This window comes from Heptranchias perlo, chromosome 15 (genome assembly GCF_035084215.1).
Source record: "Heptranchias perlo isolate sHepPer1 chromosome 15, sHepPer1.hap1, whole genome shotgun sequence".
NCBI classification, from domain to species: domain Eukaryota; kingdom Metazoa; phylum Chordata; class Chondrichthyes; order Hexanchiformes; family Hexanchidae; genus Heptranchias; species Heptranchias perlo.
Window position 1 is genome coordinate 53575315 of NC_090339.1, and position 72089 is coordinate 53647403.

General features: G+C 42.6%; 1 protein-coding gene across 1 annotated transcript; it reads right to left on the minus strand.

Moving 5' to 3' along the window:
* Positions 1-4145: 4145 nt before the first annotated feature.
* Positions 4146-52005, minus strand: steep1 (STING1 ER exit protein 1). The gene is made up of 7 exons (XM_067997233.1): positions 51647-52005; positions 39907-40024; positions 36171-36212; positions 31435-31573; positions 12905-12994; positions 7036-7128; positions 4146-6161 (listed from the first exon to the last, which is right to left on the minus strand). The coding sequence occupies exons 1-7, from the start codon at positions 51768-51770 to the stop codon at positions 6099-6101; spliced, it is 669 nt and encodes a 222-aa protein (XP_067853334.1). The 5' UTR covers positions 51771-52005; the 3' UTR covers positions 4146-6098.
* Between the last annotated feature and the right edge of the window lie 20084 nt (positions 52006-72089).

Here is a 72089-nt window from a genome sequence, read left to right on the forward strand (position 1 = left end):
AAGAATGCCAAGCATGGCTGGCATGAGAAATGCAAAATTGCCACATGTTTGCAGTGAGTGCTGGGATGGGGCTCAGGTACATTGAAGGGGTAAAGGGAACTTGTCTCTGACTGCACTACTCAATGCTGCTTGGCAAGTGCCCATTCTCACCACTATCACCCCTTGCAAAACAATATTTTAGCTCGGAACTAATGGAAAAGAGAACACAGGAACAGCAACTTTGGATATTTTGGTCTCAATGAACAGAGAACCAAAATAGTTAGAAGCACAGGAGGCGATGCAGCCTGTCATGTCTGCCTGTTCTTTGCTGGGGTAATCCAAAACTAATCACATTGTCCTGCTCTCTCCCCATAAGCTCTATATTTTCTTCAGCTTCAAATATTTATCTACTGCTAAATATAGCTCCCTAAGCTTCCTCTTTCTCCATCCAATAACAGGTGCTCTCATCGGCATACGTTCAGTTTCTTTTCCTTCAATTTCTTTTGGCCAGAGATAAAAATATCAAGCATAAATAGGAGATTTCTGGAATAAACCAATCAATTAACCTGTTTATTAGACTTTCAAAGGTCGAAGGCAACAGATGAATGGGCATTTTACCTAATTCAAAGAATGGTGAACAAAGAGCATCCTTTACCCACCACAGATTAAAATGCAGAAGCAATCAGGCTCCCCAGGATGCAAGTAGAATGAAGGTACAGACAGGAATGTTCCAGGTTTCCTGGAAGCTTAACAGCAGATATCAGGAGAGGACTTAAATGGGTTTGGCTGTAACATCCCCAAGGGTAAAACAGACTGCTTGTACTCTTGGCATGAACATAAGAACATAAGAAATAGGAGCAGGAGTAGGCCAATCGGCCCCTCGAGCCTGCTCCGCCTTTCAATAAGATCATGGCTGATCTGATCCTAACCTCAAATCTAAAGAACACAAGTAGGAGCAGGACCCAGCCACTCAGCCCCTGGGCCCGCTCCGCCACCCACAGGGCCTTGACCGATTCGAACTCAGCTTCATGTCCAATTTCCTGCCCGCTCCCCGTAACCCCTAATTCCCTTTACTTCTAGGAAACTGTCGATTTCTGTTTTAAATTTATTTAATGATGTAGCTTCCACAGCTTCCTGGGGCAGCAAATTCCACAGACCTACCACCCTCTGAGTGAAGAAGTTTCTCCTCATCTCAGTTTTGAAAGAGCAGCCCCTTATTCTAAGATTATGCCCCCTAGTTCTAGTTTCACCCATCCTTGGGAACATCCTTACCGCATCCACCCGATCAAGCCCCTTCACAATCTTATATGTTTCAATAAGATCGCCTCTCATTCTTCTGAACTCCAATGAGTAGAGTCCCAATCTACTCAACCTCTCCTCATATGTCCACCCCCTCATCCCCGGGATTAGCCGAGTGAACCTTCTTTGTACTGCCTCGAGAGCAAGTATGTCTTTTCTTAAGTATGGACACCAAAACTGCATGCAGTATTCCAGGTGCGGTCTCACCAATACCTTATATAACTGCAGCAATACCTCCCTGTTTTTATATTCTATCCCCCTAGCAATAAAAGCCAACATTCCGTTGGCCTTCTTGATCACCTGCTGCACCTGCATACTAACTTTTTGATTTTTTTGCACTAGGACACCCCAGATCCCTTTGTACTGCAGTACTTTCCAGTTTCTCGCCATTAAGATAATAACTTGCTCTCTGATTTTTCCTGCCAAAGTGCATAACCTCACATTTTCCAATATTGTATTGCATCTGCCAAATCTCTGCCCACTCACCCAGCCTGTCTATATCCCCTTGTAGGTTTTTTATGTCCTCCTCACTCTACTTTCCCTCCCATCTTTGTATCATCTGCATACTTTGATATGTCACACTCGGTCCCCTCCTCCAAATCGTTAATATAGATTGTAAAGAGTTGGGGACCCAGCACCGACCACTGCAGAACACCACTGGCTACTGGTTGCCAGTCCGAGAATGAACCATTTATCCCAACTCTCTGCTTCCTGTTAGATAACCAAGGCTCCACCCATGCCAGAATATTACCCCCAATCCAGTGATTCTTTATCTTGAGCAATAATCTTTTATGTGGCACCTTGTCGATTGCCTTCTGGAAGTCTAAATACACTACGCCCACTGGTTCCCCTTTATCCACCCTATACGTAATGTTCTCAAAGAACTCAAGCAAATTTGTCAGACATGACTTCCCCTTCATAAAGCCATGCTGACTTTGTCCTATTAAATTATGTTTATCTAAATGTTCCGTTACTGTCTCCTTAATAATAGACTCCAAAATTTTACCCACCACAGATGTTAGGCTAACTGGTCTATAATTTCCAGCCATGATCCATGAAGAATGATCATTTGAGTGAGGCACAGCAGAGTGGCTGATGCCTGTGGAACAGCAATCAAAAAACAGTCAGCGTCAGCAGGGGAGAACATTAGAGAGAAAAATAAATTAAAATGAACTCAAGTAACTTTGGAGAAGGAAGAAATTTTTCAAATTTAACTCCTGACATGAACTAATCTGCCAAAAGGAAATTTTCTGCTAGTAAATTCAAACAATAGTATTTGACATAGCTATAAAGACTACTCCCAAATGGTAAATTTACAAATGCTATCCAAAATGACCTCTGTCATTTAAGCCCAAGACATGTGCACTACTCGGGTCCAATGGTTGATAACCTTTTCTGATGGCTGCCTGTTCACCAACCATTTCACAATCTTTATGCTTGAACATTGGGTGAAGTCATTTACAAGGACCAAAAAGACAAAAATAATGAAAAGGGAAATGCAATGCTCATTCAACATCTAATTAGTGAAAATGTCAAAATGTACAGATTTGTTCAAGTGAATTTTTCTCTCAAAGTGAGGGTGCATTAGTATTGGAGAATGGAGCATATTTCCCATGTTTGGTCCTAGTATCAAGCACTCCCAGATCAGGCAAATTACAACCAAAGCTCCTTTACTCTACTTCAACAAAGTGCCTTAGCCTCAACCTCAGTACAACACTGCCTACTGTACCAATCTTCTCAATTTGTACAGCAGATAACCTGAGTAAGACTACACATTTACATTGAATTGTTCACTGCTTTATACTGTGCACCTGCCCTTACTAAAAATTGGACTTGAGACTGGCCAAATTAGTTTCATGCTAAACCTTTATTGCTCACAGACAAGAGAAAATGATCGCTCTGCCAGTCTGGGTTGGATTTGAATTCTTGCTCCAGAGGTGAAAGGCCAATGCACTAACCACTTTGTCACTGACGAACCACAGTGATAGCGAACTTGGTCTCCATGTTCAAATGGGAAATCAGGGACAAGTTTAGGAATTAAATTCTGATTTCCAAGCTCATTTTAACCCATATTCTATAATTCTTTGCTTCCAATCTTAGTCAACGTTGCCTGCTTATATCCCTATTTGTCTATCCCTCCTTTCAAAGATAGGATGTAATCTTAGTAATACTAAGAGATGGCCAGGGAAGTATTGCAGGTTGTAACCATCTTGTGAGTTTTGCGCACATAAGGCACTCAAGATTTACTGAAACAAACGCTAGAAATATACAGATATGTCTACATCCAGAGAAAGGACAAGTTAACTTTCCAGATGTAACTCTTCATCAGATCTGAAATCTTAAAGATAAGCAAGCTTTTTAGTAGGGTTGGGGAAAACGACAGGAAGGGAGAAATAATAGTTGCCAAATCCAGAATGTAAATGAGTCAAGTTACCTGCAAACTACTAAATCATGATTTTCGACATTATCAAATCCCAACAACTTCATTCACCCTGCCAGCACACACTGGGGTATTCTAATATATGCTTAATCAGTTATCTTGGTGTTGATCTACTTTGACCCATTTTACGCTCTGTGCTTACTTCTGAATCAATACCATTACTAAATTTAAAATGCAGAGACTTTCAAACCTTTTGCAGATTTATTTTTGCAGTGCTAAGCACGCATCATCTGAGCTGCAATCGAATGCTAAAAATTTCCAACAAACTAACCAAAGAGCAGCATCCACTGTAATTCACATCGGTCACCTTTTGACAGTAAGTTTTTGCACTTGCTATTTCCCCACAGCAGGCGAGAGGAAACATATGCTAAACTTTATGGGATTTCTCCACAAAACCAACAGCAATCACCACAAAAATAAACCAGACTAATTTATTAAAGTGATTTATTGTAAAGTGGTTTGAATGTTCTGCTTAAGAATACAAAACATTGGAGAAAAATTGTGTTTTTTTTAAACACAAGTGAACAGACTGAAACTGGCAACATTTGGAGTGCACTGCATGAGGATTTACAGAATCTCATCAGCCACTAACACTGCAGCTGCCATCCAGCTTCTCAAAGTGTTCCCCTTTCTCTTAACAAAGCAATCTGTTGGAAACGTCAATTTTCTACACATCCTTTTTTGAATGCTCCCATTGCTTTTGAACAATTTATTTCACTTTTAAGTCAAAATATACTTTATTTTCCACAATTCCACTGATGTAAATGAAGAATTAAGGGAGGGGAAACCAAAGACATAAAAATGAAATGGTGGAAATGCAAAGCATGTGGAAGATAAAAACAATTTAAAGTTTCTTAAGAAAATATGGTGATAGTTCTGGTGAAGGGTCCCACACAAAACATATTTTTCTTTCAAACGCTGATCGTCAGAATCATCTGTTTTTAATTCAATATTTCCAGCATTCCTGATTTTACTTTATTAAAGATAAATATAGGCATGTTTGAAATCAGATCTCGTTTTCAATTTGAATGATACCACAGCTGGTCACTGTACAACGTAGCCAGGTTTTCATTAAATGCTTTGGGTTCAGTGAAATACTTTAGGTAGGTGGTAGGTGTGCACATTAAAATGCAACAATATGGTCAAGATATCACCTTTCCATTAAAAAAAATCTAATGTAAAAATGTTTCTTTTTTTTTAAGAAGTGGGAGACGTTAGAACGTCCGAACGCTTTCTTGCACATGATGGAGAGGTCTCTAAGGCCAGATTAGAGAGTTAGCGTTCTTTACTTTGGAGAAACATTAGCTCAGGGTGGATATGATTATGGGTTTTAAAATTATGAAAGGATTGGATGTAGTAGTAGTGATTAAGATATTCGAAATGGATAGAGATAGTAGAAATAGAGGACATACCTATAAAATAGGCAAAGGATCACGTACGATACAAGGGAGTATTTCTTTTCTCTCAGGGTTCTCACCTTCTGGAAGAGGCTACCCATGGATGTTGTGAGTATGGGTACTCTATAGTCCTTTAAGAAGGGACCTGATAAGTTCCTTAGGGAAGATAATATTGTAGCATACTGAGGATGACTCGTGTGAGAATACAGTTCAACCGGTGCCTTGTGACAACAGGGCCATGTGGCCATTCTTCATGTGTGAGCCAATACAGTGTGTTTTGGCAGGATATTCAACCACAAGGGGAATCATAGCCAACCCTAATGGTCATGCGAGAACACTTTTCAACAGCGGTTACTGGATGCCAATCACGAATAGGACTCCTGGGTGATTTTCACCTCTCCCGCAGCCCAGGGATAATAAAGCCAACTGTAGCACACAACAGGGATCACACCGTGCTTTCAGAGGACGACAGAAAGCGGATATACCTGCTTCTCCACAAAAATGGAAGTTTACTTAGTCTTCATATGTGTGCAAGCCGTTTGCTATAACATACCCTCTGGCGATCTGATCATGAACAACAGGAGACCAGAAAACTGCCTGGAGTATGAAGCTGCTTAAGGGGGTAAAAGAAAATAATTTATAAAATATAGCAGATTCACAAATGTCTACTGCTTATCCAATAGTATTTCTATTTTACAACAGACATATTTAGATCACTACAGTATAACTAAGCAAATATCAAAATGCAAGACAGTCCCCTTTTTCAAGCGACCTTAATATGAAAGTCAATAATTCTCAAAAACACAGTTACACAAATTGTTCATTCCCCATATCTATCCTTACTCCCTACAGACTACATGGAAGGTGGTACAAATGGCCCTGTTTGTTAACAGCTGGTCCATTAAATGACAGAATCTCTTCGATGTTGGTCAGTTGGGCACCAGGGATCGTGGGAGGAATTCACCAGCAGTCTATGAAAGTGCTCATTTGAACTGATTGTCGATCAGGGTACCTTTCATCTTGGCTTTCTTAGCCTCCAACTCCGCCTGTAAAGAAAGGAAAACACTGAGCTTTACAAAAGGAAACTTAAATCCACCTCGCTCCAAAAACAATCACCACAAATTAATTGGAAGCATCGATGAGAATTATAGAAGCAGTGAGTTTTACTCCTATTGTTTTTTTTTTTGCAATTACATTAATAATATGGATTTGGGATCAACAATAATTTTCAGCCATGAATCCTACAGGTTCTAGGGGCCAACTTTTTGTTTTTTCAGTGAGCTGAATTTGTTCCTCAATAACAAAAAAATATAGTTTATATGTTATACGTTTTGTCTTCTGGAATCAGATCTAGGATTAAAATCCTACAATGGCATTATCCAAGTACGCAATGGAAAAAAGTACCGACAGCTCTTTGGGCTTCTAACATTTAAACATCAATTTTTTAAAAAACTGTCCACACAGTGGCTGAGTGAAGGACCACCCACATTTTTCTCTCTGCCTCAGTTCCAAGCATCTTCTGCTGTTTGTTGAATTCAGCGAGGGCAAGGGGGAGCGCACTAACTATAAAGACGGAGCTAATAACGGTCACAATCATATGTGTGGAATACCACTCGTGCATGGGCCAAAACAGACATCTGGCCCAGCAGCAAAATCCTAGCTGGATTAGTGGGTATTGTATTGCTGCACTAGTGGGCTTCTGCCAGTAAAGGCATCTCCTGTGAGCTGTGGAAATGCTGTTGTCTTTTTTTTTAAAAATGGCATTACACTGCAGGAACATTTTAATTAATTTTATAGATCCCACAGTTTATGCTGAGATTTTCTGCAGGTTCTGAGTGTGTAAAAATCCAGATCCTGAACTTGGACTAATGAATCTTTCACGCTCGATGTAAGTGATGGTAAAAATGCTAATTCGTATACCAGTTCCTGCAGCCTTTTCTTGCTCATGCCTTTCCGTTCCAGCTGCTTCTCAATCACTTTGGCGTTCTGTGCGTAGGAATCAGCAATCTCCCTCTGTTGAACACATAAAACACGAATTAGCGGCACTGAGTGACAATTTCTAATTCGAACATTCATAGAGATCCGAGTTGCTATGAGCTTGTTGTTCTGAACCCACAACAAATGAAGATTTACAAATTATAGAATGAAAAAAAAGGCCCTTGGTTCTTATCAAATCTACCCCTTTCATTGGATGCAATTTGTGTGGTAATGCACAATCTCCAAATTATTGCAGGCAAGAATCATTCTCAGGAACTGTTCTCATGTATCGCCTTATACATAATTACAGCAGAGTTGACAGAGGTCTGGGAGCAGGTCATCAGCCTTCCTCTTGGATGAGTATTAATAAATGGTGCAGGCGGACCCAGGAGGAAAATTCATCCAAGTACACACTCTCGTATTTTTAGATTTATAAATGTTTTCAGATATGTTCTTAAAATGCAGCTGAAGGGAAAGACATTTGTTCTTCGAAGGGCACCTCATCTCAAACTGGCAGGCAGACCCAGACTTGACAAGTTATAGCCTCTTTAGTTTAACTGGATGAACAGCTGTACAGTCTGAAGGAGAAACTGTTACAATCATGGGTGGTTGGGGGGGGGGGATGTAAGGGGGAAAATATTCTGCTCTCTCAATGTTTTCCTTTCAAGGTCAAATTTATCAATTGCAAGCCCCCAAAATCTCACAAGATGCTACAAATACAATACAGCAAACAGTATTCTTCCTCCTACAATGATAACATGCTTTTGGAAAATGAATGAGCTAAAACTAATTAAATGCATACTGTTGAGTTCATTGTTGTCCAAAGATGGCTCCTCTCATGGCTTAATTGAAAAGATTCTGCCCAGTATGGAACTAAACAATACAGACCAAGATTTCTGGTTTCTGTCCAGTTAAAGGATCTAAACAGCTAGGGGCAATACAATTAGCCTCACAGCCCCTAGGCTAGAATGGGGGGAAATCCTTTTCAAAAACAGCCACATATCAGTTATGGTCAATGTCGAGTGAGCCTGACTGGAAAATTTATGGCTATCAAACGAGGACAGGATGGGGCTCAGCTGCACACTGCCACTCAGTGGCAGAGCTGGGTTTGGCCAACTGTGGGGGCAGGGGGGAGTGCTTCCTGTTTCACTCCTAAATGGCCTAGCTCTAATTTTAAGATTATGCCCCCTTGTTTTGGATTCCCAACAGAAGAAATAGTTTCTCAGTATCTACCCTACCGAAGGTTTAATAAACACTTCAATTAGATCACCTTGTAGCAATGGTCAGTTTCAGGATGAATTAATAAGAGGCTTAATTAAAGACTGCCATTGAATCATTTGCTAACAGTGTGGAAAAACAGTTAGTTTTGGCAAAGTAAAACATCAGGGTATACATTACCCTTTTTAATTGGTATGAATAATAAAAAGAGCAAACACAGACTTATAATTAAAGGTTTCATTTGGTAGATTAGCAATTACATGGAACAAGAGCGAAACTATCAATAAGATAACAAAGTAAAGGAATTATACTTGTTAGTGCAACAGAAAAAAGGGCTTGTTAAGTGAGGAAAACTAAAGTTATAGGGATAGGTCAATTAAATTCTCGTTATATGGAGATGTATTTTATTAATTATGTAATGCAGAATTGTGTGGATTGTCAATTAGAGGAAATAAGAGAAACAAATAAAAACTGATTGTTGTAATGAATATTTGGATACTCTAGGCCTAAGATACTGAGCTCAGAACTGTAACACGTTGAAGTCCCAACCATACCAGCAGGTTCAGTTGTAAATATTGTCTTTTAAATGTATGTTTAAGTACTTTTGAATGTATTGTACACTTAATAAATCTGTGACACCTGATTTTCAATGTATAAGAACTGTATTGATTTGAGGAGTAAATTATAAATGAGAACCCATCCTCTAACATAGTTACCATGCTAGTGACCTGCTCAAAAAATTCAACTCGATCAGTCAGACATGACCTACTCTTCTCAAATCCATGCTGCCTCTCTTTGATCAGCTCATACTTGTCCGAGTGTTCAGTCACTGCGTCTGATGGTAGATTCCAGTAACTTCTCCACAACTAACATTAAACTGACCGGTCTGTAAGTTTTCTAGTTTCTCCCTTCTTAAATAATGGAGTGATGACTGCAATTCTCCAATCCAAAAGACAATTCCTGAATCTAGAGAGTTATCGAAAATTGTGACAAACGCAACTGCAATTTCCTCACCTATTTTTTAATACTCTGGGGTGGAAACCATCAGATTTGTCAATCTTAAGAACCATTATTTCTTCCCTCATCACTTAAAAAAATTAAATCCACCAAGTTTCTCCCCTTGACTTATTTTTAGATTTCCCTTGTACCCCTGATCTTTTGTCCTCTTCCTCCACTGTGAAAACAGATACAAAGTACTTATTTCATAAGTTTTCCATATTGTCCATTAAAGTCTTACCTGCATCTGTCTTTACCACTCTCTTTCTCTTAATATATTTATAAAAACGTTTGCTGTTAGTTTTGATATCCCTTGCAAGTTTTTTTCATATACCCTTTTGCACTTATTACTTTCTTTGTATCCCTTTGTTGCTTTCTATAGCTCTCCCAGTCCACTTTCAGCTTGATACTGATTTTTACCCCATCTGTTGATCATGGTTGCTTAACTACATATGTGGAGCCTTTGTCTTTTATGGGTTTTGTATTAGAAACATAGAAAATAGGAGCAGGATTAGGCCATTCAGCCCTTTGAGCCTGCTCCCCCATTCAATATGATCATGGCTGATCCTCTATCTCAAAACCAGATTCCCGCTCTCTCCCCATACCCCTTGATGCCTCCTGTATCTAGAAATCTATCTAGTGCCTTCTTAAATGTATTCAGTGACTTGGCTTCCACAGCCTTCTGTGGTAGAGAATTCCACAGGTTCACCACCCTCTGAGTGAAGAAATTTCTCCTCATCTCAGTCCTTAATGTCCTACCCCGTATCCTGAGACTGTGACCCCTGTTTCAGGACCCCCCCAGCCAGGGGAAACATCCTCCCTGCATCCGGTCTGTCCAGCCCTGTCAGAATTTTATGTTTCAATGAGATCCCCTCTCATTCTTCTAAACTCGAGCGAATACAGGCCAAGTCGACCCAATCTCTTCTCATATGACATGTCCTGCCATCCCAGGGATCAGTCTGGTGAACCTTCGCTGCACTCCCTCTATGTCAAGTATATCCTTTCTTAGGTAAGGAGACCAGAACTGTACACAATACTCCAGGTGTGGTCTCACCAAGGCCCTGTATGACTGCAGTAAGACATCCTTGCTCCTATACTCAAATCCTCTTGCAATGAAGGCCAACATAGCATTTGCCTTCCTAACTGCTTGCTGCACCTGCATGTTTGCTTTCAGTGACTGGTGTACAAGGACACCCAGGTCCCTTTGTACATCAACATTTCCCAATCTATCACCATTTAAATAATACTCTGCCTTTCTGTTTTTCCTTCCAAAGTGGATAACTTCACATTTATCCACATTATACTGCATCTGCCATGTATTTGCCCACTCACTCAACTTGTCTAAATCGCCTTGAAGCCTCTTTGCATCCTCCTCACAACTCACAATCCCACCTAGTTTTGTGTCATCAGCAAAACTGGAAATATTACATTTGGTTCCCTCATCATTGATATATATTTTGAATAGCTGGGGCCCAAGCACTGATCCCTGCGGTACCCCACTAGTCCCAAAAAAGACCCATTTATTCCTCCTCTGTTTCCTGTCTGTTAACCAATTTTCAATCCACGCCAGTATATTACCCCCAATCCCATGTGCCTTAATTTTGCTCTTATGTGGGACTTTATCAAAGGCTTTCTGAAAATCCAAATAAACCACATCCACTGGTTCTCCCTTATCTATTCTACCAGTTACATCCTCAAAAAACTCCAGGAGGTTTGTCAAACATGATTTCCCTTTCATAAATCCATGTTGACTTTGTCTAATCCCGTTGATATTTTCTAAGTGCCCTGTTATCACATCCTTTATAATAGACTCCAGCATTTTCCCCACTACTGATGTTAGGCTAACCGGTCTGTCGTTCAGTTTTCTCTCCTTCCTTTTTTAAAATAGTGAGGTTACATTTGCCACCCTCCAATCTGCAGTAACTGTTCCATAATCTAAAGAATTTTGGAAGATGACAACTAATGCATCCACTATTTCCATGGCTACCTCTTAGTATTCTGGGATGCAGATTATCAGGTCCTGGGGATTTATCGGCTTTCAGTCCCATTAATTTCTCCAGCACTATTTTTTTTTACTAATACTAATTTCCTTTAATTCTTCCTTCTCACTAGTCCCTTGGGTCCCTAGCATTTCTGGGAAGTTATTTGTGTCCTTTTCCGTGAAGACAGAACCAAAGTATTTGTTTAATTGCTCTGCTATTTCCCTGTTCCCCATTATAAATTCTCCCATTTCTGACTGTAAGGGACCTACATTTGTCTTCACTAATCTTTTTCTTTTTACATACTTGTAGAAGCTTTTACAGTCCACTTTTATGTTCCTTTCAAGTTTACGCTCATACTCTATTTTTCCCCTCTTAATCTATCCCTTGGTCCTTTTTTGCTGAATTCTAAACTGCTCCCAATCCTCAGGCTTGCTACTTTTTCTAGCAACTTTATATGATTCCTCTTTGGATCTAATACTATCCTTAATTTCTTTTGTTAGCCATGGTTGGGCCGCATTTCCTTTTGTATTTTTGCGCAGAAAGGAATGTATAACTGCTGCAATTCATGCATTCGTTCCTTAAATGTTAGCCATTGCCTATCCACCGTCATGCCTTTTAATGAAGCTTCCCAATCTATCACAGCCAACTCACTCCTCATACCTTCGTACCAAATATTTCTTTGCATACTTTCCACTGTTTGTCTATAGGTTTATCCATTAACAGTTCAGCTCAGTTCACTGCGGTCAATTCATTTCTCATCCCTTCAAAGTTTGCCTCACTTAAAATTAAAACCTTGGATTGTGACTCTCCCGTCTCCCACTCAAACCTAATTTCAAATTCAATCATATTATGGTCACTATTTGCAAGATGTTCCCTCACCAGTTTGTTTACTAATTCTGGTTTGTGGGTGATGCTGTCAAGGTCAGCATTTATTGCCCATCCCTAGCTGCCCTGGGAGGGTGGTGATAGAATGGTGTGGCTTGCTAGGCCACTTCAGAAGGCAGTTAAAAGTCAACCACGTTGGTGTGGGATCCTCAGGACATGAATAACGCACTCTACAGGTTAATCCACGCAGGCTTCAAGGCACGCAGTCTCAGCAAGTATTTTTCCTAACTTTATAGACTAGTAACTGGTGCAAGGGAAAGTGGGGAGGGATTGAGGAACTGTAATAAGCTCATTTTACCTGGACAAAGATGTCTTTACAAAATAATGGAAGATTTAAGATTCACCTGGAATAAACGTTAAACTGACAGGTCTTTAGTTTCCTGGTTTCTCCCTCCTTAAATAATGGAGTAACATTTGCATTTTTCCAATCCAAATGTACAATTCATGTCATTTGGAGAGGGTGTATGAGGTCACACCAATTTTTTATTTTCCTTAAAATCAATAAGCAAATTTGAATGGAGATATAAAAAAACAAAAACAAGAGTGGATGTTAATAATGGATATTATTAATATTGCAATTCTGAAAACGTTTTAAAGATCAATATTAAATCTTTGTCAATGTTAAATAGATTTTCAATGTTCAACCTCATTTCTAACTAACAAGCAATACAGAAGCAAACACCCCCAGCGTGTCAATCTAATGGAGCCTTTTGTTGAATGATAAAACTCACCGCTTCAATCTCCTCCTCCTCCTCGTCAATGGTGGACACGGTGACAGAGCTGAATTTACCCATGTCTTTGGTCCTCTTTGTCATCATCACCTGTGGAAGCAGAAACCCAAAGGATCAGTGCTGATAATTAAGGCATATTCTGCTTGATGTTTTAAAGGAAAAGAAAAATGTGCAGGCTATTTAATGAGACAATCTGTTGCCTCTTTCTTTTTTGGAGGCTGTAAATAGCATTTTTACTTGAGACTTATTTCCCAACCAACAAATGCTATATTATTTTTCTCTTTTTTTGGTTACTCAGTGCTGTGCAACCTGCACCAAGCCCACGGCCAAGGCTCTTTTAAGCATAGGATCACTACTGTACAAAATCAGTCTTGAGCAGGAAGACTGCCCTCAGATTTACTAACTTTAGCTTCCTTCCATGTGCAGGAAAGTCTTTGATCAGAGTCTTCCTTGAATGGCAGAACTGTGATCAAGAAAACCACAAGCACAGACCTGTGCACTATCACTCCAGAGCACAGAAAGTTGTAGCACCGGTCAGGGGGCGCTGCATTTTCTAGTTCAAGTATATTTAACACAATAGATTTTTGTAGTATATTTACAATATGGTGTGTAGCATAACAGAATACTAAATATCCAGTGCACGGGGTGGAACCTTCACACAGATTTCATGACTTGCATGCATGAAGGCTGCAACTTAATGATTTTTCTAACTGGGTATAAAATTCAAGGATGCGGTGCAGCAAAACCATGGATTTTACAATAAAACAAACATTATATGGTACATATCCCAGCAATTCACTGCTAAAAAAGAACCTTAGCAATAATATATTATAATGTCAGAGTTAGAGGCATATCCCAGCAGTATAGCTCCAACTTCAATGCTCCATCATCTTTATTGCCCTTTTATTCAGGTCAAGCTGCCTCTATGGCAATTGCTCCAGAACCGTTAAAATATATTACACTTATACACAAACAGGTCAAACGGCAAAAACATCCAATATGTGACTCAAATCATTCCCACCCACTCCTTCAGATTACTTCTCCTCCAGCAACATCGGAACAAAACAAAAGATAGCTAATTGAATAGGAGCTTTTTTTTGGCTTTTCTTTAGAAATGCTTAAAGGAGGAGGTATTTTCTATTTTTCCACTGTGCAAGCTGCCTCACAAAGATAGGATAACTGGTTGGAAAAGGCATCCTCAGACAAAGTCCCCTGCCAGTTGCCACTGATTAGGGTAGGGATGGGGATATCCTTCCCAGATAGAATAAAGAGAGCATGTCCACACAGGAGGAAACATTTGCAGTCGTTTTCTTCTTCCAGTAGTTCTGCCGAAGTACTTCAGCTTAAACTGCTCATCTCCCCCAAAGCACTGATCTTTAATTGCTCAACTCATGCAATGATAGCACTAATGAGAACAGAAGGTTCTGTCTTGCAGGGTGTCAGTAAACAGAATCCACTCTTCAGATACAGGAAAAAACACAGATGTAATTCAGTGCTGTGTTGATCTCACAATATGTGCCCATATTGCTGCCATGGAAACAATCACCTTACTTGATATCTCACTTTGATTAGCTGGCATTTGCAGAAAATTGGAGGGTAGGTATATGTGGTGGACTTGTATGCTCCAAAATATTTGATTTATAATCCTTGTTATTGATGAAAGATGCAACTGTTAGTCAATCTGTCAAGGCACCACCAAACTGAGCAAATGGTTTTCGAAAATTATGAACTGGTAAAAGTTTTCTTCACGTACCCATTTTTATTATTTTTCTCTGGAGCTTTGGATTTATTTCTGTGAATGCTTACTGCTTCCCATCCCAGCAGCTATTGTTTCCAGCTCAGAGGGCAAGCAAATAACCTCCTTACCCTTTTGTAACTTGGCATCAGGCAGTGGTTGCAATCCGGCTGAGATGATTCATTCAACATTTTTTTGTCCTGTTAGGAAGCGACTTATACCTACTTGTCACCTCTCCCTCTTCCCACTCAAGGCTAAATCTAAACCACAAACTTGCCATGTATAAAACGTTTTGAGAGCAAACATATGGTCTACCACTGGAGGTGAAACAAGGGAAGGGGAGACGGTGTCTTGATACACCAGCATGTGGCACTTTTGGGCCATCCAGAATAAGGGAGTTTTCTAATTACACAGAAATCTAAATGATATCACTGCACAAGTAAAATATCATCTATAAATCAGTCCCTTGTGACATTAGTGCTTTCATATGCCAGTCCCACCAGAGCCATTTTAAATACCTTGGAGATGGAAAGAAGAGGAGAATTTTTTTAAAATGTTATTTAAAAAAAAAATCAGCAACTAAACCTCAAGATATTACTCTTTCCTTAATTAGCTACAAAACTGAAAATAAATGTCTGAGAAAGTTTACTTTCCTGTCTCCCCTTCTGTGGACTTTTCCAATTACACAGTCTGCAGGCACTTTTATGGTTTTAAAAGTGCAACCAACAACAAACACACAGTTCTTAAACCATCAGCTGTATTGGGAAATATAAATGGCTTATCGGACATAATTTGATCTGGCAGCAACAGAAACCTACTTGTGAGCTGTAACTGGATTTGTAGGCTCCAGGAAACCAGTATCAAAACACTCTTCCAAAACAGAAATAGCAACAAAAAAAACAGCTTATTACTTACACAAGATTGTCAGAAAGTTCCTACCGATCTATACTAATGAAATCTGCTGAAGACCATATCCTCTGAAGGGCAGTGTCTGTTTATATGACCTGTCTTTTGGTCTACAAAAATCTAAATTTTAAAAAAATTAAACAAAAACTTTCAGTTGCATACAGTGTTCACTAGGAAAAGATTCTTCCCACTTTATGTGTTCCAATATTACATATTAATGAGGTTTAAAGCCAGATTTCAGATTATAAAATTATATTTTTTAAATGTAGGTGCCAATTGTTGCCAACGTCTACTCAACGCAATCAGTACTAAAATGTTTTTAAAACTTCTTTGTTAAGAGTTTATCTATGTGAGGGTCATCAATGTGGGAAATGTGTTAACATGAAACACTTAGAGGCCACGTGCACAGACAGATCCAGAGGTTAGTTAGGTCTCTCTACGTTGCTCCAATATGCCCATCAGCTCGACACTGCCTTATAAAAGCCATGCTAATCGAATTTCCATCTGAAAAACTGATAATGGTGCTATTGTAAATGAAAATAAGGAAATGGCGGACACGTTAAATAATTATTTTGCGTCAGTTTTTACAGTAGAGGAAGAGGATAGCATGCTGGACATTCCAAGGAAACTAATTTTGAATCAGGGACAGGGACTCACCATAATTAACATAAGCAAATTAACAGTAATGAAGAAAATAATGGCACTAAAGAGCGACAAATCCCCAGGACCAGACGGTTTCCATCCCAGGGTATTAAAGGAAGTAGGTGAGAACATTGCAGATATCCTAACTATAATCTTCCAAAGTTCTCTCGATTCAGGAACCGTTCCTTTGGATTGGAAAGTTACACGTCACTCCGCTATTTAAGAAGGTGAAAGAAGGAAATCAGGGAATTATAGACCACTTAGCATAACATTTGTTGTCGGGAAATTACTAGAGTGTATAATCAAGGATAGAGTGACTGAACACCGTGAAAATTTTCAGCTGATCAGAGGTAGCCAGCATGGATTTGTAAAGGGCAGGTCATCCCTGACATGATTGAATTTTTTGAAGAGGTGACTAAAGTAGTGGACAGGGGAATGTCTATGGATGTTGTTTATATGGACTTCCAGAAGGCAGACGATAAAGTCTCTCATAAGGGACTGTTAGTTAAAGTTGAAGCTCATGGAATTGAGGGCAAATTTTTGACATGGTTAGGAAATTGGCTGAGTGGCAGGAGAGAGAGAGTAGGGATAAAGGCAGGTACTCACATTGGCAGGATGTGATTAGTGGTGTCCCACAGGGATCTGTGTTGGGGGTCTCAACTATTCACTGTATTTATTAACAAATTAGATGACGGGATAAAGAGCCATATATCAAAGTTTGCCAATGACACAAAGATAGGCAGCATTATAAGCAGTGTAGATGGAAGCATAAAACAGCAGAGAGATATTAATAGATTAAGTGAATGGGAAAAACTGTGGCAAATGGATTTTAATGTAGGCAAAAGTGAGGTCATCCACTTTGGAACTAAAAAGGATAGATCAGAGTACTTTCTAAATGATGAAAAGCTCGAAATAGTGGTGGTCCAAAGAGACTTAGGGGTCAGTGTACATAGATCATTAAAATGTCATGGGCAGGTACAGAAAATAATCAAAAAAGGCTGATGGAATGCTGCCCTATATATCCAGAGGACTAGAATATAAGGGGCAGAAGTCATGCTACAGCTTTACAAAGCCCTGGTTAGACCACACCTGGAGTACTGTGTTCAGTTTTGGGTACCGCACCTTAGGAAGGATATATTGGCCTTGGAGGGATTGCAGCGTAGATTTATTAGAATGATACCCAGACTCCAAGGGTTAAATTACGAGGAGAGATTACATAAACTAGGATTGTAGTCCCTGGAATTTAGAAGATTAAGGGGTGATTTGATCAAAGTGTTCAAAATATTAAAGGGAAATGATAGAGTTGATAGAGAGAAACTATTTCCGTTGGTTGGTGAGTCTAGGACTAGGAGACATGGCCTAAAAATTAGAGCCAGGACTTTCAGGAGTGAAGTTAAGAAACACTTCTACACACAGAGTGGTAGAAATTTGGAACTCTTCCACAACAGCAGTTGATGCTAGCTCAATTGTTAATTTTAAATCTGAGATTTTTGTTAACCAAAGGTATTAAGGGATATGGGGCTAAGGTGGGTATATGGAGTTAGGTCACAGATCAGCCATGATCTCAATTAATGGCAGAACAGGCTCGAGGAGCTAAATGGCCGACTCCTGTTCCTATCATACCCGGAATTTAGCAACTTTGTACAGTGGACTAATACCACACGGAACTGGGTTGAATTTGCCTCATATTTGTTCTACTTAGAACCCTTACCACTAGTAGAGGAGGCCTTCATCCTAGCATTTTGAAAAGAAAAACAAGACTTGTATTATATAACACTATCATGTCTCTCAAAGTGCTTCACGTACAATAAATTACTTTGAAATGCAGCAATTGTTGTTATGCGGCCAAATTTCCGGTTATATTCAAACTCAGGTCCAAGAAGTAAAGAACAGAGCTCAAATAAACTGCCCACAGCCACTGACTTTCTTATGAATATTTTTCTTGTCAAATGTTGCCCATAGTCTCCTGAAGATATTAATGCCTTTTTGGGGTACGATTCATTGAGTGCTGACTGTCCCCATAAACCTCAATCAAGTGGCTAATAATTGTGAGCCAGCCTGGTTAGTGTCAGGAGGCTAACTAACCACAGGTCATCACAACCAAATCCAAACCTGTCCTCACGTGCTCTTGTGGATAGTGGAAGCATGAACTCTGGCCAATTTTCACCTCCTAAGCCCAGGGATACTGAGGCCAATTGTAGCATCCCTACTGCACCCACCCTAAGATCAGCTAGCTCAACAAAGAGGAAATCAAGCTTGGCTCCTCCCTGATCTGTATGGCTTATCTACTCACTGGATAAATTTGCCAAGCCACAGGGCGAGGCCACCACAAGCTATTCAAATTTCAAAATACAAATATTCTTATCGTCAAACATCTGCAATGATGATTTTTCCAACTTCTGAAGTAGGAAAAAATGCTGAATCGAAGAACAGTTCTTAAATTACATAAAGTTTTGGAACAAAAAATGTTATTTCAATATATAAGGGAGACAAAGAATTTTCCAATATTCATCTACAGATCATTTTCCTGTAAACCAAGAGTAACGAGGTAATGACTGTTAATCCTCGTGTTAAAGAAATTGCGTATCAAGGGCATGGAGTACGACTGTCAATTAAAGGTATTTCTGTGGTTCAGTAAGTTATCTTAGTGCAGAAAAGCCCTTTCCTGCTATGACAAAGATGATTGATTTGTAACACAGGATCCATGGGCAAGAGTACATCAGCGTGCTAATCAGGTACTTCAGTCGCATGTACCTAGACTATAGTGACTGCTTGCAGTTCTTGTATTCCTGACCAACATTTATAACACAAACAACAATTATAATTGCTTCCATATAGCACAATTGGCTTTGGGCTAATTTCCTAATACAAAGTAGCAAGCATTATAAGAAAAAAAAGGCAATACAAACAGGAATAAAAATTTTCTGCAGTAAAATAGACTAATATGCATATTGAAATTATTCAAAGCCATTAGATCGAAAACTGTGACGCAATCCGGCTTTAGATTTTGAAAACTGAAATAAAGGTTGTGCATTGTTCACACTGGATGTTGTTACTAATGCCACCTGGCATAGTTAGCTAATATTTTGGTCCTTTGTATTTACAAAGCATTGTGGGATCCTAGGGTAGCACATTACTATTGCTCCAACTTCCTAAAAACCAGACAAAAGGTCTGAAAGGAATCCTGCATCTTGGCTCCGTGATCTAAAAGTGGGCAAACAGGCACTGCAGTTCCTCGAACTGAAATAAAAACAGAAAATTCTGAGAGGCATAGGAGGTTAATAAGCATCTGGAAGAGAAAGAGAGGTTAATATTTCAGTGGGACTCTTCATTAGACACCTGAAATGTTAAGTTTGCTTTCCCCTTTTGGGTTCTGGCTGCGCATTTCCAGCATTTTCTATGTTTACTTTTGAATTCCAGATCCTTTAACTCCATGAAGTGGGATATGCAGCCAAGGCGGGTAAATGGAGTTGAGATACACATCAGCCATGATCTAACTGAATGGTGGAGCAGGCTCGAGGGGTTCCTCCTGATCTTAGATGAGCCATCTGGTCTGAGGCTGGTTTCATTTTTTGGTGTCAATGCTGTTGAATCCTGACACTTTAATCGAAAGCCCAGTTAATCCATGCTAGCTAGGACTCAGAAATCAGCCTTCAGGGTTTTCTTTTTGGCAAATGTAAATCATGCTTTCAGTACACTGCTGGATGCAAATATAAACAAATCCATTCAACTGGAACCAACAGGGATCGAGCTCATCCTATTGAGGACTTGACACCAGGGCATACTTATTTTTGGAAGGGCTTATAGAGTCTCAGTAATGTAAGTGAAGAATGGCTGCTGGTTATGGGTAGTTTTACTATTAGCAGCTACTCAACTTCAAGTATCTTATTTGCTGAAGTGACCATTTTTAAAGTCCCATGAAAAGTCAAGTGCAGAATCTAAGCTAACCTAAACCAACCTGATGCAGACAGCAATCTCATTGTGTTTACAGCACAATTTTCTACCTCCTACTGTTGATGCTGCCATTTACGGTTTAGAAGTGTTTCACCAACAGCAGGGAAGAAAAAGGTGCTGCGAGAAGCAAAGAGTAAAGTAGCCCTATTGCAACCAAAATATTTTTCTGTGGACTTACTGATGCATTTGTCTCCTCAATTTCCCTAACATTTTTTTAAATAATGGTGCATGCAGCAATCAATGTATACTTGCAACATTTTGAACATTTGTTACAGGGCAGTTTTACAGTTGGAGAAACCATGGGCTCGATATTAGGAGGGCTGCGGGTTCGCGGGGGGGGCGCGCGACTGGGCGCGTGGGTAACGCGCCCGGTGAAATTGCAGCCTAATTGGATCCACTTACCTGGTCTTCCGGGTTCCCCGCTGCTGATCTGCGTGTCGGGCGGACTGCAGGAGGAGCTCTATTTAAAGGGGCAGTCCTCCACTGACAGATGCTGCAAGAAATAGGAAAAAGTACAGCATGGAGAAGCCCAGGGGAAAGTCTGCTCCCAGGTTTAATGATGCCTCACTCCAGGTATCATTGGATGGGGTGAGGAGGAGGAGGAGGAGGAGGAGGAGGAGGAGGACAGAGATCTTCCCCCCGGCGGGCGGGAGGAAACGGCCTGCCTCTGCCACCAAGAAGGCCTGGCTCGAGGTGGCAGAGGAGGTCACCTGCACCACCAACATATCGCACACCTGCATACAGTGCAGGAGGCGCTGCAATGACCTCAGTAGGTCAGCCAAAGCGAGTACACTTACTCATTCCCCTACACTCCGTCTGCCACATCACCGCCCCCACCCCACATCTCCTTCTGCACTGCCAACACTACTCTGTCACATCACCCCTCACACCCACTCAAAGCTCATCCTCATCTAACCTGCACTTACTCACCTCGCCAGTACTCATCCTGCCACTACCACTCAACCCAATCCTCTTACAATCTCATGGCTCTATCTCATACTCACCCTCTCATGCATCTCTTTCACGGTCAGCCTCACTCAACCTGCCACTACCTGTGCTGCAGCCACAAGGTATGCATCACATATGTGCAGTAGGCAGCGTAAGGCAAACGTGTCGCGAGCATGAAGGGGATGCACAAGGGTGTTTGAGGGTTTGTCATGGTTTTTACTTATATTGAATTTCTGACCAACTCACATCACATATTATATTGGCACCACTACTGCCACGTCTTAGCGAATCTTGTCTGGTTTGTGCAATAATGCCCTTTCCTGAGGATCACAATGAAGACCCACAACTGATGCCACCCACTGTGTCACTGCAGAGTGGGTGTAGGTGTATTTGCAGGGCTCTTTTGTGCAGACGACTGAGAGACGTTGGCGATGTCCCCGGTGGCACTCTGAAAGGATGCGGAGAAGTTGTTGAGGGCAGTGGTGACTTTGACAGCGACAGGTAAGATGATGGTGCTCGGGCCAGCCGGGAGCAGCTTGGCATGAAGGAGGCTGCAGATGTCCATGACTGCATGTCGAGTGACTCTGAGCCTCCGTGTGCACTGCTCCTCAGAGAGGTCCAGGAAGCTGAGCCTCGGTCTGTGGACCCTGTGGTGAGGGTAGTGCCCTCTACGACGCATCTCTTTCTGCGGTTGCCCTCCCTCCTGCTGTGCAGGTGGATATGTCACAGCACTGTGTTGTGGAGCTCCACGCATCAGAGGTGGACGGCGTGGCCGGCGAGGCTGTTCGCCCTCCGAGGAGGTCATGACTGCAGCTACAGCGGCCCCCATCTGGAAGATGTACATCTGAGGGGGTCCGCAAGGTAGGTACATGTGTCTGGACCCCTGGGTAAGTGTGCAAGTTGGTGAATTTGATTGTTAGGAGGAGGGTGGTGGAGGCCAAACTTTGTCCCAAGTGACAGAGTGGCCTCCTGCAATGAGTGAGGGTCTCCCCACCCCTGTCAAATGGACCTTTGCAGTTGCCACTAGCTGATAGCTGCAACATGTCCATTTCAACTGGGAGTGTTTCCCCCAGTACGGGAAACAGTCCCAGTTGTTTCTAAAATCCCACCCCTCCTGACATATTCCCTTAATCAGATCTGTTAACGACCTGAAATAGCACAATAAATACTGTCAAGTGGCACCCCGCCGGATTTAATTGCCTGCGGGAGTCCCACACGCAGGGGCTGCGCGCGCATGTCAGCGTGTCTGTGGGGAACCCGGAAGTGGGCGGGTTGGAGCCGGGCTCCCAACCCGCCCCGGGAATCCCCGATTTTTGGAGCCCCCCCCGCCAGGAACGTACCAGATAGTGGGTGCTAATATCGGGCCCCATGAGACTGGGAAGTCCCCTAAAAATGGCTTCAGTTGCAGCAGTAGTGGGAAAGCAGGAAGTGAGCGGCAAACAGCCATGCTGGCAGCAGCTATTTTTTTTTCGATCATTGAGAATTTAAAAGTTATTATTTTACTTTCAACTGCTCACAACAGAAAGCAACTTCAACAATAATTCTTTGTCTGACAAATTTTCAAAACCCAAGGGTTACATTTAAGCCCCTTTTTTAGATTCTTTATATTGATCAGGGAAAACAGGGGATAAATAATGCATTGATTTGGCTCCTGTTTGCTACTATAAACAAGGTGTCATTACCAGCAAAGAATATGTCAGGCTCAAAGCAAACATTAACCAGAATCTCACCAATAGATAAAAACACCCTTGGAGATAAGTTCAACTAGTCCCAAGTCTCCAAGCAGTGTAGGTCAGCCAAGATGCCTTTAATTATTTTCCCATAATGCAGTTTGACTGGGATCATCAGAAAGCAGTCCATCACAGTTTGTTTCAAACTCAAGTCTTAGAAACGCACCATACCCCTAAAATTATAACACCCTTGAGAATAATTGAATATACTGTAGTCTCATACAAATTGCAACGCTCTCCCTATGGCTGAGTTAGTATCTGTACTACCCAATATGTAGTTGAGTCATATAGATAGGAAGGTCCCAGTTCCGAGAGAGAGAGAGAATCAATAAATTTTCCAAATGTTCCAACGGGCCGTAACTCCTGGCTGAAAATCTCAATGTCTGTAATAGCCATTCAATCATGTCACTTCCCCTCCCCGATTTGCTGCTGGGAGATTTGGGAAGGCTCCAATGGTAAGCTTTCCTTCCCCCCCTTCCCTTCAGAGTCCTTTTCTTACTCCCTCGGTCTTTAACAGTGTTGTCATTCCGACGGCACAGGATGAGATTTTAATTGAAAGCAGTTTTGTGTACAAATGTCACCCTGTTCCTTACAGAAACAAAAATTGAACAAACTTATTGCTAGCTGAAATACATGTGAAAGAGGCTGTGCTATCTCATACTGCATTAGGCTGCTGTCTGCTAGACCTGAAACATATGTTATCACCACAGAACATTGGGAACATTTTGTAAAATTATCACTGTCAAAAAATTTTGTTTTATGTAGTAGTAAGAGCAGTTGAGGTAACTGAATTAACTATTTGAGGATTACACATGGGGAAAGCAAACTTAAAAATTGAGTACAAAAAAAAACTTTTTCCTCCCATGTTTCATTGGGAGAGCAGAATGGTTCAGCACACAGATATCTCAACAAATGCGGTTAAAATTACTCCACTATTACCTAGTCAGGCATTAAGTTTCAGCAATGCACCTAGGACATGCTCCTCCCCTGTCTGACGACAATCAAGAGCATTAAACTCAGCAACCAGGGATGTACATCCTTTGGCTCAACTGACCAAGTAGTTACTTCAGCACATATCACAATGAGAATGCAGGTACACTAAGATTTACTACTAGATAATTTTACACAGTCGGTTTAGGTAATATAAAGAGAGAGAGAGAGAAAAAAGAACCACATGCTGTGCACTCTGCATAATTTAAAAGTTCAACATTTTTTTATTCCTTCTCTTTTGAGGATTGTAAACAATTTTACAACACCAAGTTATAGTCCAGCAATTTCTTTTGAGGAGGCAGTTTTAATAACTTTTAGGAGTTGTAGCTAGAATAAAATATTCCAAGTTACTTGGTAAAAAAAATAATTTCACGATTCTGGAGTATTTGGCTCAGTACAGGCACAACATCAAAAAGGAATATTCCCAGACCGCTAAATAAAATCACGCCCTGTGAATTGTCTGCAAGTCAGCTGCTGTGGCAAAAACCCTGCTGGTGAGCAAACATAGTTTAAGTGACTAAATAATTGAACATCACATTATGTTGTGTTCAAGACACACAATTTTTGGAAATTTGTCTCGTTTATGACTGGGTACTTGACATTAACATATATTTCAATTTACCATTTCAAATCCTGGATGACTGCCAAAGGACTTGACTACAACACTTCTTTGAATTGAATTGCAGAACACTCAAAGATTAGGACTTCCATAACCTCTGCATGATATTTCTTGGAATGGAACATTATTTTTTCCTTTTTTTAGCCCAGCATCAGGATGAAAGATTACAGATAAAGAAGGCCATCCAGCCCATTTGTCACATGTCTCCACAGAAACCTATGGTTTCCTTGTCACAGCACCTAACTGCCTCTAACAATTCCAGAGTTTTTGCCTCCACTAACTAGCTGGAAGACCATTCCAAATATTAATCACTCTTTGTCTGTATCCAGGTTCCCATATCCTGCAGTCACAATTTAACTTGAAATAGTGCTCCAGATTAATTCTTCTATTCCACTTGTCTCTATAAGTACCTCCAAATGGTTCCCTCTTATTTTCCTCCAAATTTTTCAAACTTATTCTCCAAATACAGTCCTCTGTCACTAGAGATCAGTCACATAGTAGTTCTACATAACGTTTTCAAGGTTTGTTCCTTGGGGAATGCAGTATTCATGGCGCCGCCTGACCAAAGCACTATACAGCTTCAGTGTGACGACCTTATACTTTGGCAATATAACTCAGCATTCTGTTTAGTTTATTGATTGCAGCTCCACAATTTCTAGACATGGGCAAGCATTGATTCCAACATGGTCAGATCTCTTTCAGCTTCTCTCCTAGCTAGTTCAACACCATTCATTAGGTCATCCATTTTTCTTCCAATGTTTAACAACTAGTACTTATCTGTACTGAATTTCAGTTACCACAGTTCTGCCCACTTGCAAATTTTGTCCAGGTTCTTCTGTAATTCCTTGCTACTTCATGACTCAACTACCCCCATCCCCAGTTTAGTATTACTTTATCTGCAAATATAACCAACATGTATTGTGTTTCTGAATCCACGTTATTCATATAGATCAGGAGCAGTGGGAAGTCCGAGGACACTCCCTTCAGTACATCTCCCCAGGCCAATATCATTCCCATGTTTAATACCCACCGACTCTTCCCTTTCAGCCAATTCTTTATCCACCTCCAAATTTTACCAAGCACTCTTAAGTCAGGTATAACATAGCTGGCTACAGTGCAAAGGTTCTTTTACTATGTGCAATATACAATGTGCTTTAGCCCAACTTTAGAATAACTACTAAACTTTTGCACCTCCCACATCAGCTATTATAATCTCGAGTGAGTACAAATTTTGTGCTAAATTGTGCAGTTTTACACTGTGCACCCATAACCACTAAAACTGTGAGGAGGATGCAAAGAAGCTTCAAGGCGATTTAGACAAGTTGAGTAAGTGGGCAAATACATGGTAGATGCAGTATAATGTGGATAAATGTGAAGTTATCCACTTTGGAAGGAATAACAGAAAGGCAGAGTATTATGTAAATGGTGATGGATTGGGGAATGTTGATGTACAAAGGGACCTGGGTGTCCTTGTACATCAGTCACTAAAAGCAAATATGCAGGTGCAGCAAGCAGTTAGGAAGGCAAATGGTATGTTCGCCTTCATTGCAAGAGGATTTGAGTATAGGAGCAAGATGTCGTACTGCAGTTATACAGGGCCTTGGTGAGACCACACCTGGAGTATTAGGTAAGGAGACCAAAACTGTACACAAGAAAGGCTATACTTGCCATAGAGGGAGTGCAGCGAAGGTTCACCAGACTGATTCCTGGGATGGCAGGACTGTCGTACGAGGAGAGATTGGGTCGACTCAGCCTGTATTCACTCGAATTTAGAAGAACGAGAGGGGATCGCATTGAAACATATAAAATTCTGACAGGGCTAGACAGACTGAATGCAGGGAGGGTGTTTCCCCTGGCTGGGGGGGTCCAGAACGAGGGGTCACAGTCTCAGGATATGGGGTAGGACATTTAGGACTGAGATGAGGAGAAACTTCTTCACTCAGAGGGTGTGAAGTGGAATTCTCTACCACAGAAGGCTGTGGAGGCCAAGTCACTGAATATATTTAAGAAGCCATGATGTGGAGATGCCGGTGATGGACTGGGGTTGACAAACGTAAACAATCTTACAACACTAGGTTATAGTCCAACAATTTTATTTGAAAATCACAAGCTTTCGGAGGCTTCCTCCTTCATCAGGTGAATGTTTCTATGTTTCTAAAACATAGAAATTACCCAAAATCATTGTTCATGGGACCCTCACAATCAACAGAGGAACTTTCATCTCCCGGAAACTTTGTGCTCCTCCAACTCTGGCCTATTGTACATCCCCGACTTTCTTCGCCCCACCATTGGTGGCAGTGCCTTCTGCTGTCTAGGCCCAAAGCTTGGAAATCCCTCCCCAAACCTTTAAGACGCTCCTTAAGACTTACCTCTTTGATCAAGCTTTTGGTCACCTGTCCGAATGTTGCCTTCTTTGGCTGGGTATCAATTTTTTAATCTGACTACACTTCTATGAAGCGCCTTGCGACGTTTTACAAACTTACAGGCGCTATATAGATGCAAGTTGTTGTTGTATTCAAGGTTGGATGTGAGACCCAAGCCCCAGAAGTGAAAGAGTAGTGTGCCAATTATCTCTACTTTCCCAAATAAGTTGGAAAGCTGCCCTATTGCGTGATGCGACACGTACCCTCCTTGTCAAAAACTCATCCAACTTTGTCAAGAAAAGAGTGAAAGGCAGTCCCAAAGGATTGAACTTGAGACCATACGTTAAAACTATTCATCTACCAAAATGTCAGCCAACTTAGGTTTTCATCAGGAAGCATTTAGTATTGGAAATACTTCAACAAACAAGTACTCCGAGCCAAATCTAAAATAATATACAAGGACAAAGCTGTTCCACAAGAACTTAATGGCCAAGGTCTGCACACTGGCCGCAATAAGAGTCGTTTATCTGGTTCTATGCTTGAGGGCTCCAGCCGTTGTCATGAAAGGGATACTACCACCTGCTGTGATAGTGGATTCCTACAATATACAAGGCTTTCTCAATGCTCATTAGGTCTCTGATTAAACTTCCAATTAAACCTCTTCACATTCTTGCAGCTTTCCAAACAGTGCAATGTAGAGAATCTGAGCCTCCCAACGACTAGAAAAAAAGGACAAATGTTGAAAACTTCACTATATCAAAATAAAAATTGAGGGAATCAGTAGAAGATATCAATGTCAGACCAAGGAACCAGTAAACATATTAAAAAAAGCATCCTGCCGAAAAACTGAGGGTGGATAGGGGTTCCACCTTGCCTCAGCAAGATGAAGTTAGCATCCTCTAGGATATGGTAGTCATGATGTGGAGATGCCGGTGATGGACTGGGGTTGACAATTGTAAACAATTTTACAACACCAAGTTATAGTCCAGCAATTTTATTTTAAATTCACATTATATTTTATTTTAAATTGTCATCGTTCACCTGACGAAGGAGGAAGCCTCCGAAAGCTTGTGAATTTAAAATAAAATTGCTGGACTATAACTTGGTGTTGTAAAATTGTTTACAATCCTCTAGGATAAGCATTTGGAATTGGAGAGCAGATGTAATTCGAGAATTTAGTTCGCCAAAGTTGTTCAATGCTTCTAAAGTTGAAAAACTTTAAACAGTCAAAAATTCCAAAAATGCTTTTACATCATCCATCTGACACAAAGATCCTGAAAGCTCAAACCATAAATCTTTTTTTTAAAAAAATCAATCAAGTAAATAGCAGCTGGTTATGTAAATGACTACTTAGCATTAACCAGGCTCCCCATATAACCCTCTGCAACTGAACAGGCTTTTGATTTCTGTTTGTTTGTAATCGACAGTTCAGGGGAACATTCTTGTACATCCCTAAAATGTGTTTGGGGTTGATTTTAGTGGAAGCAATAAGTCGACAATACTCTCAATTAGATCCAAGAGGAGATTCACTATGGGAATCGGCAGGATATTTTCTAAAATACAGCAAAGGGAGTAGTAGATATGTAAAAGGCTCATGTTATGAATAATTCAGGAATCTGAATACATTAATTATTCAAATAAAGTACATGAAATGTTGCCACTTTTATCTAGTGATAGGAGATTTAAAAAAAACAATTAATTTGTGCTTAATAGACATTTGTCCCATGTATCTGCCTGTAACAGCTGGAAAGTTCCACTGGGCACAATAAAATGCCCTTCACTAGCAAAAAAGGCAGTCATTATTTTCCTTGAATTTACTTTATAAAACTGAATATACGGATTTTAATGCTACTACCCCCTTCTCAAAAAACCCGCCCTTGACCCCCTCTGTATTTGCAAACTACCATCCCATAGCCAACTTCCCTTTCCTCTCCAAAGTTCTTAAATGTGTTGTCACCTCCGAAATCCAGGCTAATTTTTCCCTAACAGCTCCCTGTTTGAATATCTCCAATACAATTTCTGTCCCTGACACCAATGAAACGGCCCTAAACAAAATCACAAATGACATCCTCGGTTACTGTGGTGCTTTAACACTTTGATGTCTCTGCAGCCTTTGGCACGGAGGCCTGCACAATGCTCCTCTATCGCATTTCCTGCATTGTCCAGCTCAGTGGGATTTCCCTCACTTGGTTCCACTCTTACCTATTCAATCGTAGCAGGGCATCTCCTAAATGGCTTCTCTTCCTGTCCCCAAGGATCAATCCGTGCTTACCTTCTCTTCCTCAGCTCCGTGCTGCCCCTTGATCCCATGTCTGCAGACATGGGGTCAGCTTCCACATGTACGCTGACAACAACGAGCTCTACCTCTCCACCACCTCTCTTACACCCTCCACTTCCTCTGTGTTGGGGCCATGTCTCCAGCCATCTAGGTCCCATGCTCGGGAATTCCCTCCCTAAACCTCTCTGGTTCTCCAGCCCCGCCACAAACTCCGTATCCGTACCACCAATTCTATCCCCCTCTCTAGCTACTGTCTCAGGCTGAACCAATCGGTTTGCAATCTTGGCGTCCTTATTGACCCTGAGCTGAGCTTTCAACCCCATATACTTTTCATCACAAAGACCACCTATTATGAGGGGCACAGATAGGATGGATACTAAGGAGCTTTTTCCCTTCACTGAGGGTTCTATAACAAGGGGGCATAGATTCAAGGTAAAAGGCGGGAGGTTTAGAGGGGATTTGAGAAAGAACTTTTTCACCCAGAGGGTGGTTGGAGTCTGGAACTCACTGCCTGAAAGGGTTGTGGAGGCAGGAACCCTCACAACATTCAAGAAGCATTTGGATGAGCACTTGAAATGCCATAGCATACAAGGCTACGGACCAAATGCTGGAATATGGGATTAGATTAGTCAGGGCTTGATGGCCGGCGCGGACCCGATGGGCCGAAGGGCCTCTATCCGTGCTGTATAACTCTGACTCTATGACTCTATTTCCACCTCCCTAACATTGCTCGCCTCTGCCCCTGCCTCAGCCCATCTGCCGATGAAACCATCATCCATGCTATAGTCACCTCCAGACTCAACCATACCAATGCTCTCCTGGCTGGTCTCCCATCCTTCACAATCTAAACTTCAGCTCATCCAAAACTCTTCTGCCCGTATCCTAACCTGCACCAGTTCCCACTCATATTTTACCCCTGTCCTTGCCTACCCAGTCGCCCAAAGCCTTCATCTTCATGTTTAAATCCCTTCTTGGCCTTGCCCCTCTGTAACCTACTCTAGCCTGACAACCCTCCAATCTTCTAACTCTAAGTTAGTATGCATCCACCCCTCCCTTCGTTCCACCCCCTGGGGGCCATGCCTTCAACCATCTAGGTCCACGATTTGGAATTCTCCCTCCCTGAACCTCTCTGGCTCTCCACCTTCCCTTAAGATCCTTCTTAAAACCCTGCTCTTTGACCAAGCTTTTGGTTACCCCTCCTAATATCTCCTGCTTTGCTTCATTGGCTTGTTTGTCTGATTACACCCCTGACGTGCCTTAGGACGTTTTTCTATATTAAAAAGGTACTATATAAATGCAAGTTGCTGTTAAACACCTGACCTTGTATTGAACATGATTCATAAACTCTTCCAATTTCTCAATGGGTAAATGTATTACATGATGTGGTAGCCAAGCCATACACACCACCATGTTCCTAAGTTTGATACCTGGTCTGTGCTGAGTTAGCTTTGCGCAGCTACATCAGCAGTGATGGTGGTGCTACACTTGCTTTCAAAAGGTCTTAGGCCAAGAGGAAAGACAAAAACAAATCAACCAGGGATTGCTGTCCAGCCAGTCCTGCTGGAAAAGGCACAGAGACACTCTGGGCAACAACAGAATCAGGTTTGGTTGCAATGACCTCCACAAAGTTGAATAGGTAGCTCATACTCCCTGCCCAAGTGCACATATAGAAAAATGCAAGGCATATTTATTGTGAGCTGTATTATGGATAATAGATTAAGAAAGGAAAAAGATGGAAGTGCAAGAATTGCTCTGAACAGCAAAAATCTGATTTTGGATTGTAAAATATGAAAGTAAATTTTTAATCACTGCTTTGTCTCATCAAAATAAGTTGGAAAATTCCTGCAGAAATCCATAAATGGCTGTCATTACTACATAGGTTATCAAAGCATGGGAGTACAGTAGTGCGAGAGAGGGGAGAAATGTAAGTTTAATTAGTCCTCCTCCATTCAAATAAATTCCCAATCTCAGTTGCATTGCTTGGAGAAGTACTGAATAGAAGTCAGGAGTTGTACCAGAAAAGGCACTGCCTTTTTATAGATTATATGCACATATTTTCCTGGGTCACCCACTTTTGTGTATTTTATATTGCACTAAATAACCAACTATTCTGGGATATTTCTTTTCTTTATTCTTCTGTTGTCCATACCCCAGTCTCCCCATTGAAAATATGTTAACTGTTTATCCAATAGTCTTGTTCACACAATTATCAAATTCTTTTCCGTCCTTAATGAGTTGTGTATTATCTTAAGTAAATATCTATTTTTTGTTAGCTGACCCTTTAACTGCTTGATAGTCAATAAATCTTTTAGAAAATGACTATACATAAATATTTAAAAATCCAAACTTATTTTCAGAGGATTACCTTCTTTGGCGGCTCCTGTTTCTGGCTGTATATACTTGTGGTGCCAAACCCTTGGCCGAATTTCACCAAAGCACCATTTACAATAAAAGTAACCGGTGTGTTCTTCTGCTGGTGCTGATAAAAGAGGAAGAGTCCACATCTGCAAAGGTACACAGTCACCAAACTGCACCAGACAGCTTTTTACAATCAAGAGAAAAACAAATATCTAGAAGTTTTGGTAAGTACATGGGGCATTTCAGAAATATTAAACCAAACCCCAACATTAATAGTACTCATTTTAAATAGTCAGGTAACAAGTCATTATTGAAAACTCAAATGTTCTAAAGAATGCTAAACATCAATAATCAACTCCTCATATTTTGTTCCCAATATTCTACTGCTTCCCTCTGGAATTTTCCACTGAACATGAATGTGAGGAACATGACTTAGTTTCAATTACATGAAACAAGTGGAGCACATACAGCAAGAGCAGCAAAGTAATATAAATGTGACAATAAAATTTGAAGTATAGTATGGGTCAGCATTTTCAAACACTGAAATGTTTTAATAAGGGTTTAATTACATGCCTTTTTTTAAAAAAAAGTGATGTTAGTTGTGGGATAAATGTACACCGGAAGAACCCCCCTGTTTTCCTTCTAACAGTGCCATGGAATCATTTACATCCACCTGAGCAGGAAGACAATGTCTCAGTTTAACGTCTCATCCAAAAAATGGCACCTTTGACAATGCAATACTCCCTCAGTACTGCACCGAAATGTCAGGCTAGATGCAGTGCTCATGGTTCTGGAGCTGGGCTTGAACCCATGACCTTCTGACAGAGGTGAGACTGCTACCACTGAGCTGACACATAAATCACTATTTGTGCTTTACTTCCCCCAAGATCTGCTCGCTCTCCCTTCCAATTCACATCAATAACTTCTTCCAATCGCTATCCAGCCCTATTTTACATTTTCCTACATAATAGGTGTGTCCACACAAGAATAGTCACTAAGTAATTCATTGCATGTGAAACATGTTGAGAAGTTTGAGACACATAAGATAGTACATACACGCAAGTCTTTTTCCTAATCCACTCTTCTGCTGATGATTCCATTCTAGATTCATCAACTTCCTTCAAATTGCATGCCCTTAGTGCTCACAACGTCCAGTCCCCTCACAGTTTGAGCTCAGTTTCCTCCAACAATTCTTAACCCTATAAAGCTCTAACTAATGCCAATGTAGGAGCCCGATCACCTAAGGACTGTAACAATTTTTTTTTTCTTCGTTTACGGGATGTGGGCGTCGCTGGCAAGACCGGCATTTATTGCCCATCCCTAATTGCCCTCGAGAAGGTGGTGGTGAGCCACCTTCTTGAACCGCTGCAGTCCGTGTGGTGACGGTTCTCCCACAATGCCGTTAGGAAGGGAGTTCCAGGATTTTGACCCAGCGACAATGAAGGAACGGCGATATATTTCCAAGTCGGGATGGTGTGTGACTTGGAGGGGAACGTGCAGGTGGTGTTGTTCCCATGCGCCTGCTGCCCTTGTCCTTCTAGGTGGTAGAGGTCGCGGGTTTGGGAGGTGCTGTCGAAGAAGCCTTGGCGAGTTGCTGCAGTGCATCCAGTGGATGGTGCACACTGCAGCCACAGTGCGCCAGTGGTGAAGGGAGTGAATGTTTAGGGTGGTGGATGGGGTGCCAATCAAGCGGGCTGCTTTATCTTGGATGGTGTCGAGCTTCTTGAGTGTTGTTGGAGCTGCACTCATCCAGGCAAGTGGAGAGTATTCCATCACACTCCTGACTTGTGCCTTGTAGATGGTGGAAAGGCTTTGGGGAGTCAGGAGGTGAGTCACTCGCCGCAGAATACCCAGCCTCTGACCTGCTCTCGTAGCCACAGTATTTATATGGCTGGTCCAGTTAAGTTTCTGGTCAATGGTGACCCCCAGGATGTTGATGGTGGGGGATTCGGCGATGGTAATGCCGTTGAATGTCAAGGGGAGGTGGTTAGGCTCTCTTGTTGGAGATGGTCATTGCCTGGCACTTATCTGGCGCGAATGTTACTTGCCACTTATGAGTCCAAGCCTGGATGTTGTCCAGGTCTTGCTGCATGCAGGCTCGGACTGCTTCATTATCTGAGGGGTTGCGAATGGAACTGAACACTGTGCAGTCATCAGCGAACATCCCCATTTCTGACCTTATGATGGAGGGAAGGTCATTGATGAAGCAGCCGAAGATGGTTGGGCCAAGGATACTGCCCTGAGGAACTCCTGCAGCAATGCCCTGGGGCTGAGATGACTGGCCTCCAACAACCACTACCATCTTCCTTTGTGCCAGGTATGACTCCAGCCACTGGAGAGTTTTCCCCCTGATTCCCATTGACTTCAATTTTACTAGGGCTCCTTGGTGCCACACTCGGTCAAATGCTGCCTTGATGTCAAGGGCAGTCACTCTCACCTCACCTCTGGAATTCAGCTCTTTTGTCCATGTTTGGACCAAGGCTGTAATGAGGTCTGGAGCCGAGTGGTCCTGGCGGAACCCAAACTGAGCATTGGTGAGCATGTTATTGGTGAGTACGTGCCGCTTGATAGCACTGTCGACGACACCTTCCATCACTTTGCTGATGATTGAGAGTAGACTGATGGGGCGGTAATTGGCCGGATTGGATTTGTCCTGCTTTTTGTGGACAGGACATACCTGGGCAATTTTCCACATTGTCGGGTGGATGCCAGTGTTGTAGCTGTACTGGAACAGCTTGGCTAGAGGCGCAGCTAGTTCTGGAGCACAAGTCTTCAGCACTACAGCTGGGATGTTGTCGGGGCCCATAGCCTTTGCTGTATCCAGTGCACTCAGCCGTTTCTTGATATCACGTGGAGTGAATCGAATTGGCCGAAGACTGGCTTCCGTGATGGTGGGGATATCGGGAGGAGGCTGAGATGGATTATCCACTCGGCACTTCTGGCTGAAGATGGTTGCAAACGCTTCAGCCTTGTCTTTTGCACTCACGTGCTGGACTCCGCCATCATTGAGAATGGGGATGTTTGCAGAGCCTCCTCCTCCCGTTAGTTGTTTAATTGTCCACCACCATTCACGACTGGATGTGGCAGGACTGCAGAGCTTTGATCTGATCCGTTGGTTGTGGAATCGCTTAGCTCTGTCTATAGCATGTTGCTTCCGCTGTTTAGCATGCATGTAGTCCTGAGTTGTAGCTTCACCAGGTTGGCACCTCATTTTTAGGTACGCCTGGTGCTGCTCCTGGCATGCTCTTCTACACTCCTCATTGAACCAGGGTTGATCCCCTGGCTTGTTGGTAATGGTAGAGTGAGGAATATGCCGGGCCATGAGGTTACAGATTGTGCTGGAATACAATTCTGCTGCTGCTGATGGCCCACAGCGCCTCATGGATGCCCAGTTTTGAGCTGCTAGATCTGTTCTGAATCTATCCCATTTAGCACGGTGGTAGTGCCACACAACACGTTGGATGGTGTCCTCAGTGCGAAGACGGGATTTCATCTCCACGAGGACTGTGCGGTGGTCACTCCTACCAATACTGTCATGGACAGATGCATTTGCGACAGGTAGATTGGTGAGGACGAGGTCAAGTAAGTTTTTCCCTCGTGTTGGTTCGCTCACCACCTGCCGCAGGCCCAGTCTAGCAGCTATGTCCTTCAGGACTCGGCCAGCTCGGTCAGTAGTGGTGCTACCGAGCCACTCTTGGTGATGGACATTGAAGTCCCCCACCCAGAGTACATTTTGTGCCCTTGCTACCCTCAGTGCTTCCTCCAAGTGGTGTTCAACATGGAGGAGGACTGATTCATCAGCTGAGGGAGGACGGTAGGTGGTTATCAGCAGGAGGTTTCCTTGCCCATGTTTGACCTGATGCCATGAGATTTCATGGGGTCCAGAGTCAATGTTGAGGACTCCCAGGGCCACTCCCTCCTGACTGTATATCACTGTACCGCCACCTCTGGTGGGTCTGTCCTGCCGGTGGGACAGGACATACCCAGGGGTGGTGATGGAAGAGTCTGGGACATTGGCTGAAAGATATGATTCTGTGAGTATGGCTATGTCAGGCTGTTGCTTGACTAGTCTGTGGGACAGCTCTCCCAATTTTGGCACAAGTCCCCAGATGTTAGTAAGGAGGACCTTGCAGGGTCGACTGGGCTTGGTGTTTTGCCGTTGTCGTGTCCGGTGCCTAGTGGTCCTATGCCGGGTGGTCCGTTCGGTTTTATTCTTATTATGACTTTTCCTAGCGAGATTTTACAACTGAGTGGCTTGCTAGGCCATTTCAGAGGGCAATTAAGAATCAACCACATTGCTGTGGGTCTGGAGTCACATATAGGCCAGACCGGGTAAGGGCGGCAGGCTTCCTTCCCTAAAGGACATTAGTGAACCAGATGGGTTTTTACGACAATCCGGTAGTTTCATGGCCATCATTACTGATACTAGTATTTTAATTCCAGATTTTTATTTAATTAATTTAATTTTAAAAAAATTAATTAATTGAATTTAAATTCGCCAGCTGCCGTGGCGGGATTTGAACTCTGGATTACTAGCCCAGTAACATAACCACTATGCTACCGTACCCGTTAAGGAGAAGGCCCACCACGAGGACCCCGCCCTTTAACCCCGCTACACATCTGAGTATACTTGGTTTTGACTCACTGGGTGCAACACCATAGGAGATCAATTAGTACAATAAAATTCCAAGTAGGTCAAGATATATTTTCATATTATGAAAAAAAAGAGATGAGAGTACTTACTTTCCACATTTTTTCCTGAATTGCTTCTCTATCCCTTGTGGCCTACAAATGGCAAAAAATAAAATGGTTAATGTTTCAAGCAATTACTATTATTAAGAATTCACGCTTGAATTTTATTTTAAATTGACCCTGACCTGTTTGATGAAACTAATGGATGAGATAGAAATTACTTCTGCAACTAAATTACCCACGAGTCTATAAGTTGTTGAAAACCATACATGCCTAGTTCAATTAAACACAGCTCAGGACGACTTACCGCAGAATCTCATTTTATAGTGCAGACAACTATCTTTTGTGCTACATTGTTATCTCATAGAAGTGGGACATGGAATTCATTTAAATTGCAAAATAGATACATTTTTCAATACCTGGAACCTTGATTTAAGTTCCTGATTCTCTACCTCTGTGAAATGGTGTTAGTTCTTTCAATATGTGCTGTGAGTCAAGTGCATGTTGATTGTAAAGAGCTGCTTGGGCTGACAGGGAAAGGTAGATAATGGAAGAAAAGAAAGAGGAAAGAAAAGAAAGAGGAAAGAAAATAATTTACATTTATACAGTGCATTCATGATCTTAGGACATCACAAAGCGCTTCACTGTCGTGATGTCGGAAACGCAGCAGCTGATTTAGGCACAGCAAGGTCCCACAAACAGCAATGAGATAAATAACCAGTTAATCGCTTTTGGCGCTTCTTTTCTTGGAATAATGCAGTGGGATCTTTCACGCTCATTTAAGAGTGCAGGTGGGACTTTGGTTTAACATCTTATCTGAAAAACACCACCTCAGACAGTACAGAACTCTCTCAGTACTCAGCCTAGATTATGTGCTCAAGTCTCTTTAACCCACAACCTGGGAGGCAAGAATGTTATCACTGAACCAGGGCTGACACTTTAAACATGCTGTTCATTAAAATGGTGATGTCAGTGAGCCTGAGAAATATAGTAGCAGATTGAAAGAGCCAACACAATACATAACAACGTGATTTTTTTTTTGCTGGGCTAGCAGGACACATGAATATAGTGAATGCATTTTCATCCTGAAATTACCCTATTTTACAGAATTCACAATTACAGTCTAAATGGAAGTGCTACCCTGTGACCTACCAGCAGCTCAAAAGAAAAATACACAGTGCCATTCAGTAGCCAGCTGCATCTATCACAACTTATATCTTGGAATTTATGCAGAGCTTACAGGGGTATCAGCATCTACACATTGGCTGCCAATGCCAATGCCCTGATGTCATGGCATAACTTCATAGTACTCTGCTCCATGAAAGAAACAAAGATCACCATTCCAGGTCCATAAACACTTAAAATGTATTTTAAAACCTTGCCACATCTCCAGAACTAACTGACATGCTGGAGTACAATTCGAGAGACATGGCTTACAAAATCTCACCTAAGTGCCCAAGTGTGAACCTCTACTGTGAGTGTCGGTAGACCATTTCACTATGTGGAAGATCATGGTCAAGCCCAATCCTGTCCTCAACTCCACACACACATACTTTACAGCAGAGCTCAGTGGAGGTCATGAGCAGAAACCCTAGCTGATCTTTTCCCCTCACTAACTAGGGGCATTGTATCCAGTAGTAGTACTCTGCCAACATTCTGGCTGACATCAGCTTAATTCAGCACACACTAGAGATCACTCTTAGCATCTTCCTATTACGTATGGTTCATTTCACCTGTTCACTTACCAAATGAGTCATCAGGGATTAGTCATGAAACTACAACAACGTGCAGGTGATATAAATCAAATACTATATTAGAAGTTGTTGAATATATTTCAATTTTGATGGTCACAAATTGCTTGCGAATTATACAGTTGCAATCATTCATATTTCCCTATACAATATTCTCTACACCCATAGGTGCTACATTACAACAACATCAAAAAAGGTGCACTAGTACTAGTGCTGTTGAGCTATTTGAAATAAATAACTATTACATTATGAAAGCTGAATGATGCAGTCGCCACTCAAAACAGCACAGCATTCAAACAGAGATATCTGATACAGCATGCATCATTTATGACTCCTCTTAAGAGGGCTTCTTACAACAACTTTTAACACAACACATTGGAAAGGAAACCATAAACAATACAGAAAACATGTTAAAAACATACTCCATAAAAAAAACACACTCTAACACACCACATGCTGCAATAGAACACTGCTTATGTCATTCATCAGGTTGCACTGAGTAGGGTAGCGTAGCGGTTATGTTACCGGACTAATAACCCAGAGAATGCAAGTTCAAATCCCACCACAGCAGTTTGAGAATTTGAATTCAGTTTTTTAAAAAATCTGGAAATAAAAACCTTGTAGCAGTAAAAGTGGCCATGAAGTTGTCGGATTGTCGTAAAAACCCAACTGATTCACCAATGCCCTTTATGGAAGGAATCCTGCTGTCCTTACCCGGTCTGCCTTATATATGTGACTCCAATCCCACCACCAACAGCTGACTCTTAACTATCCTCTGAAATGGCCCAGCAAGCCATTCAGTTGTATCGAACTGCTACCAGCGGTTCAAGAAGGCAGCCCACCACCACCTTCTCAGGGCAACAAGGGATGAGAAATAAATGCTGGCCTTGCCAGTGTCATCAACATCCTTAGAATGAATTAAAACAAAATTCACAATAAAAGCCATACATGATCAAAAAGACAAATCAATTCTGTCATGCTGCTGTATCAAGAAGATACTTTCCTATGGTTACATAAGAAATAGGAGCAGGGGCCCATCAAGCCTGCTCCTCTGCAAATTACGTACAATCCACCTAAAGTGGACCTGACCATAGCCAACTTCTGCTGAGGGAAATTTCTGCAGAAAAGCTCCCTAATCTCCAAAGATAAATAAGAAAAACTCCAGGAAATTCATTCACTTTCCCATTTCCACTATTCAATTCTGGCATGCCATCTTACAGACAGGACTCTGCATCCCCTATCCAGCAGCAAAAGAACCACTGTTGTTTCACAAAGTATTTGATCGTCTCAGTCTGTTCTTGCCTCTATAACATCCAATCCCGTTCCAAACTAAACCTTTGCCTTATGAAAACAGACAATGCTGGAAATACACATTACTAAAAAGAGAAAAGGCAGGTTCTAATTTTTGGGTGTGTAACTATCATCAGAACGTGTGAAAGCTACACACCTGACCAGTCATGACCGTTCCTTTCTCCATGCAGATGCTGACTGACCTGCTGTGTATTTCTGTTTTTATTTTGGATTTTCGTCACTTGCATTTTCTCCTTTTTATTTACCACATCTGCTTTTAAAATGGGTTAGTCATCTTAGCTTTGACTGCTTTTCCTGGAAGCCTGTTCCATATATCCATAAGCCTATGGGCAAAAAGGTTCTTTCTAACCTACAGCTCACAGTCCAAGTCAAGTAGCCTGCCTACATTATTTAAGACTCTTTACATCTCCTCCCTCAGTCTTCTTTTCTTCAGTGAAGCTTTGCAGGGCTCTCCTCATAACCATAGAGTTTAAGTCCCAGAATCGTGCATATCATTCTTCACTAAGCCCTCTTTAATACATCGATGTCTTTCTGAAGGCAAGGTGTTCATTAATGAAAGTACCACTTAGCATCTGACCAGTAAAATCTTTGACCAAAGAATATTTGATACCATGACAGGTCACAAGTGTAGAATCCATAGACATTTGGTTTAAAACTATCTAAGGCACACTCCAAACTCAAACAAGGCTTCTGGAACACATCGAACACTGCCACTGCCACCTTACCGTCGAAGATAAATGCTCTCATCTTCCTCAATATTACAGAATTTATGAGCATGCTTGGATGCATCAATGACGCGGGCTCGGTCTTGTGGTCTCATGGGCAGTTTCTCCAAATGACAATCTGAAGGAACAAAAGAAAAATTGATTTAAAAAGCATGCACTTTACTTCCTTGATCGTTTAGTGAGCGGTGTAAGATTGAACAGTAAAGATCAGAAATTCCCAAGTTTAATCCTAATCTATGCAGTTAATGGATTTCAGCCAGGGCAGAAGTTGGGGTCCAATGTGCCTTAGTGCTCCTGGGTTAGGGAACTAGTGAAGGGTGGGGGGAAATCAGATAGGATTCCTGCTCCATCCACAGTCACCATCAGCATTTACCGTCTGGGCTCATATGAAGCATGGCCTCAATTGTAAGATATCTGAAGACTGCAGGCACTTAAGGGAATGTATCTTAGCACGAGTCTTCAGAAAAAAAAGAGGGGAGAAAAGGTGATTGTTCTTTCCTGCAACTCTCTCAACCTGTGTTTCTTGGAAGAGGGGAAGAGACAAGAGATAAACCATTATTTTATTTTTTCTTTCAATCTCTCCATGTCTCCTTATCCCAAGGTGGAATGAACCAATTGAAAGATCCTCCATGTAGTAACCCAAATATGAACCAATTTAAAAATGGGAGTGGGCTAGGAGAAAACATAAATAGGCTGATTTCCCTGCAGTATCTTAAAACCAGAGCAAACTATTTCACAGGTGTACTCTACCATAACCAGTCACACTTCAGTCAGTGACACAGGAAAGAAAAGCTGCCTCTGAAAACTAAAGCAACTCTTCATATCTCTGTCATTCCAACCCTTTCTGTGTGTTGGGGGCCATTAAAAATAACTATCATTTAATACAAGCTCACTCGACTGGTGAAAAATAATAATCATGAAATATTAGATAAAAACATCACAAACACATTGATTAGCAAAAAATACATCTCTTGGGTTGGTCAGAGATATTAACTGGCGTGTAAGAACGTTTAAAATTTACTCGCAAACAAAATGAGCTTCTTAGCATCACAACAAACCAAAGTAAAGCAAGGTTGTTTTAGGTCAGGAGGTAATAATGACAGCTATGGTAAAATTTTGCACACTTTGCAGTCTTTTCATATTGCCAGTCTATCTAAATAACCAAATAGTGCACGGGGGAGCACAGTGGTGCAGCTTATCTGCAATTCTCCACACAACAATCTCAAATGAGTCACTGTGTGAAGCAGCAAAGCATTTCCCACCTGGAGGGAGGGAGGAAACAAAACAAGAGCTTAAGCGAGGGTCAATCTGGGGTGACCAGCTATAGTGTGGCATGTATGAAAGCGTGGGAATGGTCTCCAATCTGATTTATAAGCTTAGGAATATGCAAAGCACAGGGAGAAATCAGAAAGGGAAAAGATAGGAAGATAAATTCAAGCAGCAAAAAATGTCTGGGTCAAAATTTACTTAACCTTCCTTACACATTCCTGCCAGCTATATTAAAAGAGCAGTGGGATTGATCACATGACTTACTGGTCGTTAAATGCATTTAAAAAAATAACAAAAACAAGTATTGCAGAAGTAACTAAAAAAAATTCCCAACCACTCACCTCATTAAGAATATGGGTTCCTATTTATAGCAAAAATGCTATCAAGTATTGGAATCGGTGGTCTGGTTTTTCTGTTATACTAATGTCACTTTAGCCTAAATCAGTAGTACACATAATGCCCAGGAGTCAATGGCAGATCACCTCCCCTTCACTCATGGCGCTGAGCACACCTACTGTCCTGCATACTGCTAGGATTGCATTCATACTCTCCCTTGCTGTAGGATATTACCAGTGCTGGAATTCAGGCTGGTCTCCTTTCCTTCTATTGCTGTAGAATGACAGAAGGCAGAGCAATGCTAGTAGGAAAGTGCTCTCCCATTATCCATTGAGCAAATGGAAAAGCTCTATTAAAAGTTCTGGTCATTCCAACCACTATCTCCCCTGAACAGGGTGTTACATTTGAAATCAGAATGTGATCTCCAGCACAGATCCAGATCCCATCATTCCACAGTGCAGCATGTCAAGAGCAGTCCTTCAGCAAAACACTGCTTGGGATTATATATAGCCTTCAATGAAAACATTGTGCATCGATGAATGATATCACTTCGAGCTTGGCGCCTGTATCTACAGTTTGGAATTGTGATATGCATTCTACACTTAAGCTTGTGATTATACCATAGCTACCAAATTTCAGGTGGGTAGTTCCAAATCAATTCACATCTAGCAGTACCTTGTTTACACTGGCTAGCAGCTAATCTGACTCAAGGCTTGGAGAAAATTCTAGCCCACGTGCTTACCCACATGTTCAGAGTTACTTTCCCACCCAATTGATTTTAAATGGAGGACCTGTGCTCTTGAAACATTTAATCTCTGTTTAAGTTTATAGAGAATTCTGGGGTTCAAAGATCTCCCGGAGCACTTTTTAAGATGGGATTGACACTGCATCAGACGGTGTCAAGACAAAGCACGGAGAAACGGCCTTCTCCAGGGGGATCGCACATTGTTGCACTGTGAAATCATGCCGGGACTTGACTCCGGGTGTCAGTTTCACATCACTGCAAAACTGGTGGTAGAACTACACATTTATTGCAACCTTTTGAGAGGTGTGGGCTACAAATCTCTACTACACTCTGAGTAGAACAAACACTATCTACAAACATCTGCACCCCCTCCACAACACTCCAAATCAATTAGGAAAAAGGTTTTTTGATCATATGCAAGGTTTTGATTCCTGGCACTGTCAGAAATACCAGATTTCATTTGAAAAAAAAAACACCAAATAATTAGTTCCCATTAATACTTGATTTGGAGATGGCATCCATATAAATAAAATCTCAAAAATATGAACAAAATAGTAGCATGAATTAATGCTTGGCAATAATGTAAACCTGCTTGGATAAATTATAGTGAACAAACGTGTTGGTTTAAAATCAGAGCTAGTGCTAGACCACCCAGAAACTTTTCAAGAGTTTCATCATCAGGATTTAATTAGAAATCAAAAACAGTCACAAAGAATTATGATTAACTCTCTCTCATTTGTTTTGCTCTGTTTTTGAATTCAGGTTATGAACAGTGAATGCTGAAGACATTGTTGAGAATTGAGAAACCTAGATGAAATCTGTCTCAAAACCTCAGCTGGTTAAGACGATGAGTAGCAGAGCCATACAGACAAAAGTTGTCTCAGTTTTGATCCCTGATCTGTTTATCTTTTCTCAGCTAAAGCAGCGGTGATAGGACTGCTTCAATTAGCCTCAGTACCCCCAATTTCGGAGGTAAAAAAATCAGTCAGGACTCTCACTCTAGATCACTATCCAGTGATCAATGTTAGAAGTGTACGTGTGTGGTTGTCAGGTAAGGGCTGGATCTTAGAGCGGGTGATAGCCCAACGTCAAATAACCTGCCAAATCTCACAATATAGGCCCACACGTGGAAAATGGCTAGTTGACAAAGTACCAGAAGGCAACTGGCACCTATAAAACCGTACATCCTGCTATCTCATTAAAAATATATATAGTTTCATATGCAAGGTTTTAATCATTCTACTGAATACAATTTCCAGCAGGCTAGATACTGTCAGATACACCAGATTGCATTTACCAAAAAAAAATTCACTTAGTTCACAATTAACACTTGATTTGGTGTAACGTCCATATCAATAAAATCCCCAAAATACACAAGTAGCACCTTACATTAATACTGTGTAAAGAGTCAACGGCTTCAGATGAAGAGAAGGAAAGAAAATTGGGAAAGAAATTGACTTTAATGGAAATGGAAACCACAAGAGATGTATAACGGGCGGCTGATCCGATAATCGCTCGTTTCACGCTATCACCCAGAGTCAAAATTACCCCCGAGGGGTCAGGTTCCACATGTATGCTGATGACATCCAATTCTACCTCTCCAACACGTCTCTCGACTCCTCCACTGCTTCTCTGTTGACAGCCGGCTTGTCCAACATCCAGTCCTGAATAAGGCACATTGTCCTCCAGTTAAACATTAAGACTGAAGTCATTGTCTTCGGCCCCCACCATAAACTCCATACCCTCACCACTGATTCCATGCCCCTCCCCAGCCATTGCCTCAGGTTGAACCAGACTGCTTGCTTCCGACTTCCATCTCCCTAAAATCACCCGCCTCCTGCTGAAACCTTTGTAACCTCCAGACTTGACTATTCCAATGCTCTCCTGCCTGGCCTCACATCCTCATCCTCACTTCGTCCAAAACTTTGCTGCCCATATCCTATCCCACACCCAGTGAACCCTTGTGTTCACTGACCTACATTGGCTCACGGTCCCCCAATGCCTCAAACTTACAATTCTACGCCTCGTGTCCAAATCCCTTCCAATTTCTGTAACCTACTCCAGCCCTACAAACCTCTGAGAGCTCTGCATTCCTACAACTCTGGCCTCTTGTGTATCCCCCACCCTCGTTGCCCCAAAATAGAGGCTGTGCCTTCAGCCGTCTAGGCCCTAAGCAATGGAATTCTCTCCCTGGGCCTCTCCCACCTCCCTTAAGACATTCCTGAACAGTCACCTCTTTGACCGAATTTTTAGTCACCCCTCCTAATATTTCCTTCTTGGCTTAGTATTAAATTTTGTCCGATTACACTTTTGTGAAGCACCTTGGGGCGTTTCTCTCATCACTGAGAGAATAAATACAAGTTGTTGTTCACGGCAGACTGAATCTCAGTATATCGTCCTGCAGTTTGCATCTCTTCCTAGCTGATAGAAAAAACCTATTTGCAAACAGAAATCATTTTCCATCGACCCATGATTTCCATCTGTTGTTTTTCCCCCACCTTTTGTTTAGCTCAGTTCTATAATCAGCTCTGGTTCTGACAAGATCTTCACCTAAAACGATCTTTTCTTTTTACAGATACTTATGGGCTTGCTGTATATCGCCAGCATTTTCTAATTTTATCATTTTTCTATGATTAGTAACAGATCTCTGTGGCAACAGGCAAGTCAAAGGACATACTGCTTTATAGCAACATGCAGTGCTTTCAGGAAAGTGTTACAGGGAGTAAGTGTGACACTTAGAAGAAGTGTGTGCTAGACTTTTAATATATTATAAATATGTATTTAAAATAAGTAAGGGTGAAATTTCTCTCAGTGCTGGTAAAAATTTAATTATGTAAAACTGCCACAAAACAAAATACAACAAAATCAGTAATGAAGAAGAAGCTCTTGAACCTGGATAAAAAGAAAACTGAAATCTAGAAATAGGTAAAAGTTGATCAAAATGAAGTGAAACTGAGATAAATAAGCACATGAAAAACTGGTCCCTGCATAACAGGGTGAATAACTATAAATAAATGGAATCAAAAAAATGAAAGCCATTATGAAATCATATAAAATCTGTCACTAAGAAGCTCAGTGATAACAACTGAAACTGAGCACTGTAAAGTGAATAAAATACAAATAAAAACTAAGGAATTAATTATTTTAATTGTTTAATATATGGCTGGTGTTAAAAGAATCAACAATAATTATAAAATGACAATGTTATACAACGTGACAATATGAAAACAGTCACTATAAAACTAAAGGTTAATTGGTATTCAGAATGGAGATCACAGGTCTGGCTTTGTTTACTGGAATCAATTAAGACACTGTGGCTCTGGTAATGCTCTGGTAAACTGTGTGACAGGAAATGTGCATTATATCTCCTGTGGCATTACTCATGGCGAGTTGGAGGATATGCTGCCTTACTCCAACAGTCATGATGTGGAGATGCCGGTGATGGACTGGGGTTGACAATTGTAAACAATTTTACAACACCAAGTTATAGTCCAGCAATTTTATTTTAAATTCACAAGCTTTCGGAGGCTTCCTCCTTCGTCAGGTGAACGATGTGAAAATGAAAACCTCGAAATGAAATCGCATTTATAATTCACAGAACAATGCTTGGTGAGTACAGACAGTTTTTCAACGGGCAGTTGAAAAAACTGTCTGTACTCACCAAGCATTGTTCTGTGAATTATAAATGCGATTTCATTTCGAGGTTTTCATTTTCACATCGTTCACCTGACGAAGGAGGAAGCCTCCGAAAGCTTGTGAATTTAAAATAAAATTGCTGGACTATAACTTGGTGTTCATAGAATCATAGAAGTTACAACATGGAAACAGGCCCTTCGGCCCAACATGTCCATGTCGCCCAGTTTATACCACTAAGCTAGTCCCAATTGCCTGCACTTGGCCCATATCCCTCTATACCCATCTTACCCATGTAACTGTCCAAATGCTTTTTAAAAGACAAAATTGTACCCGCCTCTACTACTGCCTCTGGCAGCTCGTTCCAGACACTCACCACCCTTTGAGTGAAAAAATTGCCCCTCTGGACCCTTTTGTATCTCTCCCCTCTCACCTTAAATCTATGCCCCCTCGTTATAGACTCCCCTACCTTTGGGAAAAGATTTTGACTATCTACCTTATCTATGCCCCTCATTATTTTATAGACTTCTATAAGATCACCCCTTAATCTCCTACTCTCCAGGGAAAAAAGTCCCAGTCTGTCTAACCTCTCCCTGTAAGTCAAACCATCAAGTCCCGGTAGCATCCTAGTAAATCTTTTCTGCACTCTTTCTAGTTTAATAATATCCTTTCTATAATAGGGTGACCAGAACTGTACACAGTACTCCAAGTGTGGCCTCACCAATGCCCTGTACAACTTCAACAAGACATCCCAACTCCTGCATTCAATGTTCTGACCAATGAAACCAAGCATGCTGAATGCCTTCTTCACCACCCTATCCACCTGTGACTCCACTTTCAAGGAGCTATGAATCTGTACTCCCAGATCTCTTTGTTCTATAACTCTCCCCAACGCCCTACCATTAACGGAGTAGGTCCTGGCCCGATTCGATCTACCAAAATGCATCACCTCACATTTATCTAAATTAAACTCCATCTGCCATTCATCGGCCCACTGGCCCAATTGATCAAGATCCCGTTGCAATCCTAGATAACCTTCTTCACTGTCCACAATGCCACCAATCTTGGTGTCATCTGCAAACTTACTAACCATGCCTCCTAAATTCTCATCCAAATCATTAATATAAATAACAAATAACAGCGGACCCAGCACCGATCCCTGAGGCACACCGCTGGACACAGGCATCCAGTTTGAAAAACAACCCTCTACAACCACCCTCTGTCTTCTGTCGTCAAGCCAATTTTGTATCCAATTGGCTACCTCACCTTGGATCCCATGAGATTTAACCTTATGTAACAACCTACCATGCGGTACCTTGTCAAATGCTTTGCTGAAGTCCATGTAGACCACGTCTACTGCACAGCCCTCATCTATCTTCTTGGTGTTGTAAAATTGTTTACAATTACTCCAACAGGGTATTATCGACAAAAGTGCGATGGGGAGCAAGTGTGATTTACAGGATGTACACACTATGTGTAACACTGTACTCTTAAAAATATTACTAGCCAATCTCTCATAGCATTGCACATGGGGAGTCAAGACCAATGTAGCCTTCAGGTAAAGCGGGGTTAAAGGCTGGGAAATAATTGGACCAGGGCGTACAGATTTAATTCAGCCCTCATTTTAAAGTCATACATTCTGTCCTTATTTTTACATATTTCCATTAAAAATTCCTATGTCCAAATTGCCTATGTAAACTTATCACATTATAATTACCACCCCCTGCCCACCAGTGATGTAATTACACCTTGACAAGTTTCATAGGTGGTTTCCATTTTAAGTTTGGATACAGGAATTTATAATAGAAAAGGCTGACAAGAAGTGCATGCAGATGCAACATTTTTAATACATTTCTAAAGATAAATATAAAAAGTTCATCAGCTGAGTAAAGAACTGAAATGTCTGTCTCACAGCTAGTTATTGGTAAGACTGCATGTCAGTACCCCACTGAAATTAATTTTAAATTCAATGGCAAATCAAAAAAGAGTTAGAAAAAAATAAGCTTGCTTCACAGTAATTTATTAAAATAAAACTGACGAAGCTGTATCTGTTATTTATTTTAAAAAAAACTTTAATCTCTGCTTGTGGGATTTTCACAAAGGCGCATCAAAAACTACTGAACTTGGGAGATAACCCTCGAAGTACAAACAGAATATGAGAGTTAGTTGGTGAGCATGGTATTTGCATATCTTAATTTGTATCTGCAGTGCTTGTGAGTTAAGTTTTCCCTCACTCAGGGATTTAATTCTGTTTTAATTTGTTTTTGAGTATTGTCAAGGCCCTGTTGCTTGGAGGTGTGGGGTAAACATATTTACATTTTCCCCTTCAAAGCTGCCTTGACAATCAGTCAACAACAGAAGGACAAGGTCATGGTTCATAGACAGGGTCAAGCATAGGGGCTCCAGCCAAGACAGAGGCTTCCCTCCCAATATCAAACAGGTGAGTGGGATTCTGGGGTTTGGTCTTGGCAGTGTGGCCCAGACCAGTGTGATCTAGCTGGGGTGGGGGTGAGTAGAGCAGATTTTGAGACAAGTATGGAAGAAGGTGCTTCAGTCACAAGAACTAATCCCTTTATTCTTTATCTTGAGCAAAGCCACCAATAGTACAGAATAATGGATGGCAGTCAGTAACATGTTGGATAACACAATGGTGGCGTATATTACAAAACAACAAATGACAGGCTCCTGAAATCCAATCATGTAATTTGCAGTGATAATGGCTTTTATTTCATTGGATGTCAACAGCATAGCCTACATATTTTATAATGTGGAGATGCCGGTGATGGACTGGGGTTGACAATTGTAAACAATTTTACAACACCAAGTTATAGTCCAGCAATTTTATTTTAAATTCACAAGCTTTCGGAGACTTCCTCCTTCCTCAGGTAAATGTTCAGGAGCTCCTTCAAGCCTACGCATTTATACATATAGAACAATACATGGTGTTTACAGAATGCCCCTGCAACTGCCCGTTGCCAAGGCAATCACCGTGTTCAGACAGAGAGGTGTCACCTGCAGAACCCCCGAATACACATTCAACAAAAAAACAAACAGGAAAAAAAACAGAGAGAGGCAGAAACATCCGGAAGGCAGAGAAAGCCAGCAAATGACCCATTATATTAAAAACAGATAACATTTGTTCGCTGGTGGGGTAACGTGTAGCGTGACATGAACCCAAGATCCCGGTTGAGGCCGTCCTCATGGGTGCGGAACTTGGCTATCAATTTCTGCTCGACGATTTTGCGTTGTCGTGTGTCTCGAAGGCCGCCTTGGAGTACGCTTACCCGAAGGTCGGTGGATGAATGTCCATGACTGCTGAAGTGTTCCCCGACTGGGAGGGAACCCTCCTGTTTGGCGATTGATAACAATCGCCAAACAGGAGGGTTCCCTCCCAGTCGGGGAACACTTCAGCAGTCATGGACATTCATCCACCGACCTTCGGGTAAGCGTACTCCAAGGCGGCCTTCGAGACACACGACAACGCAAAATCGTCGAGCAGAAATTGATAGCCAAGTTCCGCACCCATGAGGACGGCCTCAACCGGGATCTTGGGTTCATGTCACGCTACACGTTACCCCACCAGCGAACAAATGTTATCTGTTTTTAATATAATGGGTCATTTGCTGGCTTTCTCTGCCTTCCGGATGTTTCTGCCTCTCTCTGTTTTTTTTCCTGTTTGTTTTTTTGTTGAATGTGTATTCGGGGGTTCTGCAGGTGACACCTCTCTGTCTGAACACGGTGATTGCCTTGGCAACGGGCAGTTGCAGGGGCATTCTGTAAACACCATGTATTGTTCTATATGTATAAATGCGTAGGCTTCAAGGAGCTCCTGAACATTTACCTGAGGAAGGAGGAAGTCTCCGAAAGCTTGTGAATTTAAAATAAAATTGCTGGACTATAACTTGGTGTTGTAAAATTGTTTACATATTTTATAAGCTGCTTTAATATTAGGGACCTCTGTAACCCAGGTCATTGCTCTCTTACATTCACTTGCAAGAATGGAACTGGTTTCTGTGGAGACCAGCTCCTACAGCATTGTAATACTTTGGCCACTGCACATGCACAAAGTACCGGTGTCATAATATCACCAACAACCGTCTCCATTCTTACTCTTAAGTACATATTTAAGTTGCAGCCCAGACTAGAGAGCACCTAAAATAAAAGTCTCTAACGTATAAGCTGGTGCTGACCCAAGTTTAGAACAAGGGCAGACCAAAGAACAAGTGTCATGGTGGAGGACCAACTGAATGCAAATGCAACACATTTAGCACCCTGTAAACTGAGCTCAAAGACCCAGTAAAAACCAGGGCCTAGAAATTAGATGGCACCCAAATTGGGGCATGATCTCGGTGCAGCACACACTGACGCCTGGGGGTGTAGAAAGCAATCAAAGATTTATACACCACAGAAGGAGCTATCCAATCACCCACTCACCCTCTCTTTCCCCACTGTGCTGCAAATTTTTCTTTTTCAAGTATTTATCTAATTCCCTTTTGAAAATTACTATTGAATCTGCTTTCACTGACCTTTCAGGAAGTGCATTCCAAATCACAAGAACTCGTAAAAACATTTCTCCTCATCTCCCCTCTGGTTCTTTTGCCAATTATCTTAAATCTGTGTCCTCTGGTTACCGACCCGCCTGCCCGTGGAAACAGTTTCTCCTTATTTACTCTATCAAAACCAGAGGGGGCAATCGGGAGGCAGCGCGAGCGGTGGCCGGCAGCAGTTGCGGATTTAATGTGGAGCTGAATAGAGTACTCCTGCTGGCTCCACAATAAACAATTCATGCTTACCTTTCTGGTGTGGAGATGCCGGTGATGGACTGGGGTTGACAATTGTAAACAATTTTACAACACCAAGTTATAGTCCAACAATTTTATTTGAAATTTACAAGCTTTCGGAGGCTTCCTCCTGAGCAATGACATTACCTGAGGAAGGAGGAAGCCTCCGAAAGCTTGTAAATTTCAAATAAAATCGTTGGACTATAACTTGGTGTTGTAAAATTGTTTACAATTACCTTTCCGATGGCAGCCTCCTGCGGTCCCTTCGAGACTGCCAAGCGCCTGAAGAAAGTGACCGCAGCATGCACAGCGCATGCTGTACCTTGTTGAAGTGTCGGCCTCGATGACGTGTTCAAGTCCTGACCTTCTGACTCAAGAGGCAAGAGTTCCATCACTAAGCCAAGCCTGTCACTCCGAAAGAGGTATTCCCATCTTCCTTTTTTAGTTCTGGCGTAAGTCTTCTCCCAAAATGTTAATTTGTATTTTCCCTTTTCAGATGCTGATGGGTCTGCTGTGTTTCCAGCATTTTCTATTTTTATTTCAGATTCCCTTCATACTCTTTCTTTTTATCCCAGCACATTGCAGTACCACACACTCAGATGTGCTGTCTCACCATACCACCAAGTTTGCCACATACCCTTTACATAACTATATTCATTCTATGAATGTCATCTCATTATACTTACGGGCTTCATTTCCACTTTATCCAACTTGATTTTACACGATATTACTTCAAAATACTTTTGGTTTATTTGTAACAAAAAAATAATCACAATCACTCAAACCTCCCAAATCTCATCTGCAATATTAATTTTTAAAAACCTAAGGAGAAAAAAATGATACCCCCGCATTTACTTTTTTAAAAAACCGTTTAGCATAAATATTGGTGTCCAGCCTGGGAATGTCCTCACCCCGCAAGATCTCATTACTCGAGACCGAGGCTTCGGGGCCTGCAGCGACGAAGGCGTTTGCTTACCGAGGACCAGCACCATTTGTCCGCAGAGACAGTAATAAACATGCAAGGGCTTCTCGCCGTCGTCGTACTCCTCACGGTCCCGGGTGTCGGAGCACACCACGCTGCGAGACACGACTTTGGGCATCTTGGTTCACTTTTGATCGGGACAAGGCGGACGAAAACCGTGGCAACCGAGTGCTCCGAACTGGAGATAGGGGCTATTCTCCAGCCGCCATATTGGAAACCCAAACCGTGATGGATTGTGGGATCGCACCAAGGATTTGCAACCAGTCATTTCATGGATTGTTGTCTGTGAGCTGAATGACAGTGCGCACCTGCAAAATCTGTGCTTTTGGGCTCGATTTTCGCACCCCCCGGATCGAGTGCGTTGGTGGCGGGGCGGGCGGGGGCTCCGAAAATCGGGGATTCCCGTAGCGGGGGGGGGGTCTGGAGCCCGGCTCCAACCCGCCCACTTCCGGGTTCCCCAGTGACGTGATGACATGCGCGCGCAGCCCCCGCATGTGGGACTCCCGCTGCTTGCCACTTAAGTTATTTATTTAGGTACTTCAGGTCGTTCACAGACCTGATTGACCTGATATTTTAGGAGGGCTGGGATTTTGCAAACAACTGGGACTATTTCCGGCACTGGGGGAAACACTCCCAGTTCAAATGGACGTGTTGCAGCCATCAGCCTGTGGCAGCTGCAAAGGTCCATTTGACAGGTGGAGGGGGGAGACCCTCACTCATTGCAGGAGCTCACTTTGTCACTTTCGACAGAGTATGGCCTCCACCACCCTCCTCCGAACAATAAAATTCACCAACTTGCACACTTACCCTGCTGTCCAGACACATTTACCTACCTTGCAGACCCCCTCAAATGTACATCTTCTGGATGGGGGCTGCTGTAGCTGCAGTCATGACCTCCTCAGAGGACGAACAGCATCACCAGCCTCGCCGGCCACGCTGTCCACCTCTGACACGTGGAGCCCCACAACACAGTGCTGTGACACATCCACAGCAGAAGGGAGGGCAACGGCAGAGAGAGATGCGTCGCAGAAGGCACTACCCTCGCCACAGGGTCCACAGACCGAGGCTCAGCTTCCTGGACTTCTCTGAGCAGCAGTGCACACGGAGGCTCAGAGTCACTTGACATGTAGTCGTGGACATCTGCAGCCTCCTTCACGCCGAGCTGCTCCCGGCTGGCCCGAGCACCATCATCTTACCTGTCGCTGTCAAAGTCACCACTGCCCTCAACAACCTCTCCTTCGCATCCTTCCAGGGTGCCACCGGGGACATCACCGACGTCTCTCAGTCGTCTGCACAAAAGAGCCCTGCAAATACACCTTCACCCATTCTGCAGTGACACAATGGGTGGCATCAGTTGTGGGTCTCCATAGTGATCCTCAGGAAAGGGCATTATTGCACAAACCAGACAAGATTCGCAAAGATGTGGCAGTAGTGGTGACAATATAATATGTTATGTGAGTTGATCAGAAATTAAATATAGGTAAAAACCATGACAAACCCTCAAACACCCTTGTGCATCCCCTTCATGCTCACGACACGTTTGCCTTACGGTTCCTACTGCACATATGTGATGCATGCCCTGTGGCTGCAGCACAGGTAGTGGCAGGTTAAGTGAGGCTGACCATGAAAGAGATGCATGAGAGGGTGAGTATGAGATAGAGCCATGAGATTGTATGAGGATTGGGTTGAGTGGTAGTGGCGGGATGAGTACTGGCGAGGTGAGTAAGTGCAGGTAAGATGAGGATGAGGTTTGAGTGGGTGTGAGGGGTGATGTGACAGAGTAGTGTTGGCAGTACAGAAGGAGGTATGAGGTGGGGGCGGTGATGTGGCAGACGGAGTGTAGGGGAATGAGTAAGTGTACTCACTTCGGCTGACCTACTTAGGTCATTGCAGCGCCTCCTGCACTGTATGCAGGTGCGCGATATGTTGGTGGTGCAGGTGACCTCCTCTGCCACCTCGAGCCAGGCCTTCCTGGTGGCAGAGGCAGGCCGCTTCCTCCCGCCCGCCGGGGGGAAGATCTCTGTCCTCCCCCTCTTCCTCACCCATCCAATAATACCTGGAGTGAGGCATCATTAAACCTGGGAGCAGCCTTCCCCCTGGGCTGCTCCATGCTGTAATTTTTCCTATTTTCTGTAGCATCAGTCAGTGGAGGACTGCCCCTTTAAATAGGGCTCCTCCAGCTGACAGCCTATGCTGCGCATGTGCAGTCCGCCCACTGTGCAGCTTTCCAGCACGAAACCCGGAAGCACGGGTAAGTGGCTCCAATTAGCCTGTGATTCCGTGCGGAGCACTCCAATGTCACCGGGCGCGTTTCCCACGCGCCCAGTCGACCCCCTGCTGTGAACCCACTGCCCTGCTAATATCGGGCCCTTTGTGTCTGTCCACATTCAGACATGGTGACAGACCTCATCCAAAGAAAGAAAACTGTCATTTATATATTTCAAGACCTCAGGACGTCTAAAAAGGCATCAGAGCCAGAATTTTTTTGTGTTTAGGCCCCTTTTATATGAAGGGGGTTTAGGGTGTGCTTTATTTTTAAAAAAAATCAAACCCAAATCAACAAAGTCAAATAATAATTTTATTATATTGATCAAGGATGCAATCCAGTCCCTGCGGTGCCCACCGGTCACGGAATCAGAGCCAGAATTACTTTTTGAAGTGTGGTCATTGTAATGTAGGGAAACATGGCAGCCAACAAGGTTCAATTTTCTTAACCTTTGCTCATGATTTGAGATTCCTAATACCCATGATTATCTTGGTTGCTCACATCTGTACTCACCCATGGCGATTAAAAACTTCATTATCAGTTTGCCTCAGTTTGTAGCTCTCTCAAATATGAACAAGAATAGTACAAACAGTTGTTCAAGAACAAGTGAAAGGGAAAAGCGTAGAGCAGCAGAAAGAAAGTGTACTTTAGGCACTACAGATAAAGTGAAAACTAGAAAGCTGAAGGTCAGGCTAGAGTGTTGTTCCAGGTGGTCTGAGTACTTGACTATCTTCACTTTGCAGATCTCCTTATGAGAATCTATCAAATATAAGTGACTCCCTGGCAGCACAAGCAGCCAGGTGTGCCGCTGCTCTGCCGATGGGTTGCTCGTCATTCTTGTCCTCGTCCTCCTTCTCCTTCTCACCTTCTTCAATGTTGATGGAAGATGCGGATGCTTCATGAGCGCATGGGACCTCATCCACCTGTACCCTATCTGTTGAGCGATTTTGTGCAGGACGCAACACAAGCTATTATTTGACACACCCTCGCCAGTGAGTACAGAAGGGATCCCCCAGATCGATCGAGGCACCTGAAGCGCATTTTGATCATTCCAATCGCTTGTTCAATGACGGACCTGGTGGTTATGTGTCTGTCATTGTACCGCTGCTGTGCCTCGTTGGTGGGGTTTCTCACAGGTGTCATGAGCCGCGTCTACAGGGGATATCCCTTGTCTCCAAGGAGCTAGCCTTTAAGTCTGTTTTAAGTCTGTGTGGAAGAGGGCCGGGATGTTGGGCTCGCGCAAAATGAAGGAATCATGCCAGCTGCCAGGGAATTTGGCACACACCTGCAGAAACCGCCTCTGGTGGTCGCAAACCAGCTGCGCATTGATGGAGTGAAATCCCTTTCGATTGATGAACAGCCCTGGCTCATGTTCAGGTCCTCTGATTGCTACGTGTGTGCAATCAATTGCGCCCTGTACCCATGGGAAGCCAGCCAGAGAGTTGAAACCCACCCTCTCTGTTTGGCTGATGTCGTCGCTGGGGAAGTTGACAAGGTTGGATGCCCTGGCAAACAAACCATCCGTGACCTGTTGTATACACTTATGTGCAGATGACGGAGAGATCCTGGTGATGTCACCGGTGGCACCCTGGAAGCAAGCATCCGGAGGCGATGAAATTGAGGGCAGTGGTGACTTTAATTGCGACGGGCAATGCGTGGTCACAAGGCCCAGCCGGGAGCAGCTCTGCATAAAGGAGCATTCTGCATGAAGGAGCGTTCAGATGTCTGCAACCACCTGGTGGCTCAATCTGAGCCTTCGTAGGCACTGCTCCTCAGAGAGGTCCAGGAAGCTTAGCCTGTGTCTGTAGACCCTCTCACATGGGTAGTGCCTCCTGTGACCTCGAACCCCTCTCTGGTCTTCTCCAGGTCCTTGTGGCACACCTATGTCTTGTGCACCTGCAACTCCCAGAACTGCATGCCGTGCCTGCCATGGATGGAAATGTGCCTCCTCCTCAGATGTACTGTAGAATAAATCCATTGCACCGCCCCCCTCCACATCCAGATGTTGTCAGTTTGAAGATGTGTGAACACAAGAATTCTGAGTGGACCAAGAAATCTGAGACTAAACACAAAAATCTCCCAACCAAAGGTTTGTCTGAGAACTGATTGCCCTGCTGCAAAAACTCACCTTTTCTTATGTATCAATCACTGGTTTAAAGGTGCAAATGGATGCCGGCTGCAACTCGCCCCCATTTCCATGGCGTCTTTCAGAGGCCACAGGAGACACGTTCAGGAGCAGTTAAAATGGCTTGTTTAGTTCAAACCACAAAAATGTAACATCTATAAGTACCTCAATTGGCCCTTTAAATATTGGGTTTCCGGGATTCAGAAGCGCACGCGCACCCAGACGAGTCTGGGTCAAACCCGGAAGGGGGCGCATTGGAACTGGGATATGGTCCCACTCCCAAAATGGAGAATTTTCACTGCCCATCCGCCCCCAACCCACCTGTTCTTTGGAGTTACAATTTACCTTTATATGGCTCAGTTCCACCTGAGTGTTGTGCTTAAGTACAGTTGCTTTCAATTTTATATCACAACTTGTTGATCGGATGATGCCTTAAGAGGTGGTGCATCTTTAATACATTTAAAAAGATTATTTCTTTGGGCAAGTTGAAGTTTATGTTCCTCAAGATGACAGACGTTAGTACAGAGAAAGGCATTGTTTCACCTTTTTATACCCATTTTGAGCATGAAGCATTCCCAGGTCAGGTTTAGCATGTAAGCTAGATTCTCTCTCTACACTATTTCATCAGCCATTCACTGCCAGGTTGCGTATAGCACAGATTAGATGGAACAATTGGATAATATAACTTTTACATGATGCTCAATTATCTGGCCATTAGTCAGGAATCTTTTGGGTGTCAGTGAATCATTTTCATTCTCCAAAGTATTTCAAAAGCCTTCGAAGGAAAACCCTTTTCATCCACCTCTTTTTATTCTACAGCTTTTATTTTAGAGCCTGTCACTTTCAATCACTTCACAGGTTAAAATAAAAATAATTTAGGCCAAATCTAATTTAATAATAAAATAGACCATCAAATAATCCTAGAGAAAGAGAAAGGAAGAATTAACTTTCAATTATAACATTTTATCAAGTCCTCAGAACATCCCAAAGAATGGTAAAAAGTTAAAAACAGTGTATGTCCAAAGGGACCTAGGGGTTCAGGTACATAGATCATTGAAGTGTCATGAACAGGTGCAGAAAATAATCAATAAGGCTAATGGAATGCTGGCCTTTATATCTAGAGGACTAGACTACAAGGGGGCAGAAGTTATGCTGCAGCTATACAAAACCCTGGTTAGACCGCACCTGGAGTACTGTGAGCAGATCTGGGCACCGCACCTTCGGAAGGACATATTGGCCTTGGAGGGAGTGCAGCGTAGGTTTACTAGAATGATACCCGGACTTCAAGGGTTAAGTTACGAGGCGAGATTACACAAATAGGGGTTGTATTCTCTGGAGTTTCGAAGGTTATGGGGTGATCTGATTGAAGTTTATAAGATATTTAGGGGAACGGATAGGGTGGATAGAGAGAAACTATTTCTGCTGGTTGGGGATTTTAGGAGTAGGGGGCACAGTCTAAAAATTAGAGCCAGACCTTTCAGGAGCGAGATTAGAAAACATTTCTACACACAAAGGGTGGTAGAAGTTTGGAACTCTCTTCCACAAACGGCACTTGATACTAGCTCAATTTGCTAAATTTAAATCTGAGATAGGTAGCTTTTTGGCAACCAAAGGTATTAAGGGATATGGGTCAAAGGCAGGTATATGGAGTTAGATCACAAATCAGCCATGATCTTATCAAATGGCGGAGCAGGCACGAGGGGCCGAATGGCCTACTCCTGTTCCTATGTTCCTCGGAATGAGTTACTTTTTTTTTTGAAGTGTCACTGTTGTTTTGTAGGCAAATACAGCAGTCAATTTGTACACAGCAAGGTCCCACAAACAGAAAATGAAGTGGCCATTTAATCTGTTTTTGGTGGTGTTAATTAAGGGAAGAATGTTTACCAAGAGACCCTACTACTCTTTTTCCAAATAATGCCATGGGATCTTTGATTTCAGCCCGAACAGACAAACGGGTCTTGGTGTAATATTTCATCCAAATGACAGCATCTCCAACAATGCAGTACTTACTCCCTTAGTACTACAATGATGTTGTCAGCATGATGGTACTTGTGTCCACAACATACCACCCTTTGTGTGTAGAAATGTTTTCTAATCTCACTCCTGAAAGGTCTGGCTCTAATTTTTAGACTGTGTCCCCTACTCCTAAAATCCCCAACCAGCGGAAATAGTTTCTCTCTATCCACCCTATCTGTTCCCCTTAATATCTTATAAACTTCAATCAGATCACCCCATAACCTTCGAAACTCCAGAGAATACAACCCCTATTTGTGTAATCTCGCCTCATAACTTAACCCTTGAAGTCCGGGTATCATTCTAGTAAACCTACGCTGCACTCCCTCCAAGGCCAATATGTCCTTCCAAAGGTGCGGTGCCCAGAACTGCTCACAGTACTCCAGGTGCGGTCTAACCAGGGTTTTGTATAGCTGCAGCATAACTTCTGCCCCCTTGTACTCCAGTCCTCTCGATATAAAGGCCAGCATTCCATTAGCCTTATTGATTATTTTCTGCACCTGTTCATGACACTTCAATGATCTATGTACCTGAACCCCTACGTCCCTTTGGACATCCACTGTTTTTAACTTTTTACCATTTAGAAAGTACCCTGTTCTATCCTTTTTTGATCCAAAGTGGATGAACTCACATTTGCCTACATTGAATTCCATTTGCCACAGTTTTGCCCATTCGCCTAATCTATCAATATCCCTTTGTAATTTTATGTTTTCATCTACACTGCTTACAATGCCACCAATCTTTGTGTCATCGGCAAACTTAGATATGAGACTTTCTATGCCTTCATCTAAGTCGTTAATAAATATTGTGAATAATTGAGGCCCCAAGACAGATCCCTGCGGGACTCCATTAGTTACATCCTGCCAACGTGAGTACCTACCCATTATCCCCACTCTCTGTCGCCTTTCGCTCAGCCAACTTCCTAACCAAGTCCGTATTTTTCCCTCGATTCCATGGGCTTCCACCTTAGCTAATAGTCTCTTATGTGGGACCTTATCAAATGCCTTCTGGAAGTCCATATAAATAACATCCATTGACATTCCCCTGCCAACTACTTTAGTCACCTCTTCAAAAAATTCAATCAGGTTTGTCAGGTACGACCTACCTTTCACAAATCCATGCTGGCTCTCTCTGATTAACTGAAAATTCTCGAGGTGTTCAGTCACCCTATCCTTAATTATAGACTCCAGCATTTTCCCCACAACAGATGTTAGGCTAACTGGTCTATAATTCCCTGGTTTCCCTCTCTCTCCTTTCTTAAAAAGCGGAGTGACGTGCAATTTTCCAATCTAGAGGGACAGTTCCTGAATCTAGAGAACTTTGAAAGATTATAGTTAGGGCATCTGCAATGTGCTCACCTCCTTCCTTTAAAACCCTGGGATGGAAACCATCTGGTCCTGGGGATTTGTCACACTTTAGTGCTATTATTTTCTTCATTACTGTTGCTTTACTTGTGTTAATTTTATTGAGTCCCTGTCCCCGATTCAATATTAGTTTTCTTGGGATTTCCGGCATGCTATCCTCTATTTCTACTCTAATTACTGACGCAAAGTAATTATTCAACATGTCCGTCATTTCCCCATTGTCAATGACAATATCCCCACTTTCAGTTTTTAAGGGGCCAACACTGCTCCTGACCACCCTCTTTTTCCTAATGTAACTATAAAAGTTCTTTGTATTGGTTTTGATATCCCTTGCAAGTTTCTTTTCATACTCTCTTTTTGTAGCTCTTACTATCTGTTTTGTGACCCTTTGTTGATCTATGTATCTTTCCCATTCGCCAGGATCTGTGCCATTTTTTGCCTTTTTGTATGCCCTTTCCTTATGTCTTATACTGTCTCTTACCTCTTCAGTAGTCCATGGCTGTTTTTTTTGGCAAGTAGAGTTCTTGCCCCTCTGGGGTATAAACCGATTCTGTATCACATTAAATGTTTCTTTAAACATTTCCCACTGATCATCAGTCGTTTTACCCATTAACAGATTTGCCCAGTTTACTGTGGACAGTCTCTGTCTCATCCCATTGAAGTCGGCCTTACCCAAGTCTAGAATCTTAGCAGCTGATTCACTTTTTTTCCTTTCAAATACTACATTGAACTCGATCATGTTATGATCGCTATTGGATAGATGTTCGCGCACAGTTAAGCTGTTAACTAAATCTGGTTCATTAATCATTACTAAATCTAGTATGGCTTGCCCCCTTGTTGCCCCGAGGACATACTGCTGCAGAAAACTATCCTGGACACACTCAAGAAATTTACTACCTTTCTGACAGTTGCTAGTCTGCTTTTCCCAATCTATGTGAAGGTTAAAGTCCCCCATTAAGACCACTATGCCCTTGTTGCACGCTTGTCTAATCTCTGCATTTATACAATCTAGCACTTCAGAGCTGCTCCAGGGGTCCTATACACAACTCCCACTATAGTCTTAGATCCTTTCCTATTTCTCAATTCAATCCATAAGGTCTCTGTTGGCTGCTTACCTCTCGTTATATCCTCCTTTATCATTGAAGTGATTTCATCTCTAATCACTAAGGCTACTCCTCCCCCTCTTCCATTTTCCCTATCTCCCCTGTAGACCATATAACCCGGTATATTTAGTTCCCAATCCTGACCATTCTTCAGCCATATCTCAGTAATAGCTATCATGTCATACCCTCCAATTTGAATTTGAACCTGTAGTTCATTTAATTTATTCCTTATACTCCGTGCATTTGTATATAGAACTCTTAGTTGGGAGCAGTGGTGACAAGTATGACATTTATTGTGAATGTAACGAAAAACAAAAAGAAATGAAAAACATGACATTTAGTCAGACACCCTTGTGCATACCTTTCGTGATCACAAAACCTTTGCCTTCCTCTTCCTAGTAGTACTACGGGGTGTATCCCTTGTGGCTTCAGCAGAGGTAGTGGCAGATTGCTCATGTCCCTGCCTTGACTGCTGAGATGCTCTTGGCCTATGCCCTCTGGGTTTTGGAGCCCATGAGGGCCCAGCCAAAGACTGCTCCACCTGCACCTGTGCAGGGGCAGACTCGGCCATTGGGAGAGGAGGCAACATTGCGGGTGCTGGTTGTGGAGCCAGCGGGTGAGATGAGGGAGCGCTTTGAGTAGAATCCCCACTTCCATTTCCCCTTTCGCCATCATCCCTCTCCAGGGCAAAGGCCACATCACTCCTACCACTCTGCTGCCTTGTAAGGCCACTGCTAAATTATCTGTCTGCCTGTTTAAGGCAGTAGAATGTTGGTCACCCTGAGTCCCTGTGGCCGTTGTCAGGGCCTGAATGGATTCATTATAAGCCATGCTTGAAGCTCAATGGAGGCCGCCATTTTCTCCATCACAGATATTCCCGCACTTACCTGTGCCACCATTCCACTAATGCTGGAGGTGGACTCCTCCATCCTATCCACTATTGTGAAGAGTGTGCGTGGCACGTCTTCCAGTACGTCGCAAAGGTGAGTGGTGAATCATCAGGTGACAAGCCAACTATCTTTCTAATAAGACCCACTGAAGTGTGAGTATCTGCACTGGTACATGGCTCGCTTTGATGTGACAGTGTGCCCTCAGAGCCATGGAGCTCCTCTGAGGAATCGCCCTCCTCTAGGTCGTCTGCTGCTTCAGCACTCCTTGAAGTCCCATGAAGAGAACACAAAGTAATTTTAAGAATCATCGCAGAAGTAATGATGTGATGAGCAGACTGAGGTGTGCAACAGGTCAATCATTGATAACATCAATTCATGTTGTGTGTGAGGGATGTTAAAGTTCTGTCACCAGGCAATAGCTCAAGAAAACGCACAAACATTTTTCTGGGTTTCCCACCCGTGTATTGACCCCCCCTTCCCCCCCCTCCCTCCCCCTCCCCCCCCTCCCTCCCTCCCTCCCTTCCCCTTCCCTCCCCTCCCCCTCCCCCTCCCCTCCCCCCTCCTCCCCCCCTCCTCCCCCCTCTCCCCTCTCCCCCCTCCCCCCCCCTGCCTAATCCCAGCTCTATACCAATGCCACCTGCAACTGTCTGGTAGGAGGTGTGCATCAGCACTCTGAGGATAACTGTCCCTGTCAATTTCCCTCCCTCTTGATGTATAAAAGAAATATAGCTGAGCGAAGGAACGCAATAAAATGTGAAGAAATACAGATATGGCCCTTTCCCCACTAGCCAATGTTGTCCACGGTCTTGCACCAATTTTCCATCAACAGCTAAAGAAAGTATTAACCCTGGGATCTTGGTTTGTATAGCTCAGCTACTCACTGAGCCATCCAGGGATCATTATCGCTGTCCATTCATCTTTAGATCTTGGGTTTGAATCCAGTCCAAACTAATGGGATGAAAGTCTCTTATCCCTGTTGATTGTAAGGGCTCTACGTGAAACTAATTTTTGCAGTTTCAACATAGTTCCCCCTGGGAACAGCACCACATCACAAACTTTCCCAGTTTGGCACAAGTTGACAGTAAAATTTAGAGGTAGCACGTAAATGTCTGGCATGGGAAATGGAAAAAAATTCGCATTAGTACATTGGGGGTGCACTTTGGAGTTTGGGGTTAAGGTATATAATTGAGGAAGGATAGACAGAGGATTACCCTGCACCTAATGCATGCTATACCTGATCTGGGAGTGCTTGATCCTGACACAGTAGATGCCACAAATGGAAAAGTGTTCCATTTTACAGCACCAGCACCCCTCATTTTAATAAGCACCAAAAAATCCCGAGTCTTGAGATTTAAATTATCTTTAATCGTACCGTCAATGCAACTTGATTTGATGTTTTGAGTTCTAATATTTTTTAAAAATTCATGACATGATTAAAAATAATTCAGCTCCTTGAATAAATGCTAACATGTCACAGTGACCTGGCACAGTTTCATTTACATATAAAAAATTATTAATAAAAATCAACAATAAATTAATTGTACTTGTATTTAAATGGCCTCACGACATCTGAATTTTTTGAGGTGTACACAAAATAACAGCCCTCAGACCATCTGCTGCTGAAACCCATGTTTTTATTATCTCCAGATTCGACTATTCCAGTGCTCCCCTGGCTGGCCTCCCACCTTCCAACATCCATAAACTTCAGCTCATCCAAAACCTTGTTGCCTGTATCCCAACTCGCACAAGTCCCATTCACCCATCACCCCTGTGCTCACTGACTTACATTGATTCCCGGTCCAGCAATGCCTCGAATTTAAAATTCCCATCCCTATGTTCAAATCCCTCCATGGCCTTGCCGCTCCCTATCTCTGTAACCTCCTCCAGCCCTACAACCCTCCAAGCTCTCTGCGTTCTTCCAATTCTGGCCTCTTGTGCATCCCCAACTTCCATTGCTCCACCATGGGTCCTAAGCTTTGGATTTCCCTCCCTAAACCTCTCATCTCCCTCCTCCTTTAAGATCCTCCTAAAAACCTACCTCTTTGACCAAGTTTTTAACTCACCCATCCTCATATGTCCCTCTTTGGCTTGGGGTCAATTTATAAGAACATAAGAAATAGGAGCAGGAGTAGGCCAATCGGCCCCTCGAGCCTGCTCCGCCATTCAATAAGATCATGGCTGATCTGATCCTAACCTCAAATCTAAAGAACACAAGAAGTAGGAGCAGGACCCGGCCACTCAGCCCCTGGGCCCGCTCCGCCACCCACAGGGCCTTGACCGATCCGAACTCAAGCTTCATGTCCAATTTCCTGCGCGCTCCCCGTAACCCCTAATTCCCTTTACTTCTAGGAAACTGTCGATTTCTGTTTCAAATTTATTTAATGATGTAGCTTCCACAGCTTCCTGGGGCAGCAAATTCCACAGACCTACTACCCTCTGAGTGAAGAAGTTTCTCCTCATCTCAGTTTTGAAAGAGCAGCCCCTTATTCTAAGATTATGCCCCCTCGTTCTAGTTTCACCCATCCTTGGGAACATCCTTACCGCATCCACCCGATCAAGCCCCTTCACAATCTTATATGTTTCAATAAGATCGCCTCTCATTCTTCTGAACTCCAATGAGTAGAGTCCCAATCTACTCAACCTCTCCTCATATGTCCACCCCCTCATCCCCAGGATTAGCCGAGTGAACCTTCTTTGTACTGCCTTGAGAGCAAGTATGTCTTTTCTTAAGTATGGACACCAAAACTGTATGCAATATTCCAGGTGCGGTCTCACCAATACCTTATATGACTGCAGCAATACCTCCCTGTTTTTATATTCTATCCCCCTAGCAATAAAAGCCAACATTATGTCTGATTGCATGCCTGTAAAACGCCATGGGACGTTTTCCTACATTAGAGGCACTATATAAATGTGAGTTTTTATTGTTGTTGAACAGAATGCACTCATAGAAATCATAAAATCATAGAGGAGGCCATTCAGCCCATCATGTCTGTGCCAGCTGAGAAAGAGCTATCCAGCCTAATCCCACTTTCCAGCACTTGGTCCATAGCCTTGTAGGTTACGACACTTTGAGTGCATTTCCAAGTACCTTTTAAATGATTTGAGGGTTTCTGCCTCTACCATCCTTTCAGGCAGTGAGTTCTAGACCCCCACCACCCTCTGGGTGAAAAAATCTTTCCTCAGCTCCCCTCTAATCCTTCTACCAATCCCTTTAACCCTATGCCCCCTGGTTATTGACCTCTCTGCTAAGGGAAATAGGTCCTTCCTATCCACTCTATCTAGGCCCTTCATAATTTTGTACACCTCAATTAAATCATCCCTCAGCCTCCTCTGCTCCAAAGAAAACAACCCCAGCCTATCCAATCTTTCCTCATAGCTAAAATTCTCCCGACCTGGCAACATCCTCATAAATCTCCTCTGTACCCTCTCTACTGCAATTACATCTTTCCTATAATGTGGTGACCAGGACTGTACGCAGTACTCAAGCTGTGGTCTAACTAGTGTTTCATACAGTTCCAGCATAACCGCCCTGCTCTTATATTCTATGCCTCAGCTAATAAAGGAAAGTATCCCGTATGCCTTCTTAACCACCTTATCTACCTGTCCTGCTACCTTAAGGGATCTGTGGACACATACTCCAAGGTCACTCACTTCCTCTACACCTCTCACTATCCTCACTGTACCTCACTTATGTTTATTAAGATGAGGGCTGGGCACATTGATCAAATGATCCAGTACTGAAGAAAATTAAAACGTTACAAAGCAAAGCACATAGAGAGGTTAGAGATAGGGAGGGGCAATACGATGGAGGGGTTTTAACACGAGCACCAGTGCACTCTGATTCGTATTTTCTGCGTAGGTCACAATTCTGACTTCCCCTTTCCAAAAAAGGAGATAAGTAAACCAGAAAATTGTAGACCAGTTACATCAAGTTACTTAGATGCTACATCACAGAAACAGGCCATTCGGCCAAGTTGTCTATGCCAACGTTTATGCTCCACACGAATCTCGTCCCACCCCTCTTCATCTAACCCTATCAGCATGTCTTTCTATTCATTTCCCACTCATGTGCTTATCTATCTTCCCCTTAAATGCATCTATGCTATTTGCCACAACTACTCCTTATGGTAGCGCATTCCACATTCTTACCACTCTTTGGGTAAAGAAGTTTCTCCTGAATTCCCTATTGGATTTATTAGTGACTATCTTATATTGATGACCTCTAGTTTTGGACTCCCCCACAAGTGGAAACGTTTTCTCTAAGTCTACCCTATCAAACCCTTTCATTATCTTAAAGACTTCTATCAAGTCACCCCTCTGCCTTTTCTTTTCTAGAGAAAAGAGCCCCAGCCTCTTCAATCTTTCCTGATATCTTCTCAGTTTTGGTATCATCCTTGTGAATCTTTTTTGCAACTTCCCCAATGCCTCAATATCCTTTTTATAGTATGGAGACCAGAACTGTGCACAGTACTCCAAATGTGGTCTAACCAATGTTCTGTGCAAGTTTAACATAACTTCTCTGTTTTTCAATTCTATCCCTCTAGAAATGAACCACTGTGCTTGATTTGCCTTTTTTATGGCCTTATTAATCTGCGTCACTACTTTTAGTGATTTGTGTAGCTGTACCCCTAGATCCCTTTGCTCCACTATCCTATTTAGATTGTATGTGGCCTCCTTATTCTTTTACCAAAATGCACCACCTCACACTTATCTATACTGAAATTCATTTGTCATTTACACTGGAAGTTTATTAATGTCTTTGTGTATTTTGCCGCATTCTTCCTTTGTACTAACTACACCTCCCAATTTGGTATCGTGCATAAATTTTAAAAGGAAGCTTCCTACACTGAAAAGATGTGGGGGAGTAGTGTTCCACAATATTTCCATATACATAAATGATCTAAGAACATAAGAAATAGGAGCAGGAGTAGGCCATACGGCCCCTCGAGCCTGCTCCACCATTCAATAAGATCTTGGCTGATCTTCTACCTCAACTCCACTTTCCCACCCTACCCCATATCCCTTGATTTCTTTAGTGTCCAAATATCCATCGATCTCAGTCTTGAATATACTCAACGACTCAGCAGCCACAGCCCACAGGTAGAAAATTCCGAAGATTCATAAGTCTCTGAGTGAAGACATTTTTCCTCATCTCGATCCTAAATGACTGACCTCTTATCTTGAGACGATGACCCCTAGTTCTAGATTCTCCAGCCAGAGGAAACAGCCTCTCAGCATCTACCTTGTCAAGCCCTCTAAGAATTTTAAACGTTTCAATGAGATCACCTCTCATTCTTCTAAACTCCAGAGAATATAGGCCCATTCTACTCAATCTCTCCTCAAAGGACAACCCTCTCATCAAAGGAATCAATCTAGTGAACCTTTGTTGCACCCCCTCTAAGGCAAGTATATCCTTCCTTAGGTAAGGAGAACAAAACTGTACACAGTACCCCAGGTGTGGTCTCACCAAAGCCCTATATAATTGCAGCAAGACCTCCTTACTCTTATACTCCAACCCCCTTGCAATAAAGGCTAACATATCATTTACCTTCCAAATGTTAACTTTCTGTGTTTCATGTACAAGGACACCCAAATCCCTCTGACTACCAACATTTCTTAATCTCTCACCTTTTAAAAAATATTCTGCTTTTCTATTCTTCCCACCAAAGTGGGTAATTTCACATTTCCCCACATTGCATTCCATCTGCCACCTTCTTGCCCACTCACTTAACCTGTCTATATTCCTTTGCAGCCTCTTTGCGTCCTCACAGCTTACTTTCCCACCTAGCTTTGTATCATCAGCAAACTTGGAGACACTACACTCGGTCCCTTCATCTAAGTCATTGATATAGATTGTAAACAGCTGAGGTCCAAGCATCATTCCTGCGGCACCCCACTAGTTACATTCTGCCAACCCAAAAATGACCCGTTTATTCCTGCTTTCTGTTTTCTGTCCGTTCAATCCTCACTAATATACTACCCCAATCTGGACTTAAGAATTGAGGGAAGATTCAAATGTGCGATTAACTCCAAGTTGTGGAGTATGGCAAATAGTGACGAGGATTGTTAAGGACTGCAGGAGACATGAATAGGCTAACAGGTTGGGCAGATAAGTGACAGATGCAGTTCAATGGGTAAAATCATGAAGTAATACATTTTGGAAGTAATAGGGAAAGGAAATAAACCTCAATTGGCCAGATTTAAATGGGGTAGAGGAGCAGGGCTCACGAAAGTAAATAAGGCCATAAAATAGCAAATCAAAGCTTTGGTTTTTAATCTGGAGGCAGAGAATAAAAAAGCAAGGAGTGAATGTTAAATTGTGCAACAACAACAACTTGCATTTATATAGCGCCTTTAAGATAGTAAAACGTCCCAAGGCGCTTCACAAGAGCGTTATCAAACAAAATTTGACACGAGCCACATCGGAGATATTAGGACAGGTGAACAAAGCTTGGTCAAAGAGGTAGGTCTTAAGGAGTGTCTTAAAGGAGGAGATAGAGGTAGAGAGGTTTAGGGAGGTAAGTCCAGAGCTTAGAGCCTAGGCAGCTGAAGGCACGGCCGCCTTTGGTGGAGTGATGAAAATCAGGGGTTCAAGAGGCCAGAATTGGAGGAGCGTAATGATCTCAGAGGGTTGTAGGACTAGAGAAGGTTACAAGATAGGGAGGGGCGAGGCCATGGAGGGATTTGAAACAAAGATAAGAATTTTAAAATCGCGGCGTTGCTGGACTGGGAGTCAATGTAGGTCACTGAGGATAGGGATGTCGGGTGAATGGTACTTGTTACAAGTTATGATACGGTCAGCAGTTTTGGATGGACTCAAGATTACGGAGGGTAGAAGATGGGAGGCCAGCCAGGAGAGCATTGGAATAGTCCAGTCTGGAGGTAAGAAAGGCACGGATGAGGGTTTCAGCAGCAGATGAGCTGAGGTAGGGGTGGAGACGGGCGATGTTACAGAAGTGGAAGTAGGCGGTCTTAGTGATGGAGAGGATATGTGGTCGGAAGCTCAGCTCAGGGTCAAATAGGACACTAAGGTTGCGAACAATCTGGTTCAGCCTCAGACAGTGACCAGGGAGAGGGCTGGAGTTTCTGGCTGGGGAACGGAGTTTGTGGCGGGGACCATTGGGCATGATTTTTACATGGAGCTGAGAAGGGAGCTGGGGTGGGGGGGAACATAATCGGACACGAAACCCAGAAGTAAAGTTGGCGGGTCGCAATTTGCGACCTAATTGAGGGCAATAAATTTTACTTCTGAGTTTCGCACCCGGCAGCCAGCCTGATTGACAGGCAGGCTGGCTGTTGGGTGGCAATCAGAGAGGAGGGAGGGAGAGGTCATGGGCCATGGTGTACCTCTTGGGGGGGCGGAGCCATGGAAAACAATGGGGGGCGGGGCCATGGAGCAGATCGCAGGCAGGTAGATGATTGGGTCGCCACAAGATCGGAGGTGAGGAGGAGTTGGAGGTCACCAGAAGTTGGGCGTGTTGGAGCCAGGTTGCGGTCCCACTTCAAAAAACTGTAATTTTTACCTCCCACCCGCCCCCAATCACCTACTTTTTGGGGTTAAAAATACCCCCATTGTTTTCTGGAAGTAAAATCAGGTGGGGTGTAAAACAGGTGGCCAATTTGATCCCATTAGTTTCCCATTGGGTGGGTTAGGTTAAAATTACTTTCATAGTTACTCCTTAAGTTGTATTTAGTGCAACTTATGATCATATCTATCCACCATTCTCTTTCTTTCGTAAGAGTAAGTAATTGTCAACAAGCTATTCTACTGTGTAGGACATCACAGCCAAATCCAGTCCTGTCATCATCCGAAGTGTACACATGGACAGTTTCCAGTAGGGGTCACTGGTTAATGACTAAGGACGGGAACTGTGGTTGATTTTCCCCCCACCCTAGTGCAGAGGCATATTGTAGCATGCCCGCTGCTGCTCCAGCTATCTCAATACACACCGGGGCTCAAGCCTGGGGTTTTCTTGTTCTGTATGATTCATTTCTATTCTAGGCAGTGAATTTAATGATTGAGCTAAGACGGGAGCTTGCGTTGATTGTCCTTAAGACAACATTAGAATTTGTGTGCAACTAAGAATTGAGCTTGATTGATGGACTGCTTTCTGATGACCCCAATCAAACTATGTTATAGGAAAATAATTAAAGGCGTTTTGTCTGACCTACACAGCTTGGAGACTTGTCCCAGGGACAAGTTGAAATTAATTGTTTCCAAGGTTGTTTTTATCTGTTGGAGAGATTTTGGCTGATGTTTGCTTTGAAGGTGACATGTCCTTCTCCATGCACAGGAAATAAATCAACACTCTAGACACCTGCTCTTTGCCCTTATAAATGTGAAGAATGTGAAAAGAAAAGCTGAAAACAGGAAATATGCCAATCAAAGAATCACCATTGACATTAACTCTGATTCATTTGAAAGTGATGTTCTCAGCAACCAAAAATCAATGCAGCTTCCAGCCCAACTCTGTTGCTCGCCTTGTGCCCTCATGATCCTGTAATAATCAAAACTGTTTTTAGTAGACTTGCTGGTACCTTGCCTCTTCTATTTGAGTAAAATTGCCCTTCTAAAAAACATTAATTATTTTTTAAATACTTCAAATATATAAATATGCAGTGGTCACTGTTATGATTTGGGCTTTCACCAGATACATTTTCATGTGTCCAGTGCAAAGGACCATTTCCACAAGTAACCTCTCATTCCATATGATTCAAAATATGACCCTATGCGCAAAGTATCAGATAATGTAGAATGGCCAGAGTAAACCATAAACCCCATATGCTTCCGATAAGCTCCCTGAAAATAGTATGATGTCTTGTGCTCTCTTGTTCTCGTTGACTGTGGACCAGTAACACTAACAGACCATATATCACAGGTTATAAACTACAGATTTATTAAGCAGTAAAATTAAACAGAAGCATGAAAAAACACAATAGATTTAATCAGAATCCCAGTAAAATACTTGATTTCTCTTTAAACCCATTTCAAAAATAATAAATATTTCATAACTTCAATAATTCTTGTCTGTGAGGAAAAGCTTATCCACTAAATTGGATATTCACTAGCCCCAGCTTATCAACTACTTGGTGAAGTAGCAGCTCACTAAAGAAACTTCCATAAGATATTCCAATTCATAAGATACTCTTTCCTTTGAAGGCTGAACTGGAACAAACCAGCATCAAACTACACCCCGTTTCATGCAAGCCTTTTGTTTGCCACATGTTCACTGTAAGTGTAACGTTTGTTAGGAGGGTATTTTTACACAAATAAAGGAGCCACAGTGTTGCCAACTCTCCTAAAATAATGCTTTCTTGCTGACACAGTAGACTGGCCCATCCCCCCCCACAAACTCTTCTCCACGGTCTATGACCATAGAACCCTATGCTTTCAGTCCTACTAACTCCAGTGTAGCCAGCTCATCTCCAGCAATGGCTTCTCCTATCCTGCATGGTCACCACCAAATTACCACAAGGTTCCATCCTTGCCCTCTCCCCTCCTTTTCCTTGCTTATATGTTGCCTCTGAATGACATTATCTGTAGACATGGAGTCACGTGTATGCTGATGACACCCAGCTCTACCTCACCACCACCACTCGTGACACCATGATCACGTCCGTATTGTCAGACTGCTTGTACAACATCAAGTCATGGATGAGCCAGAAATTTGTCAAATTGAACACTAGACGGCCATATAATTTGACTCCCACCAAAAACTCTGCACTTTTGCCGTGGATTCAACCCTCTCCCCAATTGCTCACTGCGACAGTGTGCAACTCTAGAACCCTGTTTGGCCCTCAGCTGAGCTTCAAAACCCATATCCATATCCATCACCAAGACTATTAACATCCCCGACCTCCACTCTTCTGTCACCCTCACCTGTGCAGAAATGCTGATCCCTGATTTTATTACCTCCAGGCTTGATTTCTCCAACACATATCCTATTGGACTCCTGAGCTCCACACTACACAAATTCCAACTCATCCAAAATTTTGCTGGCTGGCATCCTGTCCTGATCCCTCATTACCCTTGTGCTAGCCACCTTCATTGGCTCCCTGTCCCTCACTGTATCAAATTCAAAATCCTTGTCCTTATTTTCAAGATCCTTAATAGCCTCAATCCTTTAGCCTTATTAGCTCAGTGGTAGCACTCTCGCCTCTGAGTCAGAAAGTTGTGCGTTTAAGCCCCCGTCCAGAGAATTGAGCACATAATCGAGGCTGACACTTCACTGCCTGAGTGAGTGCTATAATGTCAGATGTGACATCTTTCAGATGAGATGTTAAACAGATGTTAAATCTACTCTATCAGGTGGACATAAATGGTCTCATGGCAGAATTTGAAGCAAAGTAGGGGATTTCTTCTGGTGTCCTATCCAACATTTATCCCTCAACCAACACCACCAAAACAGATTAACTGGTCATATATCTCATTATTTTTTGTGGGACTTTGATGTGTGCAAATTGGCAGCTGCATTTCCCTACATTATCACAGTGATGATGCTTCAAAAGTACTTCATTGGCTCGGAAGCACTTTGGGACATCCTGAGGTCATGAAAGATGCTATTATATAGAATTAATTACATAGAATTTACAGCACTGAAACAGGCCATTTGGCCCAACTGGTCTATGCCTGTGTTTCTGCGTTACACAAGCCTCCTCTCACCCTACTTCAT

Bases quoted from the DNA above. Each gene is read 5' to 3' on its own strand.
- steep1 (XM_067997233.1), bottom strand. From the start codon at position 51,770: ATGCCCAAAGTCGTGTCTCGCAGCGTGGTGTGCTCCGACACCCGGGAC. The intron at 36,213-39,906 runs GTAAGGTGGCAG...TGCCATTTGTAG, and splicing joins GAGAGCATTTATCTTCGACG to GCCACAAGGGATAGAGAAGC. The intron at 6,162-7,035 runs GTATACGAATTA...CTTTCTTTACAG, and splicing joins AGAAAAGGCTGCAGGAACTG to GCGGAGTTGGAGGCTAAGAA.